At 37.1% G+C, this 72089-nt stretch overlaps 2 protein-coding genes across 7 annotated transcripts; both read left to right on the top strand.

Moving 5' to 3' along the window:
- Positions 1–35570: 35570 nt before the first annotated feature.
- Positions 35571–46523, top strand: LOC133862960 (AT-rich interactive domain-containing protein 4-like). 6 transcript variants are annotated; one of them, XM_062298894.1, is made up of 17 exons: positions 35571–36063; positions 36445–36510; positions 36893–37088; positions 37209–37397; positions 38438–38491; positions 38681–38769; positions 40417–40693; positions 40844–40900; positions 41018–41049; positions 41370–41505; positions 41585–41758; positions 43504–44121; positions 44878–45015; positions 45088–45186; positions 45451–45551; positions 45651–45741; positions 45939–46523. In XM_062298894.1, exons 3-17 carry the CDS (start codon positions 36936–36938, stop codon positions 46062–46064), a joined length of 2334 nt encoding a protein of 777 aa, XP_062154878.1. In that variant the 5' UTR covers positions 35571–36063; positions 36445–36510; positions 36893–36935; the 3' UTR covers positions 46065–46523. The 6 variants fall into 6 exon arrangements, with proteins under 6 accessions (XP_062154878.1, XP_062154877.1, XP_062154879.1 ...); XM_062298893.1 differs by having other exon boundaries at positions 36738–37088; XM_062298895.1 differs by lacking the exon at positions 36445–36510.
- Positions 46524–50972: 4449 nt separating this feature from the next.
- LOC133863222 (E3 ubiquitin-protein ligase RSL1-like) lies at positions 50973–53693 on the top strand. Its single transcript, XM_062299185.1, has 3 exons — positions 50973–51666; positions 52692–52765; positions 53451–53693. The coding sequence occupies exons 1-3, from the start codon at positions 50973–50975 to the stop codon at positions 53691–53693; spliced, it is 1011 nt and encodes a 336-aa protein (XP_062155169.1).
- The last annotated feature ends 18396 nt before the right edge of the window (positions 53694–72089 follow it).

Genomic DNA, 72089 nt, shown 5'->3' with positions numbered 1-72089 from the left:
TCCGAACGGTCGCACTTCAGCTACACGCAATTTTCATATTTAGGCTTCGCGCGTCTGGACCAAGGGAATGGTCGTCTGAACAGTTGATTTGAAGCATGCAATTTCCATATAAATAGCTCGCGCGTTCGAACCATGAAGGTTGACGTCCGAAAGTCTGAATTTTGAATGCTCGACTTGCCTTATGGATGAGCGCGTCCGGACGAAAATCCACATCATCCGGGCGGTTGCGGCGATCTTCCCATATCTGTGTTTTGGAAGGAAATCCCATAGATGGTCGAACACTGAATGTCATCCAGGCGTGTTGCTGAAACGTCTGGACGGATGCAACCTGGAACAGTTCGAAGCTTCTTGACATAGAGGAAGGTCCGGACAGAAAGTTCTCGTGTCCAAACGGATGATGCTTTGAACAGTTGGGCATCCGAACGGTATATCATGTCGTCCGGAAGACTGGAAGGGATCCAATTTTTCTGACTTGTAGACTGTGCAAAATCTTCTGGAAGCACTCTAAATAGCGAAACCCTGTTTAAAAGCATCATTACAAAGAAGTGATTTTGTCCAACAAAATGAAGCCAATTGCAAACTAACACACATAAATCGTACCACGACCTATCACATTAATTGTACCACAATCGATCACATAGATCGTACCATGATTTATCACATCAATCGTTCCACGATCGATCACACTTAGATCCTACCACGATCGATCACACATGATTGTACCACGATTAATCACATAGATCGTACCACGATCGATCACAAAGATCGTACCACGATCAATATATGTGATCGATCATGGTACGATCTATATATCCCCCTCAAACTACCATTCAATTGTCAGTGTCCCCCTAAAAAAAAAAATCTATCAATTGTGTCAATGTCCCCTCTAAAACTACCAAAAAATGTAAATGTTCCCCCAAATGACAAAAATACCCTTCATAAAATTATTAAAATTAAAAAAATATATATATAGAATAACAAAAAATTATAGAAAAATAAATAAATAATAACTAGTTTTAATTTTATTTTTTTTTCGTTTGTTTCTTTAATTTTATTTTATTTTTGAATTTTTCAGTTTTTTTTTAATACAAAAATTTGTTTCTTTTAATTTTTTTTTAATTTGTTATGTGTACTTTTCCCTATAATTAATATGTAATACTATATTTAATTAGTTAGTATACTATATGATTAGTTATCAAAAAATTAATTAAAAATAAAAATAAGTGATTGGAACCGTTTTTGCAAAAAAAGGGCTCCAGTTGGAGCCGTTTTGGAGTTGGAGTTGTTTTCTTCCAAAATGACTCTAAATTTTGGGGCCCTACGTGCAGGACACGAAAATTTCGTGTCCCGTGTGCACAACGAAAACAAAATTTAACTTTTTAAATTTGAAATTTTTTTTTTCCTTTCACACACCCTTAAAATATCTGGATCTCTCTTTCTTCACTCTCTCTCTCTCTGATCCGTCACTCTCATTTCTCTGTAACACTCCATCATCTTCCTTTCTCCCTTTCTTTCTTCTTTCTTGTTCTTCTTCTCCCTTCTTCCTCTCTCTCTCTCTCGGCGACCACCATCCTGGGTCTCTTGATACCCACAGCTGTATAATGACGTGGGACTCTTGAGACCTAATGGCAAATGGATTCCCTCCTTTTCCTCTCTCTTTTTTTTTTTTTTGGTATCAAATTAAGGATGTGAAATTGTGAAATAATTGGTTCAATGAAAGCGTTGAACAAGATTAAGGCATCACTAGGGTGGAGGGTGGTGTACGTGTGGGTACTAGGAGACAATACCTGCGGCAACGGCGATCTGTGACCGTGGTCCAGGGTCACCTGCTCTACTCAAGGAGATTACAGAGTCGTCACTGAATTGTAAGCTTCACCTCTAAATTTCTATAAACCTGGAAGAAGAAAAAATTAAGGTTGAGATTTGTACTAGTTTGTTTCATGTATTTTTTGCAGGGAAGTTTACGCTGTGTCGATTGTGGGGCCTTTTCCTACTACTGTCACCGATCTATTGGATCACACTAGGCTGTAAGCTTCAATCTTCTATTCGTAATAATTTTGTTGTGTATATTGTCGCTAGGCTCATCTAAAATGTTACTTCGATGACCTTTTATTTTCCTCAGTAATTTGAGGTGGAATAAACAACAAGATTACATTCCTCCTGAAATTGATGAACTGAAAAGTCTAACTCATCTGTGAGTAACATTAACTTCTATAATCATAAAGTTGAGTTTGTGGAGAGTCTATTCATATTATTTATAGTAATTAGAGTTCAGATGTTATTCTTGAAACCTGTACAGATACTTGAGCTTCAATAACTTCAAAGGTGAAATCCCTATGGAGCTTGCAAACCTTCCAGAGCTTCGCTACCTCTACCTACAGGAAAATCGTTTGATCGATTGAATTCCTCCAGAATAAATGGGGAAAAGAAAAAGAAAAGAAAAAAAATGGTGGATTTTAGTTTTCTAGGTAACCAAACACTGCTCTGGAAGTCCCTTTTTTTTAATTTTTTTTTTTATTTAAAGTCTTTTTAGGGTCCCTAAAACGACTCAAAAAAAATGGATTTTATTTTTTTATTTTTACATTTTATTTATTTATTTAGAGCTGTTTTAGAGTCCTTAAAACGACTCTAATTTTTGAACCATTTTTCTAAAGTGGCTCTAACTGTTTTGAGCCCCTTTTAAAAAAGCGGTTCTAACCGTTTTTTAGCCTCTTTAAAAAAACAGTTCTAATCGGTTAGAGCCGTTTTACACTGCTTTAAAAAAGCGACTCTAATTGTTCTGAGCCCCTTTTTAAAAAAAACGACTCTAACCGTTTTTTAGCCTCTCTAAAAAACGGCTCTAATCGGTTAGAGCCGTTTTACAAAAGTGGCTCTAACCGGTTAGAGCCGTTTTAAGGGCTTAAAACGGCTCTAAACACCTGTGTTTTTGTAGTGTATCAATATGCCTAACATCTATAAAAAATAAAATAATAATAATAATAAAAAGACCATTTATGTTAATTTATGAAAAATAAATATGACTCCTAATGTGTGTGTAATCAACCAAACATGCAACCAAAATATAAAGTGGGAAAAATAAAGAACACAAATATTTTGGTAATAAAGTGGAAACTCTTTAAATAAAGAGAAAAACCATTCCGGGGAAGCCAAACCTAGGAAATTCACTATCTAAAAGAAATAGCTAGTTACAAGACAGTCGTAGTCACAAATCTCATTGCAATAGTCGTACTTTGAACTCTAACACGTACCTATACATGAGTGCCTCCCAACCAGACTGCCTATTTGAAAGGTTCTTCAATGGACTCATTTAGCTTAAAACTTCTCCCTAAGCTAGACTTCAATGGTTGATCAAATCACACACAAAACTCTAAGAGGGTTAGCAAATATTACAATCTCTGCCTAAACACCATCTCTTAGCACACTCAGAATTCTACACTGAATTCCTTACAAAACAACAGCCTAGGAGCCCCTTTAAATAGGCTCTGGAAAACCTAATTTTACATAAACTCGGATTTCTCTAGGTGGCGTCTGGACCTGATCTCTGGCGTCCGAACCTGCAACTAAAACTTCAGGCAAAAACAGAAGTGTGTCCAGACCTGCAACCCTAGCGTCCGGACAGTTACACAAGTACTTCCAACGTCCGCAGTCATCGCATTTATGCCTGGACCTTCATGAAGACAGGTGCTCTCTGTAGCTCGCGTCTGCTGGGCCGTTTGGACTTTCATTGGACTTTTGTTCTCTGTGGCTCGCATCCGCTGAGCCATTCGGACCTTCATAGGACTTTTGCTCTCTGTGTTGAGCACTTGGACTCTAGCATCTTGGCGTCCGGACAGGCTGAAGGGAAAATCGACTTTCTAAACTTTAAAGTCTCTAGAATCTTGAGATCTTCAAAATCTTTCTTTTCTTGAGCAGTATATTGCAGATCTTGCCTTGTACAATTCTTTTCATACTGGAATAAATATTCTGCAATATTTTTTGAAATAAAGTCTGAATTACGGTGTTCCTAAAAAGTTAGTGTCTTGATAAGGAATCTTTTTGTCAACAGAATAAGGACCAATTAGGAACAATTAATTATACAGAATATTTTCCACATCACAGATCTTTCCTTTCTTGATTAATATATTCTGCAATATTTTCACCATTCAGCTCTTTCCTTTTCTTGAAGAATATTCTACAATATTCTTTCTTTCTTGGCTCTTTCATTTTCTTGAGGAATACTCTGCAATATTCTTCCTTACTTGGCTCTTTCCTTTCTAGAATAAACCAAATAAGTTTTGACACCAAATTTGCCAATAATTAAAAACCCAACAAACTCCCCCTTTAGCAGTTCGGTGACAAAACTAATTATTACAAGAAGCTCATGTTAAGAACAATTAAGATCCAACAAAAACTGGCAATCTCTAAGTCTAACATGTTCTCTGAAACATGAACAAACAATTAAACGCATAGAAATTTGAAGTAGCAAACCTTAGATTGCCATAAAGATAGATCATTGAACACATTAGCATTCTGTGGATCAATCAAAGTTATTACTTCACCTATCAGAGTAACTCACACATTCTCCCCATTTTTGTCAGGAAATGACAAAGGAAGACTAAACACAATGGCTAGTAATAAAAACAATGACCCATGCATGAAATGCAATACCATGAACAATAGAACGCATGATATGCAACCTTGAATATTGCAAAAACCAAGATCTAAGAAACTCCCCCTTTGGCCATTTTAGGACAAAAAAGATTACGGCCCAAAAATAAATTTCTCTCCATTTTTGTCTCACAATGACAAAGGGCAAACAATGAAAACAAATCACAGTTGTCCCACAAAAAAACAATTCAATAGTCTAGGGAGAAAAAAAAAATTGTTTATCAAATAAAAACAAGGGGTGGTTTAAGCAAAAATTGACACACTAAATAGCTAACCAATTTTTCTTTTTTTATTTTTTAGTAAAAAGAGCATAGTAAAAAAAAATTTCCAATGTTAGCTTCAAAACATGCATGTATTTAAAACAGATAACACAGTCAAATAACAAATCAAAAATATGCAAACATATAATTGAGAGTTAAGTAATCAATGAGCATGAATTTCCCTGCAAACAGAAATTTTAAATAGGTTACTCAACTCATGTTATGCGTGTCATGTGTGAAAGCTTTCTCAATAAGGCATATGTTTACTGATAAGGTTGAAAACACTGAATTTTCTTAAAAGAGAAAATTAATGTTTGATTAGTCAAAAGTCAAACCTTATCTTACTAGGGCCTAACCACCCTCATTTAATACACTCCCTCTAAGTTACAACACTTTTTCTTTAACTTAGTCAGTTAGTGATCGTCTATTTCCGCAATGATTTGATCATTAACTTTTTCTATAGGGACAAGTGCAAGAATTTACTTAACAGCACATTCAACAGTGGATCTCTTGAATCCAGATTTTTTAAAAATTTTAATGCTTTTCATTATTAGTGCCGCAACTTAGAAAGAATGTCAGAATTTATGAGTTCTATGTTCAACTAGCAAGTTGGTCAATTTGACCATCTTTGCACACACACACAAAAAATAAAAAAAAAATAAAATAAAATAAAATCTCTCTCACAAGAATTTTCGAAAGTTAAAAATCAGAGAGGAAACAAAAAATTACCTTAGGGAAGCTTTGGATAGTGCACAATTTCATTGCATGAGAAAAATAGACTATCTAACATTTAGATGCAATAGAGAAACTTAGCAGATATCATACTCAAAATCTCAATCATATACAAACATATTTTGTCATAGCACAATGAACTGAGAAATCAGGTAAAAGTACATGTGATATCTAAAAAGTTCACAAAGGAAAAACAAATATTACAGCATCTTTCTCACCATTTTTTTTTTTTTGAAAAAAAATAACAGAAAAACAACAAAAAACATGCTATTAGGGAAAAAGATAAAATCTAATTCTAGCATCTGAGGTAAGAGCAAACATGTCCTCATAGAGTGGTTTGAAATTACCAAGACAGAAAAGCAGTTGCCAGACGTGCTTTTTCTGTCATCCTCGTAAGTACCTACATAAGATTCTCTACAGAAAACTAGAGAATAATGAGGATAAAATAGTTCCAACCAAGAATGCAAGGCATAGGTAAAAAAAAAAAAATGGCAGTGATAGAATGATGCAATGCATAAATACCGACATGTTCTAGAATTAGGAACCATAATCCTAGGTATGTCATGTACTCAACAACTAGGTGAGTCCACTCCCCCTCAAGGGGTAAATGGTCTCATCTTTCCTTACACATACTTATTTACCTTTGGGTCATGGTTGGGAGCCTTGTCAAATTCGTCCAACCTGACTAGGACACTCTTCATCATGCTGACAAGCCCTTCAAAAATCTGATTTTACTTAGGCTTCAACTTGAAGCATTCGGCTTTGGTGTGCCCAATCTTGCCACAATGACAACATGAGGGATAAGCCCCTTCGGGAAATTGTCACTTTTGCCGAGGAGCATGATGAGGCTTGGAAGGATTATAGCCAAGTTTACCTTTCTTTGGCTCTTGGTTCTTGATCCAAGGTTTCTGAGTTCGGATCTAAGGATAGCTTGGCCTAATGTGCCCAGAGACGCCACAAAGATGACAAGTTTTGCAGGTTCTTGACAGGTTCTGCAAATTTACTATTAACATTCTCACAAATAACAAATCCCTTACCTCTTTGAGATATAGGTCTCCTATGGGAAGGGACATATTTAAACTGGGAAGGGTCTTCAACACTGCCTTTTTTGGGAGTATCCTGCTTATTCCAAGGCTTTTGGGATTTCAACAAATAACAATTTAGTCTAATGTGATCAACAATCCCACAGTGATAATAAGTAGGAACAAACTTACCTTGAGTTTGTTTTCCTTGATGATGCTTGGATTCAAGCTCCGCATAGTTTTTCAATCAAGAATTTTCACAGTTATCTAAACAAGCTGTATCCATTATCACAGCCTTAGTAAATAGATATTTTATTTCAGAATCAGAAGCATGTGAAGTAGAAGCAGCCAAATCATTAACAATCTCATGCTAGGCTTGTTAGAAATATCTTCTTGAACACAAAGCATGCTTTTCAAATTATCACTAGAGAATTTACTTAAAAGATCTTCAGATTCTTTCAATTTAATATCAAGTGATTCAACAATTTCAAAAAGTATAGTATTCTCATATTTTAAAGAGTCAATTAAAGCACGTGATTCGGACAAATGAATGATCAAAGACTCTTTTTCTTACTTAACCTTTTTAAGCTCTTTATTGGAAATCTTATAGTTTTTACCCAATTTCAAAAAATCCTTATAGAGCTCATTATCAGAATAATCTTCACTGAACTGAGGAGAATTCATAATAAAATGAGTTATGGATCACACTCAAGAAATTAATCCAAAAATGAGTGTACCCGCTCCGATATCAATTGAAAAATAAATATGACCCCAAATGTGTGTGTGTGTGTGTATAATCAACCAAACATGCAACCAAAATATAAAGTGTGGAAAATAAAGAATACAGATATTTTGATGACGAAGTGAAAACTCTTTAAACAAAGAGAAAAACCACCCCGGGGTTGCCAAACTCAGGAAATCCATTATTTAGAAGAAATAGCTAGTTATAAGACAGTCGTACTCACAAATCCCATTGCAGTAGTCGTACCTTGAACTCTAACATGTACCTATACGTGAGAGCATCCCTACTAGACCACATGTCTGAAGGGTTCCTCAATGAACTCCTTTAGCTTAGAGCTTTTTCCTAAGCTAGACTTCAATGGTTGATCAAATCACACATAAAACTCTAAGAGAGTTAGCAAATATTACAATCTCTGCCTAAACACCCTCTCTTAGCAAACTCAAAATTCTACATTGAATTCTTTACAAAACAGCAGCCTAGGAGCCCCTTTAAATAGTCTTTGGAAAACCTAATTGTACATAAACTTGGATTTCTCTAGGTGGCGTCCAGACCTAATCTCTGGCGTCCAAACCTGCAACTAAAACTTCAGGAAAAAACAAGAGCGTGTCCGGACCTGCAATCCTAGCGTCCGAACAATTGTGCAATGTACTTCCAATGTCTGCAGTCAACGCATTTATGTCCGGACCTTCATGTAGTCAGGTGCTCTCTGTGGCTCGCATCTGCTAGGCCGTCTGGACTTTCATAGGACTTTTTCTCTCTATGGCTCGCGTCCGCTAAGCTGTTCGGACCTTCACAAGACTTTTGCTCTTCGTGTTGAGCATCCAGACTCTGGCATCTTCGCGTCCAGGCGAACTGAAGGAAAAACCGACTTTCTGATCTTTAAAGTCTCCAGAATCTTGAGATCTTCAAAATCTTTATTTTCTTGAGCAGTATATTGCAGATTTTGCCTTGTACGATTCTTTCCATACTGGAATAAATATTCTGCAATATTCTTTGAAATAAACTCTGAATTACGGTGTTCTTGAAAAGTCAGTGTCGTGATAAGGAATCTTTTTGTCAACAGAATAAGAACCAATTAGGAACAATTAATTATGCAAAATATTTTCCACATCACCGATCTTTCCTTTCTTGATTAATATATTCTGCAATATTTTCACCATTTAGCTCTTTCCTTTTCTTGATGAATATTCTGCAATATTCTTTATTTCTTGGCTCTTTCCTTTTCTTGAGGAATACTCTGCAATATTCTTCCTTACTTGGCTCTTTCCTTTATTGAATAAACCAATTAAGTTTTGACACCAAATTCGCCAATAATTAAAAACCCAACAATTTACCTTTTAGTACAGCTTAAGTTTAGTTCCTTTTCCATTACTCTTCTTGAATAAGATCAGAATTGAAGATGCTACACCGGCTACAAGCTATGCATGGAAGAATAGTTCAAGAACCCTAAACTTCCCAAACAATCATTTAATAAAAAAATTACTTCTTATATATATTCTTCTTAATCGAACTCATTGTCTTTTAAAAACTTACAACCATAAAGGACTAATTCGACTCAACTACGTACTACTCCTACAACACTGTGTTATATATCTTGGAGATAACTTATTAATCAAATACATCATGATAAGTGAAAAATGAAATTGACTTCAAAAATAAAGTGTGTGCATAAGTGTCAACAAAAATTAAAGCACAGCGGAAAATAAATGACACACAGATTTTTGTTGACGAAGTGGAAACTCAATCAAGAGAAAAACCAATCCGAGGCAACCAAACCCAGGAATTCCACTATTCAGAAGACAAAGCTAGATACAAGATAGTAACACTCACATGTACCGATGCAGTGGTCGTACCTTGATCTCAGACGTGTAACCCAACACGAACGCTTCCCAGCCAAGTTCTCCTACCTGAAGGGGTCTTCAATGGAATCATTTATCTTAGAGCCGACCTCTAAGATAGACTTCGGTTTATAACACAGTACACTTGTAAAATGGCTTCAGAGGGATTGATGAATTCTCTGAGCTCTAATGGAATTCACACTTAATTTTTGCAGTTCTCAATGCCCAGGGGCCTCTATTTATAGGCTGAGGGCTCAAATGAGCGTCAAGCAAAATATACTTGGGCGCCTTCCGAACGGTGGACATGGGCCATCCGGACGGACAACTGTACGACAAGATTTTTCAAAAATTTCGTGACGAAATCTTTTCTGTTCGAGAGCCTCGTTCGGACGAGATGGCACATCGTCTGGACAGTCGTACATCCGCTGCAAGTAATTTCCTTATAAGGCTTCGCGCGTCCGGACCATGGGGGATGAGCGTCCAGACGGCTATTCTTCAACACGCAATTTCCATATCTGCAATGCGAGCGTCCGAACCATGATAGGCAGTCGTCCGGACGGTTGAAGTCGAATCGGCAATTTCCTTCTTTGATGAACGCGCGTCCGGACCACAGTTGTCAGACGTCCAGACGGTGATATTTGAATTGCGATTCTTGCCTTAAGGAGACGCGCGTCCTGACGGGATACTACATCGTCCGGACGATTGATCGATCTTCCCTTTCTTGGAACTTGGAAAGAAATCTGAAACTGATCGAGTACTGAGAGGCATCCGGACGTGCTGCTGAAATGTCCGGACGGATGCAAGCTGGATAGAACCTTCTCGACATAGTGGAGGGTCCGGACAGATGATGCTTGGTCTGTCTGGCGTCTGGACGGGATGACACATCGTCCAGACGGATGGAACAGTGAGCAGATGGGCGTCCAAATAGGATGGCTCGATCGTCCGGACGGCTGACAGGAAATCTTGAATTCTTTTGCCTAGCAGGCAGAATCGTCTGACATCACTCTGAATAGTGGAATCCCTATTTACAGCATCTTTACAAAAAAATGATTTTGTCCAAACACAGAATGAGGCCAAAATACTAACAAACTCCCCCTTTGGCCATTCTGGGACAAAAATTACTTGACCGGTTTGGAAATACATTCCCGGTCCAGAAATAAAAATTACTCCCCCTTTTTGTCACAAAGGGACAAAGGGTAAAACAGAGTAATAAAAACCAACTGTCATAAAAATTACTCCCCCTAACGGTCTCAGAAGGACCTGGGAAACAGAGTAATATAAGTTCAACTGTTATAACAAAGCAACAAAAAATGAACAAAATGTCTCAAAATAACAAAAAGACACAAAGACAACAAAAACAAGAGGGAATCAAACATCCTCAGGCAAGGGTAAGGTCCCATCTGCATCATCCTCATCATCACTGCTGCTAGGATGATGAAACTTCAGGCACTCCTTGAGGTCCAGCTGGTTCTGTTCCACGAGCTTGTTGATGGAGTGCACTTCTAGCTGCATGGAAGTGATCGACTGCTGCATGGAGAACATAGACACCTGCATATTGCTCATCCCCCCTGAAGAGCAGCAAGAGCCTCCATAATCTGAGCATAGTTGACATCTGGCTCAGATGGCGGAACAGTCTGTGAGGATGAAGCCATATCTGGAAAGCTGACTGGCATAGCAACAGGTGGGGGCACCTCATCATCGGAGTCATCTCTCCGCAGCTGCACATTGGACTTCTTCAGTGTCTGCTTGCTGATGGGCTGTTGGATTTTCATCTTCGGTTCTCCAGTGACATTCACTCCCGACTGAAGAATAATCTGAGTGAGCAGGCAGCCAAACGGAAGACCAGCGTTTCCCTCATCACGGGCCTCTAACATAACACCCAAACTATGCTTGCATAGGCAGAAAGGCAAGCGAAGGTGGATTGCATAGACAAACTGGGCCCATTTCAGGATCAAATCATTGCGCCGAGCAATAGGCCAGATGTTCTGCTGAATGATCTTGGCCAGCATGCGGTGGGAGGGAGACAAAGCACCAATCCTGATGGCAGTAGAGCGCTCCTCGCCGTGAGGGATGGCATGGAAGAATTCCCTAAGATCATCCAGGGAAGGAGGGAGCACCACCTCATTATATGGGCTAGCCGAAATCTCGAGCACTGGGACTCGGATGATGTGACTGATGACCTGAGGATCAACAGTGATGAGATGACCTGCAACGGAGGACTGAAACACCACTCCATGATCATCGTTCTGCACCACTTCTAGGTTGGCGTAGAACAGCTTGACCAGTCTAGTGTACACCACACAAGCACACTGTGGAGATATTCCCAATTGTACGTCTGGATAATGGCAAGAATATTGTCCAGCGGGGGCACCATGATGTTAGCCCGAAGGACGTTCCGCTCAGCAATGACAGTGCGGTCCATAATCTTGGCCTGAATTGCAACCCGATCTTCCACAATCCTCTGACAGACCCTGCAGGGTGGACTGCCTGCAGACATGATTCTGCAAAAGATCCAACAAGAATTTTGCCAAAAAATATATTCCAAAAATATTCTTGTTAGGATAACAAAAAATCGGCAGAATAACAGCAGTAAAAAGGACTTGTGTAAAAATAAATACAGAGTAATATCACAATTTAGTCCAAGGAATTTCAACATGGCAGCAATATGCATCTCATATTCCAAAAAAATAACATTCTAACAGGAAATATGAGAGGAATATGCAAAAAGCCAAAAAACTTAAAGCCAACTAACTCATAAGCAGCCAAAAGAAAAATTTTGTGGGGTAAGGAGAGAATGCGGCGAGCAGGGGAATTTATAGCCACTGTGGGGTCCCCGTCCGGACGGAGCATTTACGTAGTCCGAACGCACGCTGCATTGGGAACATGCGGACAGGTCGCGCGCGTCTGGACGGTTTTACTCACCTTCCGCCTGGTGGTTGCCGCATGCGTCCGAACTCAATCAGGTCCTGTCCGGACGATTGGTCTCCATACCTGTCCGGACTCCAAGAGAGTTCTGTCCGGACCACTAATCCGTCCGGACGTCAATGGAGACCGTCCGGACGCTCCACACTGAAACACCAGAAAAACTGAGAAAAATTTACAGAGATCAAATTTCCTCAAGTTAGTGTCAAAACACGCATGTATAATCAACTGATAACACAATCAGAGAGCATCTCAAAAACTAAACAGAGATATAAATGAGAGTTGAGATTTCAATTAGCACAAATAATTTTCCTGATCATAGAAAATTCAAATAGGCAACTCAACTCATGCAATGCGTGTGTGTGTGTGTGTGTGTGAAGACTGAACCCACAAGGTTTGACAAATCATGACAAGAGCAACCGGATTTCCTAAAGAAGAGAGAGAATCCGTGACAAATTAGCCAAAAGTCAAACCTTACTCTTATTAGCGCCTAGCCATCCTCATCTGATACACTCCCCCTGAGATACAGCACCAAATTGTTTTACTTGTACCATGAAGGACAAGATAAATTTTTAGTTGCTCATAGAGGGCAAGGCGTATTGCAGTACACAAGCAGTGAATAAAAAAATTTTAAAGCACACAAGTCATACGAATAACTGCTCAATTCTTATGGTGCTGCAAGCTAGAGGAAATGCCAGAGTTTTTAGATCCTAGGTTCAACTAGCCTGTGGTCAATTTGACCATCTTATCACAAACCTCTTCTCTTATTCAGAAATTCTAGAAGCAAACAGTCAGAGAAGGAAAGATGTACCTTTAGGGAGTCTCGGATAGTGTACTTTTTCATCGCATGAGGAAAGAAGCTATCCTACTTTTGCATAAACAGAAGAAAAAAAAAAAAAAAAAAAAAAAAAAAAAAAAAAAAAAAAAAAAAACTTGGCTAATATAGTCAAAACTCTCAAATATATCTATGCATATTTAATCAATGTACACTGAATTGAGATATCAGGCAAGAATACATGCAACATCTTAATAAGCCAAGAGAAAAAAAAAAAAAAATCTTACAAATTCTCCTCAAATTTTTTTTTTTTATTATTATAAAAAGAAATCAAAACAACCAAAAACATGCAATATGGAAATGACATCATATACAAAGGTAAGATCACACCTGTGAACACTCAATGATGCCATTACAGAAAAGCAGTCGCTCGACCTACTTTTTCTGTCTTCCCCAATAAATACCTGCAAAATTCTCTCAAGAGAAACAGGGGGCACAACAAACTGGTTCCTAGATTGCATAGTAAGCACACAAATATAACAAGTAAAAGTGCAAGCAATCAAACCTAATGCCTTAGGATTAGGAACCAAATCCTAGGCATAAACACCTGATCCTGCTAGGTGCGTCGATTCCCCCTCATGGGGTAACTGTCCTTCTCAACCCAAGTCTGCCTTCCAGTGGGTGGTTGTTGGCAAGACTGCATCATCCACTCAATCATATTTTGCATCCAGATAGGAGGCTCACTGGAGTATTGCTCTTCTTGCATCTTCTGAGGCCTTCTCACTTGCTTGGGTTTGATCTTGTAGGGGCCACTGTGATTGGCTAGTACAAACTGCTGCTGAGGCCGCTGATGCTGAGGAGCATGAGACCAAGGGGCTTGATACTGATGCCTTGATGCTTGTCCCCATGGTACTTGATAGGATGCCTGATGCCAAGGAGTCTGATGCTGAGCCGCAGGTCTAGTGCCATAATGAGCTTGTCTGGGCGCTTCTTTCTTGGCTTTGGCCTTTTGCGCTTTCAAGAGGGAGCACTAAGGCCGAACATGCCCACTGAGACCGCAGTGATGGAAAATAGGAGGTCTCCTGATGGAATGAGGCTGCTGAGTGCCTGGAACATCATCATTGACCTTTTCCTTCTGTTTATCTTCAGCAGCGGGGGGAAGCTCTGGGACTGTAGGTTTCACAAACACAGTCTTTGAGGAAGAAGGAACATCAGAAGAGGAAGCTACATACCCGAGACCAGTCTTGTCATTTGGGCTCTTCTGGATGGACAGCATACGAGTCAACTTCTCATCAGTGACTCTCTCTAGCTGGAGCTGTGTCTCTAGTAGCTTTTCCTCGAGCTCTTGTACTTTGAGCAGCAATGAACTCTTCTCGGTCTGCAAACTGTTCAGATCATTCAGGTGCTGCTTTCGGCCTTCCCTCAGCTTCTCATACTCTATGTAGAGTGTCTTGTAGGCCTCCTTGAGCTCTTCCTCATTTTCACTATGCTCCAAGTAATATGAGTCTTCTTCTTCAACATGTGGGGCTACAAAGGCCAGAAATTTTTCAGACTCTAGAGCTTCTTCTTCTGACTCATCACTGAGAGTCACATTGTATGCCTTCCCCTTGCCCTTTTTAAGATTCCCGCAATCGGCCCGGATATGCCCAAAGCCTGAGCATTCAAAACATCGGGGTCCTCTGGGATCTTTCTTATCTTCTTCCTCAGGTTCAGCTTCTCTGGGAGATTTCTTCATTCTTTCAGAAAACTTCTTCTTGAACCGATCGTCTTTCATTAGTCTTCTGAAATTTTTGGCTAACATAGCCACAGCCTTATCTTCATCCTCAATGTCATCTTCAGATGATGCTTCTACCTTCTTCTTGGAAGCCTTTAGAGCAATGGTCTTTAACTTCTTGACTGGGGGCAGGGACAGCTCATACGTTTGAAGAGATCCTACCAGCTCTTCAATCTTCATCTCCTCAAGATCCTTGCTTTCTTCAATGGTGGTTACTTTAATTCTGAAACGCTCAGGCAAAGATTTTAGAATTTTTCGGATGAGTTTTACATCTGAGATAGGTTTCCCAAGACTCACCATGAAGTTTCTAAGGTCACTTATCTTGAAGTAAAACTCTCCAAAAGTCTCTTCTTCCAACATCTTAATTTCTTCAAATCTTGAAGTCAACATTTGAAGTTTGGCAGATTTAGCTAATTTCGTGCCTTCATATGTTGTTTCCAAGATTTGCCATGCTTCTTTGGCTGATTCGCAGTTTGAAATTTTGGCGAATTCAGAGGGAGAAAGTGCTTGGCATAGAGCATGGAGAGTTTTATCATTGGAAAGTCGGGCATTTTTTAGAGGGACTGTTTCGGGAGTTGCATCCTTTGGTTTAGTCCAACTAGAGTCAACAATATTCCAACAGTCAATAGATTTTAAAAAGAATCGCATCCAAGCTTTCCAATAGCCATAGTTCGAACCATCGAAGGTAGGAACAGAATTAAGAGTTTGAGACATATCAAAATATAGAAGTCAAAAATAACACTCAAGAAATTAATCTTCTCAGAGTGTACCAAGCTCTGATACCAATTGAAAAATGAAATTGACTTCAAAAATAAAGTGTGTGCATAAGTGTCAACAAAAATTAAAGCACAGTAGAAAATAAATGACACAGATTTTTGTTGACGAAGTGGAAACTCAATCAAGAGAAAAACCACTCCGGGGCAGCCAAACCCAGGAATTCCACTATTCAGAAGACAAAGCTAGATACAAGATAGTAACACTCACATGTACCGATGCAGTGGTCATACCTTGATCTCTGACGTGTAACCCAACACAAACACTTCCCAACCAGTTTCTCCTACCTGAAGGGGTCTTTAATGGAATCCTTTATCTTAGAGCCGACCTCTAAGATAGACTTCAGTTTATAGCATATCACACTTGTAAAACGGCTTCAGAGGGATTGATGACTTCTCTAAGCTCTAATGGAATTCACACCGAATTCTTGCAGTTCTCAATGCCCAGGGGCCTCTATTTATAGGTTGAGGGCTCAAATGAGCGTCAGGCAAAATTTACCTGGGCGTCGTCCGGACGGTGGACATGGGCCGTCCGGACGGACAACTATGTGACAAGATTTTCCAAAAATTTTGCATGGAAATCTTTCCTGTTTGAGTGCCTCGTCCGGACGGGATGGCACATCGTCCGGACGGTCGCACATCCACTGCAAGTAATTTCCTTATAAGGCTTCGAGCATCCGGACCATGGGGGATAAGCGTCCGGACTGCTATTCTTTAACACGCAATTTTCATATCTGTAATGCGAGCGTCCGGACCATGATAGGCAGTCGTCCGGACGGTTGAAGTCGAATCAGCAATTTCCTTCTTTGATGAATGCGCGTCCGGACCACAGCTATCAGACGTCTGGACAGTGATATTTGAATTGCAATTCTTGCCTTAAGGAGACGCGCGTCCGAACGGGATACTACATTGTCCGGACGGTTGATCGATCTTCCCTTTCTTGGAACTTGGAAAGAAATCTGAAACTAATCGAGTACTGAGAGGCGTCCGGACGTGCTGCTGAAACGTCCGGACAGATGCAAGCTGGATAGAACCTTCTCGACACAGTGGAGGGTCCGGACGGAGAGACACATCATCCGGATGGATGATGCTTGGTCTGTCTAGCGTCCGGAGGGGATGACACGTCGTTCGGACGGATGAAACAGTGGACAGATGGGCGTCCGGACGAGATGGCTCGATCGTCCGAACGGCTGACAGGAAATCTTGAATTCTTCTGACTAGCAGGCAAAATCGTCTGACATCACTCTAAATAGTGGAATCCCTGTTTACAACATCTTTACACAAAAGTGATTTTTGTCCAAACACGGAATGAGGCCAAAATACTAAATACGTATCAAATTAACTAAGATTCTATCCATGCATGTGATATTACTCATCTGATCCTTATGCTTCTCCTCAAGGGCAATAGAAGGAAACCAGGCACAAATTAAATTATTATTTATGAGAGAGAGAGAGAGAGAGAGAGAGAGAGAGAGAGACCGATGAAGAATAAGGGCTACATATGGACTGAATTGTAATGTCTAATAAATTATTTAATGAGTTTATTAGGAATTAAATTAAAGTAAGCCCACTTAGTGCAGTAAAATCACACTTGTGGATTTAATTAAGAAAAGTAAAGAGACAAAGGTAGAATATTATTAATAGGATTTTAGGAGTCTATTTAGTTTGGTAGAATAAAACAAATTGTTTTATTTTATCCTATGGGCTTCTAAATAATAGCCCAATAAAAGAAAATATAAGTGACATTTTTTAGGCCTAAACCATGAATTTCCACTAAAGCCCACAAATGCCCATGTCTTTCACTTAAGTTGGGGGCATTTTCAGAACTTCCACTAAAATACCTTATCTCCTTTATGTGGCTCACGACACTCCCCTCTCCCATTCAGATTTTTCCTCTCTTTTCCCCTAAAACTCATGCACGTCTAGCTCTCGGTTCCTCTCTTCCTCTCCACCCAAACCGTGAGCTCCATCCCCCTCTCAACTCCCATCTCTTCTTCACTCAAGCTCGGTTTAGCTTGGGGAAGAGCTACAGCTCGTGGAGAAGGCTAGGGCAAAGTGTTTCAAGGGCTGAAACCTATGTAACTCCTCAAACTCTTTGCTCTCTCATTCTCCTTCACATGGGTTATGGTTTGAGCATGAATTGTGCACCTTAAATCAGCCATAGCAGCACATATGAGTGATTATAGGGGCTGATTTGGTGAATATAAATTCTGGAATTTCTCACTATTCTTTCCCCATTCACGTGAAGCTTGAGCTTGGATCATGGGTTTTGCTTCCAAGTGAAAGTTCCATCATCTACAAGCCTAGAGTAGTGATTATCAACATCAAAGGGTTCAATATACCGATTAATCCAAAGTAATTTTGAAACCCTAATATTTCTCAAAGTTAGGTTAGTTTTAGAAATGTAATGAAATTATTGGAATGGACATGGGGTCTTTATTTGCAATAAATTCCTACATGATATTTAAGCTTTGGGTTGATTTATTGTTGGACTAAACATCAATTTTAGGGTTGTTGAAATGTAGGTAAGAAACCCTAAGTTTGATGGGTTGAATTAAATTTGGGACTTTTAGAGCATCCTCATCAAACTCTCCAAAATTTTCTCCAAATTTAACCTAAACAATCTACTTTTTTGATTTTATCTCTCACTTTTAAAACACTTCTTACATCAAACTCTCTAAACATTTTTCTATTTTAATTATAAACTGTTTTTTATTAGTTTGAACACCAACCAATTTAACTGTATGAACATCAAATTTTCCAAACAAAAACACTCTCACCACAGTCGGCTACCCACGTAATCAAAAACTTCAAATTAGGTTGCAGGATTTTCTACCAATTTTCATCCACTCTCTTAAATCAAATCCCAAAGCACAACAATCACCAAAAAAAATTATTTTTCTACCAATTTGAAGGCAACCCAAATCGGACGACTTTCAGAGGGATGAGGAGCTCAGATTTTCTACCAATTTCAGAGGGACAAGGAACTAGAAACCGGATCCGACGACGAGGAGCTAGAGAAAAGGGATTTTCTCCGACGAAGACGACGAGGAGCTCGGATTTTCTACCAATTTCAGGGGGACGAGGAGCTAGAAGCCTAGCTTGGCTTTCAACGTAGATCCGACGAAGAGGACGATCCGGTGGTCGGATCCGAGCGCCGCTGCCTCGCAGTGGATTCTGGCGCCGGTCTCTCTCTGGATGCACGACACGCCGGCGCCGTTGTTGCTGAGGAAGCCGTGGGTGCCGAGGGTTCCGCCAGTGCGAGCTAGGTGTGGAAACCAAAATCTTGGGCTTGGGCGTGAAGAAAGGGAGGAAGGTCAAAGGGAGATGACAGTGAAGAAGGGAAGAAGGCACGAGAATGAGATAAAACAATAAAAAAAAGAATGGCGTATAGATTTTGAGCGTTAAATTTGGTGATAGAATCTGACAAAATCCATTTTGGTGAAAGAATGAAGAGTTTGATGCAGGAGAGATTTTGAGAAGTTTAAGCAAAATTTGGTGAAAAGTTTGAACTACCGAGCTCGATGAGGATGCTCTTAGATGTTTAACCTTAGAATGTTAATTTGTTAATTAATTGCATTTAGAGTGTTGATTAATCCCAAATTATCTATGGCTTCCATGAAAGAAATAGTTATTTTTGGGGTTAGCTCCTAATGTTAGTAATTTGTATAAATTAGAGATTTTAATTATAATTATTCCTATGTATAGGTTTCGTTAATTGATGAGTAACTTAGTGATGTAGCCTTGAGCGATTCAAGTGCTAATTAGAGTGTTAGATTATTTAGAGTGCTAAATGGTACAATGTGTTATTCCACAGTGACGCATTGCAAAGTGGTGTCTAGGAAACCTAGTGCTTGAATCCGCTCAACCAAGGTGAATATTCTACTCACTGAGAAACGATTATTTGCATATATTAATGAATTGCAAAATATATATATGTTGTTTTATAAATCCGAATCCACTATTTGTTAAATATATTGGTTTTGGATGATTTGAGTACTTTCGAATTTGTTGAACTTATCAATGATATTTTGGAGAATTGAATATTGTATGTGTAGTGTGGAATGAATTGTGTGACTGTGTGCTGCGGTTGGAAATTTTAAATACTATATTTGGTGTTTGAGAAATTGGTGTTGTGACATGTTTGTGGATTTGGGAGTGTTATCATAAACTGTTTTGGAGCATATTGCATTGGTACATGGTTACACAATCTTGGAAAATACTCAAGCTAGAGGCTCTACAACTTGAGTCCAAGACTCGGATACTTGAGTCAGGGACTCAGATATTTGAGTCAAGGACTCGGTTACTTGAGCCAAGGGCTCTTCTCTTGAGTCCGGGACTCTACTCTTATGTCCGGGACCCAGGGGACTTGCATTGGCATTCATATATCGTGGTGTGTTTGTGTGTGTTGTTTTCATGATATGTATATTGTAGTTTTTGTAGGCAAATTAGTATGCATATGAGTTTTAATGAAAAAGAACATATGCATATTTCTATCGACTGGTTGCATGATTTAAGAAGCATTGAGTTTGGATGTGCCTAGATGTTCATATTGTTAAGAGATTGGAATGTTATGTCTTGGTATAGTAGGCAGTTGTCATTTGTTCTTCAGTAAAGACATGCTTGCATAGTGGAGTCTCACTCTAGTGCTCGCATGATCACACTGACATTCAAAGGCAATGAGTCTCAATGTATTCAAACGTAGTGTTACCGATAACTGGGAATGCAAATGTCTTTGTATAGCTAAGCAAAATGCCATGTTTTATTGTTTCAAAAATGAATTAAGTTTGAGAGTACGTAGATGATTGCATTGCCTAGATTTAGAATGTCATTGTCTATGTAATACCACGCGGGTTGCTGCTTAAAGGCAATACGCTGTTGGGAGTAGGCATGGTGTTATAGGATGCTAGCATCTACGTAATGCCACGCGAGTTGTCATTGTTCTTCAGCTAAGGCGTGCTTGTATAGTAGAGTCTCACTCTAGTACTCGCATGATCACATTGACGTTCAAAGGCAATAAGCTTGATGGTGTAGGCTTAGTGTTGCCTAATTTAGGAAATGTGGATGTCTTAGTACAGCTAAACAAGATGCCATGTTTTCCTGCTTAAGACTTATGTGTAGACGTGAATTTTGTAATGGAGTAATCGTGTGCATATATGTCTAAGCCATCGATCAAAAGTAATATATTGTAGATGTGTTTATATGTAGAAGGTTCCAAGGTGGGATGACTAGAACTTCTATATATGCTCACAGCTATATAGTATGCTTTAAATATTTTCTATTAGTCAGCGTTTGTTGTATCAGCTATGTGGGTTTTTCAAACAAAAGTTTATAAAATTGGTAGTTATTATAGTGTATGCAAGACTAGAAAGAAAAGTTGGTTCTTTGCGAAAACTCAGTCAGTTTAATATCACTGAGGTCTCGGTATTATGTATTAAGACGGTGAACTCATTTTTTCACCTGTGCGGATGCAGCAACCCCCACAACCATGTAGACATTGATGCTTTGATTGCAAGTTCTGCGAATATAGATATTGACTTGTCCACCTAGCATATGGGATGCTATGATTGGAGCACATCGCTACAGTCATAAGTCACGGACTCATGAGTAGTCCCAATTTTGGGTATTTTATTTATGGCTCGTGTTCTACGTGGCACATGTATTTGCTAAGCCTATATTTTGGTATGTAATTATAGTAATATGTTTTATAAGCTTTAATCAGTTAGACATGTAAATTGTTGTTGTTGTAATTAACTGTTATGTATTAGATGTATTTCCGCTTATGTTTTATGCTCTTCTGCACATGGATTATTATTATTCCACTGCATAGATGTAACTCTGATAATCAAGTACATGTTATGGGATGTGTACCGTATGTTGGCTGAGCGACATGTAGTCGTGCCCCAGTGAAGATCCGTTTGTATGTTTTCAAAAAAAAAAAAAAAGGGGTCATCACATGAATTGAAGTAGTTTAAGCTGTATTACAATGGTCTCTATTTATAGAAAGGCTAAGCAGTGATGAAGAAGAAAATTTAGACTAAATAGGAAGGGAATCAATGATAGTCCTACAAGAAAACTGAATAAAAGAAATGATATAAAATATTCTAACATCCCCCTCAAAGTATTCAAGGTGTAAGCTTGAGTTTGGAAAAGAAAGGTAGTTGATTTTTTTTTTTCTTCTTTCTGTTGAACGTGATCTAGTGTGGCAAGCATAAAAAGCTGATTGTGAGCTTGATTGCCAGAACTGTTGGATGAGCTGATGAGATCCAGTGTAGCAGGTGTAGAAAACTTGACATGAGCTTAGATGAGCAATAGCCCAATGTGACGCGGGCAAAGTTAGAAAAGAGAGCTCCGTTTGCAAGATTGTTGGCTGGTGATCTGTGTACAGCAGCCTCTCAGCTACTGATAAGTGCTGATATTACACATTCAAGCCCCTTAATTCACATATGTTAATCTCTTAATTTTGTTATAGTTTGATGTTTTGTGTTTTCTTGCATTTTGCAAGTTTTAGAAGAAAAACACTCAAAATCCATCAAGTTCCAAACTTAGAACAAAGTCTGCAAGAAGCTGAAGTTAGTAACTCCTAATCCAACTCGATTTTGGACTTGTAGGCTGCATGAAATCATCTAGGGTTGTTCCTAAACTCTATAAATACTCCCCTAAGTCCTCCAAACAAAGATACAAGCTTTGGGAGAGAAATTAGTGGCTAGATTAAGAAGGACTTTTGTTTTTCTTCATTCCTTTCTTTATTTTCTGTATGTATATACTTTTAATCCGAATTAGTTGTAGTTAATTACTCTTGTTGGGGCTCGATTGAAGCCCTGATTATTATTTTTTTTAAGGTTTTGAGTTGCTTTGCTTTGCTACAACTATTTGCGATTCTTAATTGGTTATTTCTAGTTTTTTTGAATTCCTCGCATGTTTATGCTTGATCATCATATGCATGTGGTATGGATTTTGTTATTTATGTCAATTTGAATGACCAAGTTCTAGGCATAATAGAGTAACGAAAGAACCCCATCACATTTTCTTGGATTAGTCAACATGAAGACAACTGGAATAGATACCATGTTCCAACCTGAGTGTGTTTGCCGATTTCCATAGTTTTATGCTTTCTTGAAGAACAACTTAATAGATACCATAATAAGTCCTTCGAGAAAGAAAAGTGTTAGAGTAAATACTCATGCCTAATTTGTTGCTTAGGAAGATCAATAGCTTTAGGAGTAGATACCATGCCCTTGTGGCTGACAAACACTAAGTATTGCAATATGGTTTGTAGCATTGTGCATATCGTTTCTTAAAAAGAGTATGATTAATGGTGAACATCAGAGCCCTACCCTTTTATTGTTTTCAATTATGTTGTTTCCTTACAATCATTCAAAATATATATCTTTGGAAATTCTCTAAAAAATATAAAAGACTTACAATTTCTCATGTGTGTGTGATCAATTGTATAACAAAATATCTAAATGCGGAATTTAAAGAAGACAAATATTTTGTTAACGAAGTGGAAACTCAGCTAAGAGAAAAACCACTCCGGGGCAGCCAAACCCAGGATTTCCACTATTTAGAAGACAAGACTAATAACAAAGCACTCGCACTCATGCGTTTCTTCATTAATCTTCAGTCATCGAGTCCGGACGGTATAACCCTAGCGTCCGGATGATTGCTTGTAATATTCATTGTTCGCAGCCTTCAGTTTGCTGTTTGGACACCTGTGCAAACAGGTGCTCTCAGGAGTTGCTGTCCACTGGGTTGGCCAGACATCTGTGCGAACATGAGTTCCTTGTGGTTGATGTCTACTGAGGTGTTTGGACACTTCTTCGAACACTGATGGGAGTCTAAATGCTTCCTCTAGGTCGTTCGGATGGTAAGTAGGGAACCGACTTCCCTGAGTTGTAAACTGCGCAGAATCTTCCAAATACCTAGAAATTATCTTTCTTGAGCTGATGACACTGATACTTGTCATATTAAGGCTTTCCGTGTTAAGGAAATTAACTCCTAAATATTCTGAAGACTCTGAAAAATATGGTATCCCTGTTAAGGCAGCAGCCTATTGAAAACTGGCATTCTCTTTAAACACAATTTACAAATTCTCGTGGGAATGATCTCGTACTTGCTTTCTATACTATCGTTTTGATCTTGTGCACTTACGAGTAAAACTTACATTTGTTCGCCTATTATTTAGGTGGATATTTGCACAACAGCTGCTGGTGTAGGTGGAGGGCGGTGGCTGCCAGAGAAGGCAAACGAAGGCAGTGGGCGAAGGAGGCTAGAGGCATGGTCATAGGATGGTTGGCTGGAAGACGATGGCTACTAGAGGATAGTGGCCAGAGGAGGTTGTGGACAGTCAAAGGATTGCCAATCAACAGAGTCTAGAGGATGGCAATGGTGGAAGGAGAGGGGCAGTCAGAAGCGGCAGTGGAATGCTGGAGGAGTGCAAGCGGCGAAGACTGTGGTTGGGTGGAGGAGTTTTCGATGGTGAATGGCAGCGATGGGCGACAGGAGTAGTGTTGATGAATGGCCGAAGAGGCGCACCGGTGTTGGGCCGGGCCAGTTTGGTCAAAATCCAGATGGACAGGTTGTGGATTGCGCTGGTTTGGACCCCTCAATAGGCTCAAAAGGCATGAAAATGGATTCATCGGGTTGAACCCTATGAACCAGGTTTTTGGAAGGCCTAATCGGCCTGAAGCCTTCTAGGCCAGGTAAACGGATCAGGTCAACTGTGTTCGTGAATGCCCATGTCATGCGTGAAAAAACATGTCGCACATGAGCATGTAAACCAAACACGCAACAGAATCTGCTAGAGCCTGAGCGTGTTTCACCAGACCGCCAGTGCATGGAGCCCATGTGAAAACCAACAATAAATTTAAGTGGCATGAGACAATGACACCACAAGCGGAGGCACGTGGCAGAGCATGAGACATGTAGATAACATGCAAAATGATTAGGAAACACATGGTAGCACGTGGAAGGTCCGATTGGACTAATTAGGCCAGTAAAAGTGGCTTTGATACTATTTATAAATATATAATGGGCTATATAAAATGAAAGAGAGAGAATGGAAGCGGAGAGAGAGAGGGAGAGACTGATGAAGAATAAGAGCTACATCTTGACTGTATTGAAGTAGTTTAAACTGTATTACAATGGTCTCTATTTATAGATCAGAAGCTAAAGAGTGGTGAACAAGAAAATTTAGACTAAATAAGGAAGGAATCAATGATAGTCATACAAGGAAACTGAATAAAGGGAATAATATAAAATATTCTATCAATCAATATTCTCTCACATTTCTTGGTTCCAAGATTTATGGAAAGCAATTGCGAAGGAGTCTCGAAATTCTTCCAGATTTTCAGACTTTCCACAATCTGGTTTTTTGGTGCTGTAGTACCCCATAACTCTATTTCATTTCAGTTATACATTAGATGTTGATGCTAAAGCGGCATACTTGTCTTCACTTCAAGCAAAGCCTTCATGTTTTCAATAAATTCATGAGGATCGATGTCTAGTGTAATGATTAGCTTGGCAGTAGTCATTGAAGTGAACTCATTGTTCGACTCTAGTAAACCTTATTGTTTTCATCGTATTCTATCAATATGGTCTTGATCTTGTCCGCCATAAATTCATTTCTTTTTCCTATGTTGCATCTACGCTCCACAATAAGCTGGTCCAACCAAGAAATTATGGCGAGAAAACCTTTTCGCATTTCTTTAATCAACCATTCCTGGCCTGAGATCAATGACCACATTTTAGACTCAAAGTATACAAAACTTGAATCTGACATTTTTTGCTCTAATACCATTTATTACATGCCTGCATAACATATTTGATAGGATAATTTGAGAAATTCTAGGCCTTCTTACCTTAAGATAGTTCTTTTATATAATATAATCTTTTATTTTATTTTATTTTATTTTCTGTGTTTTGCTTATGTATATTTTTTCGAAGAAGATAGTAGGCCCCCCATAACCACACTAGAGGCTAATGAGATTCGACTTGATGGCCACACTTCTTCGAGAAAGGTTTTTCCCTCAATTTGAGAGCTGGTTCCACAAGTCCAAAGACACCTATAAATAAGGCAATCCCAAAATAACACCCAATACAAATAAAATCCAAAGGAAATTAGGAATTTGAGGGTAATACATGAAATAATAAATTAAGTATATATTTTGATGTCGTACAGAACTAGGGATGTTTTGACAAGCGTATTATAGTAAGTAGGAACTTAAGAGTAAAGGTGACAGGAAACTCAAGAAAAGATACGTAATCACGAATTGGGGAAAGAAAAACATAGTCGCCCAAAAAAACAAATATTTTCAAAACATTGCAAGAAATAACTTTAAAAAGTGATTCAAAGAAGAAAACAATAGATTTTAGGCCCAAAGACAACACTCACCAAACATAGCTAGGTGACTATTACGTTCACACTAAAAGAGCTTTATGGATTGGGGTCATATGCACAATTGTGATACTCATGACAAAAGTTATGTCTGATTTGCTGTCATATGTGCGATATTGCCTCAACTAGGCATTGGATCAAAGAAAGATAGAAATCTAAGTTTAAAACTTAGAAAATTTCGAAGCTATGACTTGTTTGAACAAAAATAAGTCTTATTCAAAAAAAAAAAATAGTATCCGCCATGGGTCAGTTGAAAATACTCGCGGTAAAACGAACGCCTAAGATCAATGAACAATGATCTCATTTGAGAGAGGCAACAATATCTTGTTTCAAATGAAAATAGAATCTCTACATGTCAAGTAGTGTACGGGTTAGGTGAGATGTGACGTAGAATCGACATGTATTAAATGCACTGACAATTCATTAGAACAAAAGTACTTTTCGTTTGAGTGAAAATGGATAGAGCACAATATTTTGTCTATCTAAACGTTCATAAACGAAGGCAAAATTATGCTTTGCCTTCTTTTCATCCAGCCAATTTGAGAGGGTGTTCTTGAGTGATTTTGAGCGAGGAAGATAGAGGCTAGTGTAGAGAAATGAGAGAGAATCTTGAGAAAGAGGAAGAAAAGCTCAAAGAAGGGTACATTCTATGTAATTTTCTTGGTTTACTTTTGATATTAGTAATGTGTCTATTGGTTTAAACAATGCTTTTAGTGTTTTTTGGAATTTTTTTTTTTTTTTTGTATAGAAGTGAGTTTATGGTTTCAAAAATGAGAAATTGTGAAAATAAGGGTTATGTGATGTTGTGAATATTTGGGGTTGTGTTGTTGTGTAAGTATTGGAGATTGGATTTGATTGTGTTGTTGAAATTAAAATATTGACGTTGTGTTGGTTGTTTGTAAAAATTTTAGAAAAGAAAGTAAAGAGTGAAATCAGGGTTTTATACAAAGGAAATATTTTTTAGATTTAAGGTTGATGTTTTAAGGCATGTGGTTGATTGGGGTTGTATAGGAAGAGATTGGTGAAGAAAAAGTTAGGATTCGATGAATATTTTATATGGAAATTTTAAGGCATTAGCTTCTCATTGGAACAAGATAGGTCTAGTTTGAGCAAGAATATTTAGAATGTGGAAATTAGGGTTTTTACAAAAATGAGAGTTTTTTTACATTATAGTCAAATGTTTTTGTGTTGTCTATTCGATTGTTTTAGGTTTTGTAATGTAGGGAGGATATTCATGGAGGAAAAACTCAAACTTGAAGTACTTTTACATATGAGAGTCGTGGCAGTAAGGTTTCATTCGAAAAGAAAGACTCTTGTTCAAACAAAACTTTTCTTTTTTTTTTTATAAAAAAATTAAAAAAAAAAAAAAAAAAAAAAAAAAACAAAAAACAAAAAAAAAGAGAAAAGGGTAAATGAAAGGCTCAGTAAATAATATTCTTAACAAAGTTAACATAGAATGAGTTAAAAATATTTTCTTGAAACAAGTAAGTGCAGCATATAAAATACTTTAACTTAATATAAATTTGAACTTAAAAAAAAAAAAAAAAAAAAAAAAAAAAAAAAAAAACCCTCTATCTTTTACTATATATTAGAGTCTCACATACTATTTGGAGATGACAGAAAAAGCATGTCAGACAACTTTTTTCTGTACTGGTAATTTTGATCCATTCTCTTTGAAGGCAAGTTTGATCTTACCACATGCTAGGTTTATGATTGTCTATCCACCTTTGTAGCATGTTTTTATTGTTTTTCATTAAAAAAAGAAAAAAAAAATTGGGGTAGAAGATGCAGAAATTTTATTTTTTCTTTTCTTGGCGTTTCAGATATTGCATATATTTTTGCCTGATATCTCAATTCATTGTGCATTAATTGACTATGCTTATATATGACTGGGAGTTTATGCCTAATATCTGCCAAGTTTTCATGTGCATCTTAATGCTAGATAGTTACGTTTCTAAGAGAGATTTTTTTGTAAGATGGTCAAATTGACCAACTCGCTAGTTGAACCTAGAACATAAAAATTCTAACATTCTCTCTAGGTTGCAGCACCAAGTGATAAAAAAAAAAAATTTAAAATCATTAAATATGGATAATTAAAAAGATCCACTGCTTATTGTGCTATAAATCTGTTCTTGAACTTGTCCCTAAAGAAACAGTCAATGACCAAATCATTGCGGAAATAGACGGCTACTAAATGACTAAGTAAAACAAAATGTTGCATCTTAGAGGGAGTGTATCAGATGAGGGTTGCTAGGCCCTAGTAAAATAAAGTTTGACTTTTGACTGGTCTCTCATTAATTTTCTCTCTTGTTTAGAAAATTCAGTTGCTTTAAGTCATATCATTGAACTTCATACCTTATTGAGAAAGTCTTCACACACACACACACGCATTACATGAGTTGAGTAAACTATTTAAAATTTCTATCTACAAGGAATTTTGTGCTAATTGAACTCTTAACTCTCAATTATATCTCTGCATATTTTTGAAATGCTATCTGACTGCTATATCAGTTGATTATACATGCGTGTTCTAAAGCTGACTTTAGGGAAAATAATTTTTCTGCAAATTTTCCTTCAGTTTCTATTTTTCAGTGTGAAGGGTCCAGACGGTCTCCTCTTGAGTCTGGACGAGTGCAGCTCAGATAGCTAGACGGTCAAGTGACACGCCCGGACGCGAACAGTCTTGTCATATGCTTATGTGGCAGCCCGCGTCTGGAAGGGTTAGTGATGCGTTCGGACGGTTACCCTACAGGTTTAAGAACGTTTTCTTCCCTAGCCGCCGCATCTCCTTTCTTTTTCACACGTTTTTCTCTTGAGATTTTTGTCTTTTTTGGTGCTTTTCTCATGTTTTCTCACGAGTTCTCGGCTTATTTTGTCCTCTTGTGCATTTTATCTCATTTTCAGGTATTTTGCTTCATCTTTTGCATTATTTTCAATTTTATTTAACTGTTAATCTTTTTAATATTTTGGAATATATTTTGAGATAAATGTTGAATATTCTTGAGTATTTTCTCTACTGTTGTGATTGGAATATTTGTTATGTCATCTATTTGGACTGTGTTGGGATATTACTGCATATCTGTTTATTTTGGGAAGTCCATTTTACTGCGGTTATAATGCCAAAAAAATTTGGGACTAACAGGAACTAACTTCATTGGTGTTATTTTTTTTTGGCAAAATGGTTGAATTTACTTTTGCAGAATCATATCTGCCGACAGTTCACAACGTAGAGTTTGCCAGAGGATAGAGGAAGGCATTGCAGCTTCCAGAGCTAGAATAGCAAACATGCCAGTTATTCCGGAGAGGAATATAGTCTAGGCCGATGTTTTGGTAGCTCCCCTTGATGTTATCAATGACATCATTCAGACATATAACTGGGGCTACCTCTACAATTGCGCTTGCATTGTGCTCACTTGGCTAATCAGAGAGTTCTATACGCATCTAGAGATTGTGCAGGATGAAGATAGTGGCATTGTCCTTTAGTCTACTGTAGAGGGGCATGTGATTCAGATTGATCCACAGGTCATCAACAGGATTATTGGTGCATCTATGCTTCATATTTCTGCCAGCCCATTTAATGAGGTTGTGGAGGCTCCTACTTTGGAGGATCTTAGGGAGTTCTTTTAGGCGGTTCCAGAGGGTGAGGAGCGAGCTACAAATATCAGAATCGGTGCATTTTCTCCCCCACACCGCCTGCTCTCGAAGATAGTTCAACAGAGGGCTCAATTCTTATATGCCATCATTATGAGGTTGCCTTTTTGCCTATGCAAGCATATCCTCAATAGTATGTTGGAGGCCCAAGATGAGAATACTACAGGACTTTCATTCGGCTGCTTGATCACGCAGATTATCCTGCAGTCCAGGATAGACATCTCTGGAGAGCCGAAGACGAAAATTCAAGACCCCCTCAGCAATCAGACCCTAATGAAGTCCAATGCCCAGCTGAGGCATGAAGGCCAAGATGAAGTACCTCAACCTCCTCCTATTCGTGTTGAGATGCCTATTGTAGTATCATCTTCACAGACTGCTCCTCTGCCTCCACGGTCAGATGTAGTGTTGACTCAGATTCTAGCTTCTCTTGAGTCACTTCATGGAGGTATGAGTTCAATGCAGCGGGTGGTTCACTCTATTAACCTTCATGTGGAGCAGTGCCAGCTAGATATCCAAGAGTGTCTCCAGCACCATCATCAATCTCGTGATGATGAGGATCATCCTACCTTTGCTCAAGAGGATTGATTTTATTTTATTTTTTATTTTTTTTGTGTTTTGTTTGACTTATTTTGAGACATTTTTATTCTATTTTGGATTATTGTAATATTTTTATAACTCTGGATTAATTTGCTCTATTTTACCCTTTGTCATTTTGAGACAAAAAGGGGGAGTATTTTTTTTATTTGAACCAGAAATGTATTTTTAAACCGGTCAAGTGATTTTTGTCCCATAATGGCCAAAGGGGGAGTTTGTTAGTTTATGATTGGCTGCATTCTGTTGGACAAAATCATTTCTATGTATCGTTGCTTTTTAATCAGGGATGCTGTTGTTATTCAGAATCTACATTTCAGTTTTGTGCTTCAAGAAGATTCTGTGCGGAATTCAAGACAGTGAAGTCAGATCCCTTACATCTGTCCAGATGACGTGGTTATTCCGTCTGAACGTTCATTAGTCAAGCAACTTTCGTCCAAACGGCGTGGTTATTCTGTCCGGACTCCTATCAATGTCCAGAAGCTTCGAACTGTTTAAAGTTGCATCCATTCGGACGTCTCAGCAACATGTCCGGACTCCATTCAATGTTCGAGAAGTAAAAGGATTTCCTTCACAGACACAGATATGGGAAGACAGCTGCAACTGTCCGGACAACAAGTCTACACTGTCCGGACGCAATCCTTGATAAAGCAAGATGTGGAGCAGATTTGCAACAATCCGGACGCCAGTCCTTATTATGGAAATTGCGTGCGACTGAAGTGCAACCGTCCGGACTGTGTGGCAACACCGTTCGAACGTTGCCCTATTCAAGAAATAATACCTGTACTTTTGGAAAGCCGGTTGCACAGTTAGCCGTCCAGTCGCTCTCAGCTACCGTTCAGACGCCGCCTAGAGAAAATTGTTCCAAACTCGATTTATGTCTTCTGTAACTTATATATAGAGGCCTCTGAGCATGTAATTTGTAAGAATTCGATATTGAATTCTAAAAAACTGAAATTGACTTCTAAAATAAACAGCAAGTGTGTGCACAAAATGTTAACAAAAATAAACAATGCGGAAAATAAACAACACAAGAATTTTTGTTAACGAAGTGGAAACTCAAGATGAGAAAAACCACTCCGGGGCAGCCAAACCCAAGATATCCACTATTCAGAAGACAAGACTAGATACAAGATAGTAACACTCACATACCCCTGATGCAGTGGTCGTACCTTGCTCTCTAACATGTAACCCAACACAAACGCCTCCCAACCAGGTCTCCTACCTGAAGGGGTCTTCAATGGAATCCTTTATCTTAGGGCCGACCCCTAAGATAGACTTCAGTTATAGAACAGCAACAGCACACTTGCAATGGCTTGAGAGAGAACAAATTAGCTCCAATAACCTTACAAAATAACTCTCTAAGCTCTAATGGAATTCAATACCGAATTCTTGCAGTTCTCAATGCCCAGGGGCCTCTATTAATAGGCTGAGGGTTCAAATGGGCGACTACTGTGATAAGTACGGACGCCGTCCGGACGGTGGACCTGAGCCGTCCGGACGGACAACTGTGCGACAGAATTTCTGAGATTTTCACTGAAAATCTTTCCTGCTTAAGAGCCGCATCCGGACGGTCGCACGTCCGCTGCAAGTAATTTCCATAAAAGGCTTTGCGCGTTCGGACCAAGGGGGATGGCCGTCCGGACGATTGATCTTCAACACGTAATTTCCATATCTGTTTAGTGCGCGTTCGGACCATGATAGGCAGGCGTCCGGACGGTTGAAGTTGAATACGCAATTTCCATATCTGTTGAAACGCGCATCTGGACCAAGCTGACTGACATCTGGACGATTGTATTTGAATTGCTATTCTCGCCTTATGTATGAGCCCGTCCGGACGGGAATCCACATCGTCCGGACGGTTGCATCAATCTTCCCTTATTTGAACTTGGAAAGAAAATCTGAAGCTGATCGATCACTGGACGTCGTCCGGACGAGCTGTTGAGACGTCCGAACAGATGCAAGCTGGAACAGAAGCTTCACGATACAGAGGAGGGTTCGGACGGAAATCCATGTCGTCCGGACGAATGATGCTTGGTCTGTTGGCCGTCCGGATAGAATGGCACGTCGTCCGGACGGCTGGAATTATGGACAGATGAGCGTCCGGACGAGATGGCACGTCGTCCGAACGGTTGTCAGGGAACCGATTTTTCTTGACTTGCAAACAGTACAGAAAATCTGGAACACTTCTGAATAGCGGAATCCCTGTTAAAAAGCATCTTTACATACAAGTGATTTTGTCCAATTAGAATGAGGCCAATTACACACTAACAAATTCCTTAGAGCTTAGAGAGTGTAATTTAAGAGTTATTGTGGTGATCAATTTGCTCTCAAGTCGTTGCCGAAGTGCTGTTGCTGTGCTCGAGTTGAAGTCCATCTTAGGGAGGAGGCCTAAGGTAAATGATTCCATTAAAGACCCCTTCAAGTAGGTAACTTGGTTGTGAGGCGTTCGTGTTAGGTTACATGTCAGAGTTCAAGGTACGACCACTGCATCAAGGGTATCTGAGTGCTACTGCTTTGTAACTAGCTTTGTCTTCTAAATAGTGGATTTCCTGGGTTTGGTTGCCCTAGAATGGTTTTTCTCTTAATTGAGTTTCTACTTTGTTAACAAAATATCTGTCTCATTTATATTCCGCATTTTGATATTTTGTTACACGTTGCACACACACACGGTTAAAATAGAAGTCTCTTTATTTTTCAATATCAATGGGAGAAATTGCATCGTATGACATGGTACACCAGTTCATGCGGTATAACAACCATAGGCTTACCATTATATGGTTTTGACCCTATGGTCAAAGATATTTACTTTTATGCTTGGCCTTAAGTAAAATAGTTCTTTATAATCGGCGCACCATGTAAGGATAAGGTCACTAAGATGCAATATCCAGAGCACTAGTAATGTATTACAGATCCCTCGGGACAGTGCCAACTCTACCCAAAAGGGATTAAAGGCTTACATAGACCATACAGAGAAAAGCTATAACTATTTATATTTAGTATTACATAAGTTTCTTTGCATTAAAATGAGTGAATTGTGGCTAAGATTTTGACTACCCTATTAAAAAAAAAAAAAAAAAAAAACCAATTTCTTTATACTAGCGTAATAATGGAGGCAACATGGAATATTTTGTAAAATACCATGATGTTTCTGAGTTACCAATTTCGAGAACATGAAACGTTATTAAAAGCTCTTTACATAAAAAAATTCCATAATAATTTACTTATTAAGTCATGGACTTAAGCAATTAATTTTTCCACTTATGGAACACTTTGGTGTTTTGCAATTAGCAGGTTACGAGGTTGTAGATTGAGCAATTCGCATGAATGAAGATGCCGAATGAATGATTCGCATTACCAGATTTGCTTAGTTAGATGTTAAGTTGTTAATATTATTAGAAAGTTTGTTTGGAAGTTCTGAGCCTATATTGATATGATAATAATGTTGTTAAGAGGTATTTTGGTTTGGATCTCAAATAATTTCTTTCCGCTTTTTGCTATACTACACTGTGATAGATTAGTGTTGTGTAGTGGCTTCAGCTAGATTACCAGTTAATTAGTATAAGGGCGCTGTGAGTAATACTCAAAATTAAGTAAATTTAATTTTTTAATTTTGGGGGGCGTTATTAAGGTATCCATTCCGTGTACTACATGTGGCCTAAAAGGAATGAGGATTCAACAATATGACTGCATGCACACGAGTAAAGTTAAGCGGGCAATGATTACCTAAGTTCCAATAAGATCAGCTTAGTTTAGAAGCATTGGTTGAAAGTTTGTTAGGTTATATGAAAATTTCACAAAATCAACGATTACCTAACAAACCAAGTTATGAAAAGTTCGCAAATGAATTTCTGAATTCCTCAAATTACTAATAATAATTTGAGGTCTTCCTAATGAAATGAAACCTGAGGTCTTCCTAATAATAATTGAGGCGTATTTTCAAAATTTCCTTTATTTTTCTTTTTCCCAGCAAATTTGTACTTTTTTTTTTTTTTCACCGGATATAAGTGCTCATAACCAGTTGTGGACCTATCTTAGAGTGCGTTTAGGAGTTGAGTTTTTAAAAAATTGCGATTTGAAAACGCAGAAAATTGTTTTTTCAAATTGCAGGCAATGTAATACTTTTATGAAAACGTAAAATTTTAAAGGTCAAATTACGGTTTACCAAACGCTTAACTGCGTTTTTAAAAATCACATTTTTCAAATCACACATTTTAAAATCATTATTTTAAAATCGCATATTTTGCAATCGTAAACTTAAACGGACCCTTAATGGCCAGAGATCATTGAGAACCCAAATTTTTTTAAAATTCTTATAAAAATATTATTTATGTTCCTCAATGACAACTTTTTCACTCTTATATGGCTAGATGATTTATAACTTTTTATTATACTACTTGCATTTATTTATGTACGTAAGTTTGAACCTCTCACGCAATTTATTTTTTTTTGGTACTGCCCCTCATAAGGTACTCCAAACAAAGCATAGTGAATAACCTTATTAATGCTTTTGAGATTGCGATTTTGTGGATAATAAATGCGATTTTAAACTAAATGCATAACATAAATCATTTGGAAATTACGTTTTTAATAATTCAAATTTGAAAACGTAGAAAATCTGCTTTTTCAAATCACATATAGAAATGAGTTTTTTTTTTTTTTTTTTTAAATGCATAATTTTAAAGACTAATTTATTATTTTAAAGGTTAAACTGTAATTTTGCCAGACGCTTAACGTACTTTTAAAAATCATTTTTTCAAATCGCATATTTTAAAATCGTTATTTAAATAATACTTTTTGAAATCGCAAATCCAAATGAACATAATCTACTAGTGAATAAACGGGTTTCCTTTAGGATTTTGATTCAACGCCTGCTGAAAACTTAAATGCCGCTACTTACTTGCAAAGTCTTGTAGAGTTAATTAGGCATGGGTTTGCATAATTTAGTTTCTAAAAGCATTTGACCCTGAAGTTAATGATGAACTTGGTTTAATAAATTTGTTAACAAAGCCTAAGCAAGATTTTTTTTTTTCTTTCTTTTTCTTTTTCCCCTCTATATGATTGATCCATTTTTCTCTAATTTTTTTTATCCATACATGACTTGAGGTTCAGGGCAATACAACCTACAAAGTACTCTCATTGTGATTTGATGAAAAACAAATCTATTTTGGGAGAGAAGAAGAAAAAGAACCAACACTTAATCCTATCACGAATGGCTAACGACTCTGTGATTTACCATTTTCCTTAATTTGCCAAATTAAAACGAACTATTTTTTAGAAAGATGACAGAGAAAGGCTCAGTAATCAGTAGCTTGAGGTTCATATGTTTACAATAATGCTCCCCATTTTCCTTTCAACAAAATTTATGTATATATACACACAGACGACAAAAGACACCTTTCCTGCTACTCCTTTCCAGGGATTAAGGCGAGTAATGTTTTCTACGGCACTTTGTGCGTGCGTGTGCGCGCGCGCGTGGGAGAGAGAGAGAGAGAGAGAGAGAGAGAGCGAGCGGGTGACGAACTGGAGCTTCGAACAAGGCGGAAAAGCCCTCATGCAGCCAAACGAAGATCAAAGAGAAACCAAGAAAAAATAAACATACCAAAAGAAAGATACATAGGAGTACTAGTAAAACTAGTAATTAATCCTGAGCTTTTGTTTGACTTAACTGTCGATTCGAGCACTGACAACGTTATTACATTCAAAAAGTCCGAATCATATATGATATGGCCACCCACTTAATGCAAATTATCCAAAAAAACCTTTATCTTATTGAATTTAGGCCCTACTATTTGTTTGCCTCAATTCGTTTGAAGGAAAAAGAGTCTTCCTGCTAGTACTTGTTTAATAATTGTTCACAATTACACCTTTGGATTTTTGTGTTCTGTTTCCAATCAGAACTTTTACTTTACGAGTTCGTCAAAGACCCTTAAAATTGTAAGTCTCTATCTCTCTCTCTCTCTCTCTCTCTCCCTCTCTCTCTCTCTTTTTTCCTAGTTTTGATGTTTGACCTGAGGTTAGATATGTGGTAATGTATTTGTCTGACACCCACTTTTTTAACGTTTGGGAATAATGTAATTTGATTTTAGTGATTATGGGCATTTGATTTGTGTTTCTTTCGTGGAGTGTAATTTGTGAGATAAAAAAAAATAAAATTCTTATTTTTATAGATTCTTTGTCGAAATAAAAAATATTGGGTGTGAATTTTAAGAGCCTAGGGTTACCTTTTCGTACTTGCTTCTCTTTTCGGTGCTTGTTTATGATTTTACAAGCTGCGGACTCACTTGGGTCGTCGATATTTCTTGATTTCCTCATCAGGGTAGTTGAAAGTCCTTTGATTCCCCATGTGGGTCGGTCAGTTTTTCCGTTTCGTCATCTGAGGCGGTGAGTTTTCTTTGTTTTTTCATCTGGGTCTCGGCTATTTTCTCGATTTCAGCAGCTTTCGACATTGAAATTGAGGGCTTTTACCGTTTTGATTCGATCAGTAAGGGAAAGTTGATTATTTTGCTCATATATCTGTGACAAAGGTATAGGGTTTGGTTTGTTTCGTTTCCTGGATTCTGGATTCTGTTATTAGGGTCTTCTAGTGTTTGGGTGTTGAATTCTCGCAGGATTTGGATTGTTTCTGGTTAGATTTTTGTTCTGCTTGTGGCTCTGGATGTGTTGTGGATGATCTTCTCTAGGGTGGAAATTGGTGCTGCAGTTGAGGGTTTTAATCCAGTGGATGTCATGATTTTCGGATTTAAATTGTGAGGCTTTGTTGCAGAATTGGGGTTTCTACTCCCTGGGAAAGAAAATTTGCATTGTAAATGATGTTTCATCCTCAAGGAGCTTTAAAACAATCTTGTACTCTTCTTGCTGTAACCTGTGGGGAAAATTCCGGAGATAAACTTAAGAAGGATGCTGCAGAGGATAAGCCGAGATACCCCTTTCCGGAGTTGGTATCTTCTGGACGTTTGGAGGTGCAATATTCGATCTTTGGTTGCAACTTTTCTGTAATGAGTATCATATATGAAATGTGTCGCATGCTTATATTTCCTTGTTCATTTTTGGCTCCTTTTACTATAGTTATCATTCTGCAGGTTCAGACTCTGACCAATCCAAGCAAAGAAGAGTTTTGTAAGACACTGGAGTCATATAAGCCCAGTATTGTGTACTTGCAAGGAGCGCAGCTTGAGAATGATGAAGTTGGGCCTCTGGTGTGGGAAGGTGTTGACATGTCCGCCCCTGAAGCTATATCTGAGATCTTTGCTACCGCATTGCCTACCGCTGTATGTGATATTATCTAAGTTGAGCATGCTAAGTGCATTTCGTTTTGTAATATATTATAATTCCATTCTCCTTGTGGTTGGGGGGGTGGGGTAAGAGGGAGAGAGCAGGAACTTTAGGATTGCCATAACTGGGCAGTGCATCTTTGTTGCTTATTGTGTGTACTATTTTGTGGGCTGGCTGGATTGTTACATGCATCTCGGCCACTTACTTCCCTACACCCTACATGATTGTTCTTTCTTTATCTTTCAGTATTGACTTTAAAACTTCATGCTTAGTGAACTTATGCATAACAACCATTAAACACAGGGACATCTGGTTAATAGTGTCAGCAAGGTAATGCGAGATATTGCACCAGCACCTGTATATTCTCATTGTCAGAACGCTGATTTGCAATGGAATCCTAAATTTTTTTTCCACTTTCAGATCTATGCTTGGAGTAATAGGTTTGAGTTTTCAATTCTGAAGCATATATTCTGCCTGTGTAGTCAAATGTCAGTATGTGCTAGCTAAAATTTTAACCTTAAGCTTTTGAGAAATATATGATATCTCCAAATGTGTCTGTTAAATTAAATATTAAGCTAGAATTTGTGGAAGGCTTGTGGAAAAAGGCGAAGGTGAGTGAGTATAGAGACAAAATAAACATTGAATTCACACTTATGCTCCTTAATCAACTGAGTTAAACAAAATGTAGCAGTGAAGAGAATTGCTAATGTTTTTTTGTCATGTTAAGAGCATAGAACAAAGGTGGATGTGTATGTAATTTGGCAAGACAATTAAAAATTAAGAATTAAGAAATCTGTAGGAATTTCTGTATGGTAGGATAAAATTGGAACTAAGTTCGTGGATAATTATGTGGTTTTTACATGGTCTTGTCTTGTTCCTTAAAACTCCAATGCTGCTTATTCCCATTGAACATTTCTGTTCTCCAATTTTTGTTGATGATTTGTGTTATATGCGTGAGCATTTGTTCTCTTTGATTTGGTGACTCGTGACAGTACATTTGGCTTTTAATATGATTTAATGTTTAATGTCTGTGCAGGTTTATTTGGAGATCTCAAATGGAGACAAATTAGCGAAGGTTCTTTACTCAAAGGTGACTTTCTTAAGGAATTTCAAATATGCATTTTAGGTGTTCACCACTAATGGTTGCCAAGTAATGAATAAGCTCAGTGTTAGCTACTTAGCTTTCAATTCTAGAGCAGCAAGCATGCATTTAATGGTTTAATATAATTATAGTTCATGGAAAAAATTTGATTGAATTGGGTTGCTTCCTTTTTTGCAGGGGATTCCTTATGTGATTTATTGGAAGAATGCAATTTCTTTTTATGCTGCTTGCCATTTTCGTCATGCATTATTTTCAGTGGTACAAAGGTATATTATCTCTTACAAAGTAGGTGCTTGTAGTGGCTCTTTCTTTGCCCAGAAATGTTCACTTAGTTTCTACTTGAGCTTTTGAATAGGTTAACTAATAATTGCAATCTTGCATGATTTATGTTTTATATATGGATAAATACCAATAAAAAAAGAGTTTTATATATGCATAAATAAAATGTTTGTACCACTGTGTCGTGTTACTTATACATGGAATGCCGTATAGGAATTGAATCAATCGAGGTGTTGAGGATTACCTGTGTATTTGAGGCATTGTATGAACAATATCTCTATCTTCATGTTTGGAGCTGTTAAAGCATATCACGTGTTATCCAAAAAAACACATATCCAAACCAATTCTAATCATATACAAGAGTCAAGTGATAAGAGATTAGAATCAAACAAGCAAGTGATAAGAAATCACACCGTCTCATGGCTTACTTCTCAAACAAACCAGGTCACCTATTCTTGAAGCATTTTCTGACGCTGACTGGTTTGGTTGCCCTGATGGACGACGCTCGACCGGTGGTTATTGTGTTTACCTTGGTCCTAGCCTCATCTCATGGAGCTTTTGTAAACAACCAACCGTCTCTCATTCATCTACTGAAGCCGAATACAAATCCATCGCCAACACTGCAGCAGAATTGCTATGGATACAGGCTTTGCTTCGTGATCTTGGAATCAAGCTTCCCTCTCCACCAAAACTATGGTGTGACAATATAGGTTCAACTTACCTCTCAGTAAATCCAGTCTTCCACACTAGAACAAAGCACGTGGAGATTGACTTTAATTTCGTCCGAGATCATGTTGCTGACAAATCCTTACAAGTCCTTTTTATCCCCAGTAATGATCAGCTGGCAGATGTTCTTACCAAACCCATTGTGGCCACACGATTCCATGAGTTTTGTAGCAAGCTCGACGTGTGCTCTCCCTCGTTGAACTTGCAGGGGATGTTACAGCGTATCATGTGTTATCCAAAATAACACATATCCAAACCAATTCTAATCCTGTACGAGAGTCGAGTGATAAGAGATTAGAATCAAACAAGCAAGTGATAAGAGATTAGAATCAAACAAGTGATATGTTTGAATTCTATCACTCTTAGGAGTCCTTTGATGTATTACTTTCTTGAGTTCTATTGTAGTTAAAATACAGTTGTAAAACCTTATAAATATCAATACAAACTCACTAGATGAGTACGGTGCAAAGCTAATACAATTATATTGGTGTGCTTTCTTAGGAGGCAAGAGAAATCATATCATTCTGGAGCAATCTCTCAGGGGTCACATTATATGAATAGTTTTTCTTATGTGCACTTGCCCACACCTGTTTTATAGATTAATAAGATAGTAAAATGTAACTTAGAAACTTTTTATATTTGGGTTGTTTGGTTGTTTTGCTTGTTTGCTAAATGGATTAATCTAATCCTGATTGAGCCATTGATGTTTGTCTAGATCTGTGCCTATGTGACCCCTCAGCAAGGGAGTCTGGCACACATCCCCGTTAATTTTGGTTCTTCCTAGATTTATGATAAGTCCCTGGTTGGAAATCAAATCTGATTATGTATCCTTCACAAGAATCTTTATACAAATCTTAGCATCTAGTCTTACAGATGACATTTCATTTTTGTCTTTTGTTGGATTGCAGTTCATCAACTCATACATGGGATGCTTTCCAACTTGCGCAAGCTTCCTTCAGGCTTTACTGTGTACGAAACAACCATGTCCCTCCTGCTAACAGCCATAAAGTTATTGGGGAGCTGGGGCCATGCCTTCTTGGGGACCGTTTGAAAATCAATGTTGACCCTCCTGAGATAGATGTTGAGGGAGATGATGAAAGTTCTTTAGATACTCTGCCTGCTATAAAGATACATGATGATTATGTGAGCTTGAGGATTCTTGTTTGTGGAGTGCATTGTACATTGGTAAGCTGGGATGGATCTCTATTTTCTTGTATATATTGTTGCTTCTTTGCTTACGAACGCATGCATGCCATTGTTAACTTAGACAAGCACAGCCATCCACCTACATATATATGTTGTTGATAGATTGTTTATGAGCTGATTTCTTTTCAGGATGCATGTCTACTAGAATCATTGGAAGATGGCCTCAATGCCCTCTTGAACATTGAAGTAAGTGATGATGGATTGTCTGCACGGGTCTTATTTGTGTGTTTATATTATGTTTTTGCTGTGAGGTCTCAATTTTTCTTTCTTAATTTCCTAACTTTTTTCTTTGTGGTGTTTCAGATACGTGGGAGCAAACTTCATGGCAAGTTTAGGTATTATTCATCGTGGACGTTGTTGATATGTACAGCGAATATCTTTATGATGTTCCACAGTTGTGTCTGAATTCCTTTGGTTTCCGTCAGCTTAATATTTTAAAAAATAACTCTGCATATTTGCAAAGAGATGCTTTTGGCCTTGTTTGCAAGAAAACCTACTCTTACAGTTGCTCTGTGTTTTTGTTGCTATGATGATTTTTGGGTTTTTGATCATCTTGAATTTTAATTTTTTTTTTTAATCTTTTAAATTGCTTTTTTTTTTTTTCTTTTTTTTTGAATAATTTTCTAATACATGGATGCCATTACAATTGGTTCAGTGCCCCTCCACCACCTCTTCAGGCAGGGACATTTTCTCGTGGTGTTGTGACCATGCGATGTGATGTGACAACCTGCAGTTGTGCCCACATCTCACTTCTGGTGTCTGGTAGTGCGCAAACTTGCTTTGATGATCAGGTAATCTGAAAGAATTTAGGTGGCAAGGTTTTGGTATTGGAGATGTTGGATTCTTATACTTTATGGCATTGATCTTCAGCTCCTGGAGAATCATATAAAGAATGAAATTATTGAGAAGAGTCAACTAGTTCATGCATTGCCCGATGGTGAGGAGAACAAAATTACATTCTCTGAGCCTCGTAAATCAGCCTCAGTTGCCTGTGGAGCGACAGTATTTGAAGTTTGTATGAAGGTCCCTACATGGGCTTCACAGGTATTTCAACTACCACTCTTCCCCCCACCAAAAAGAAACCAAAAAAAAAAAAAAAAAAAAACCTTCTTTGGGTCCTTTGTTAGAGATGTTATTGTTATGAGTTTACCCACACTCTGTTTCACTTCTTCCTTTTTGGTAAGCATTATGAGTTTCCTTTCAAGGGTTGTGCTTTTTCTTGAACATGCTCCCTCAATTCCAAACTTTCTGCTTGATTCATGTGGCCATAATTTTTTCAATATTAAACTGTCACTTGTGTGTAAATTGGCTTAACTTTTAACAAGTAAAGGCATAGCGTAAATCACCTTGCACCTGGACAGGAAATGATTGTATTTTAACTGCTAGAGAACTTAAATCTAAAACAATGCTCAGTTGGTGTCTTTCTTTTCTTTTTCTTTTACTATTTTTACCTTTAGTCTGCCAATAGGTCTACATTGCGACGTGGCGTCAACTCTGTGGAATAACATATTCTCTCGGTTTGGCATTTCTTGGGTAATGCCTAGAAGAGTGATAGACCTATTGGCAGGCTGGTGGAAGTCGGGGAGACCTCTGAGTGCTACAATTTGGAAGATGGTTCCTATTTGCATTTTTTGGTGCGTGTGGAAAGAAAGGAATCGAAGGTGTTTTGAAAACTTGGAGGGTTCCCTGGAGGAGGTGTTAGAGTCTTTTTTACTTACTTTGTATAATTGGTCGATGGCCTTTTTGTACCCTATTTCAGTCAGCTATGCTGATTTTTTTGTTCGTTTTTCTCTTTCTAGTTAGGTGTTTCCTTTTGTATACGTCCAGTGTACTAAGGGGCGCCTTACGCTTTCAATAAGACTATTATTACTTATCAAAAAAAATATTGTTAATTATGGGGATCTGGATATGGGTGTGAATCCTTGGAGCTTAGATATAACAACTACTGGAGATAATGGTTAGAGTAATCTGTATAAATGGCACCACTGTTTTGGTAGGCATTAAATGTCACAAAATGTAACCTAGAAGATAGTAGAGTTTTTTATGGACATAAATTTCCTAAAACCCAACTTCTAACATTGTCTGTTTTTTATTTTGTGAGTTCCAGGAGATTCAAAAACACGGCTTATAATTGTTACTTTCAATATTTAGACCTTTTCCCCTTTGCATTTGAGAAATGAGGAGCCTGAGATTGCAATTGATTTAGTGACAAGTGGGCTGATAGCACCCTGGGGGCAACTTTCCCAAAATGAGTACTTATTATATTTATGTGGTTTATAAATGTGTAATTATTTGGTTTTCTTTGATTGAGGAGTGACAAACGCGATGAAATATTTTACTGAAAGTGGTTGTACTGTGATTGTTGGAAATCTTTATTGTGCATTAGCTGAATTAGTCTGTACCTCACTCTTTATTATCCTTTAAATGTTCATAAACCAAATTCGCAACTTGGGGTGGGTTCACTGTTCACCCGGCCAAAGCTGGAGTCAAATCTATCCTCTTTCCAGACATTTAGATTCCTGAGGAGTTGGGACGTTATGATTCTTTAAGATACTTTTAAGTGGTAAGCATTGAATTATTAAGCCTTAAAGTGAACACGGAGAAAATTATTAGAAGTTCAGCTTTTGAAGATCAAGTTCTTTGAATTCTTAAACCTCTGATTGTAAGGAAAATCACTTCTTCTACAAATCTGAATTTGTTTCAGATAAACATTTTGTTCTATTAAGCGTACTTGCCCTGTTGAGCTAGCACTTGAAGCTGTTACCATGCTTGTTCTGTTGTGTTTTCAGGTTTTGAGGCAGCTAGCACCAGATGTTGCATATCGTAGTTTAGTTGCACTTGGCGTTGCCAGCATCCAGGGATTGCCTGTTGCTTCTTTTGAGAGAGATGATGCTGAGCGTGTGCTTTTTTTCTGTTCAAGGCATGGGAAAGATACCTGTACAGACAATTTGATTTTTAGCAGTCTCCCTAGTTGGTTGCGACCCCCTGCTCCTAGTCGAAAGAGGGTTGAATCAACCCAAGGGACTACCCCTGCTTCTCATGACAGTGCATATAATAAAATTGATGAAGAGGTCAAGGACACTGGATTGCGGAATGGGGTTGGCATGCCCTTGCTCCCAGCTAGGAAAAGATTAAAGGTTGCTGCAATGAGGCCTATTCCCCACGTTCGACGCCATAAAATGACACCATTTTCTGGAATGTCTGAGGCAGATGGGCATGATGGAGGTCAAGTTAAGGTTAATTTGCCAGTTGTTGCCCCCACAAAGCACAATATTGTAGGATCAACTCCTCCAACGCAACGAAGATCATATTCAAGCTCATCTCAGGCTAAGCAGATTATTTCCTTGAATCCACTACCATTGAAGAAACATGGGTGTGGTAGAAGTCCAATGCAGAATTGCTCTGAGGTGAATTGTCTAATTTGTTTCTGCGGGACCAGTTACAAGTTTGGCTGTCAAACATGGTTCTTTTGGGATTCCATTTTTCCTGTTCTTGCATATTGCATTAGGTTAAAGAAGAAATGAAAAGTATACAAAACGAAGTGATACATCTAAATTATAGTCATTTCTGTAGTAAAAGAAGAAAAAGCTTTACATTATGAGCTTCCTGAATTTTGTTGCCTTAATCAAAATATACAGCAAGTGAATTAACAATTTTGTCAACATCGGTTAATGTACCAATATCTTACCCACAGGACTCGGTGAAACACAGTAACTCTTGTGGTAAATGGTCCTCAAAATAAATAGACTGAAACTATATGATCCAAAGTTTTGAGGCAAAGTGGGCGACAGCTTTTCACATGTACGCCAGAAAAGTAAATATTGTGTTGTGTCCTTGGGAGTTAAATTCAAATCATAGAAGCCTCTGAATTGAAGAGAAGACTTCTCTACATATGGTTTATGTTATAACTTCTATTGATTGAAAAAAACTACTGGTCTTAAGTTCAAAGTACCTTATAACATTCCTACTCTGATTGAGCCATCTATTCGAGCTATACATAAGTACATCCGATCATGAGATGTTATGTGGTAGTTAGATCCTTAGGAAATCAAGTTCCAGATAATATTATAATAGACTTTAGGATAGGCTCTAGAACTCTTCTACTTAGGACCCTAGTTTGACTCATTTTATTGTTTTCCTGATTTTTTATTATGCTCTTGCAGGAGGAGTTTCTGAAGGATGTGATGCAGTTTCTAATTCTTCGCGGCCACACTCGACTTATCCCTCAAGGTGGACTTGCTGAGTTCCCAGATGCCATACTTAACGGGAAGCGTCTTGACCTCTACAACTTGTACAAAGAGGTGAGTTCATTGCATTTTTCTGGTTAGTAGGAATTAGTACAATTTCATACTGAAGAGTTTGGGTGTTCTTAGGTGGTTACAAGAGGAGGCTTTCATGTTGGCAATGGTATCAACTGGAAAGGGCAAATCTTTTCAAAGATGCATAATTACACAATGACGAACAGAATGACTGTATGCCCCATAATCCTCTCTCTGATTTTTCTTCTTGATTTTCCGATATATCATGGTAGAGTGTTTGCTCCTAGAGTATTTAATGAAATGGGGCATTCATGAAGCTTGTCTATATAAAAGTATTCACACGTGGATAAGTTGTAACAAGCTTATTTAGAATCTATATGATGAATAGAGTCATAATTTTATTCGTTTAACACTCATCAGACACCAAGTATATTATTAAACTTACGTTTGATGCTGGTGATATATTTGTTTCGACAGGGTGTTGGTAATACGCTTAAAAGACATTATGAAACTTACCTACTAGAATATGAATTGGCTCACGATGACGTAGATGGGGAATGTTGCTTGTTATGTCACAGGTTCGTACTTTTCTCATTCTTTGTGCTGTTTCGGTATGTATTAATATTTATGTTAAATAAATTTTTGCTCACACAATGGAAGTTTACGACTTTGAACAGTAGCGCAGCTGGGGATTGGGTGAATTGTGGTATATGTGGTGAGTGGGCCCACTTTGGCTGTGACAGAAGGCAGGGTCTCGGAGCTTTTAAGGTATCAGTGTTGCAACTCCATTAGCACCTATTGTTTGTGACAACTATTTTAAGTCCTTAGCCCTAATATATGTCAGGAGGTTGATTGTATGTTGTAAATTTACAGCATCAAAGAAGTTGAGTCAATATGCACTGTCCAGTGGTTCTAGAAAATGTTGGATTTGTTGTGAAAAAACTATTGTTTGTCATAACTTGCAGGATTATGCAAAAACAGATGGGCTGGAATACATATGTCCACATTGTAGCATTACAAATTTCAAGAAGAAACCGCAGAAAGTTGGAAATGGATTTCCCCCAGGGTTGATGGTAACACGACCACTGTGATTCAGTTTTTCATTCCTTTCTCTCACTTTTTTTTTTTGTCCTCTTTGGCTCACCAGTTTTGGGGTTTCATTTCCTTATATCACGTATGAGAGACAAAATTTGTTCGGCTGTTGGGTTGCATATACTTAATTAATTATTTTCTCATCCATTTTCATTGCAAGTAAATTAGGGGATTATGGGGCAAAACACAAGTAGTAGAGAAGCATACAAGTCAAGAAATGGAGCATAACATTACGAGTAGGAGTTATTATATATATATATCTTTTGTTTTAGTAGGGTGGTAAGGTGTTTAGGGTAAATATGCCCCTGATTTGTGAAGGGTTGGTTGTAAAATATTATGATTTCCCATTGAACATTTGACTGATCATGTAGCTCAATAACAATGATGGATATTATCCGTTAAACAATTCTCTTCATTCAGATATCCGAAGGAGTAACCTACATTATTGTTGATGTATACTTTGGAAGTTGTTTGTTATCTTTTTATTTACGGGATGGTGCAATTGGGTTCAAAGCAGAGAACACAGGTCAATAAAAAGGATGCATGAACAGATTTGAAAGGAAATCAATAAAAGCAGGATGAGAATTTTCAAAGGAATGCTAATGAACATTCAAAGGCAGAGACTTGGTGTGGATTCATCTTTGTCTCAACAATTTGGTTGATTTGTTGGGCATTCAAATGCCGTTTTGAACAACCGCCAGATTTGGAAATTCTTAATTTGGCTTTTTTCTTTCTTTCTTTTTTTTTTTTTTGTTAATTTTGATTATTTAGGATTTATTTTAGGGTTTTCTACAGAATTACCATTGTACTCGTCAAGTATAGCAGACTTCGATTGTTTTTTGGCTCCTTGAGACGAGTAGGTTTTTCCGCGAATATATGATTGTAAAGTCAAAGCATAGCAGCCTTTAAAGCAGTATATAATAAAAAGGGAAATGCTATTTTGTATTATTTTTTATTCTTCTTTTATTTTAAATTCTTTTTCGATGATGCTGAATGCATTGTTAATTTATTATTATTATTATTATTTAATTAAGATTCATCTAGAGGTGGTAGTAAATACCCTAGATCAATCTTTTTACCATTTGGGGGTGGCTGGCAGTCCCCATTGGCCAAAATGAGGGAGGCCGGCCACCCCATTGGCCCAAAGGGGTGGCTCTTCTTTCTTTTTCTTTTTCTTTTTTTTTTTTTTTTTTCTTTTTTTTTTTTTTTTAAGTCCTTTTAATTGTTTTTTATATATTTTCTATATTTTTAATGAAATCTAGGTGAAAAAAATAAAGTTATTAAAACTAGGGACTGATAAAGTATTTGACCCCTCCATTTGCCCAAGAAGGTGGATGGGTCATCTCTTTGGTCTTTTTTTTTTTTTTTTCCTTTAAAAAAAAATAAAAACAATTTCTTTTTTGAATTTATAAAGATATTTTTGTTTTATTAAAAAAAATTTAAGGTCATTTTTGTCTTTTTACCGGCATTGGGATGACAACTTTTTGTAATTTTGGAGGGACATTGACTCAAACAGTAATTTGGGAAGACATTGACAATAGAATAGTAGTTCGATGAGAGAATATTTACTTTTCCTAAAATTAAATATATTGTAAATTTTTCAAGTGATTTTAATGTTGTCCTTGAATTTCTAATTTGGAGTAAGTTAATGTATTTTTCCTTTTAGACCACTAGCTGAATATGTGTGGGGTTCCTGTACAAGAGTTGTTATCCATCATTCCCTTACCCATCTATTGTCTATCATTTTACAAATCATATAGTGAATTTATCCATCCACTATGCGGAGATGTACGGAAAATAGGCAAAGGAATAAATTCTATCATTTTTCTCCCTCAAAAGGCGGGACAAGGATCTTCTCCAATTCAGTTGAACCGGAGAGTATCCAGTTAGTCTTATTTTAAGGACAAAATGGTTTTTTCACATTTTTGTGGACAATTTTACCCTCTAAATATAACCAATTGAATGTTCTCCAATTCAACTGGAGAGGATCCTAATGTCAAAATGCGACTAATCAATTTCGATGCATGTTGGAAGGCATTAATTTATCTTCCTGCTTCTTTTGTTAACCCTATCCCAAAAGCTTAACCTACCAGAATCATCATAAATATAAGAGAAAAATGCACATATCTATTTCAAACTACCACACAATTGCCAATGTCTCCTCCCCTAAAAAAAAAAAAAAACTACCTATTTTGTCAATGTCTCTCTAAACTACCAAAAAAATGTTAATGTCTCTCAAAACCAATAAAAAGACAAAAATTATCCTAAAATTTTTTCAATAAGATAAAAAATGTCTTTATAAATTCGAAAATATAAATAAATAAAAGAAGAAAAAAAAAAAAGGCTAATTTTTTATTAAAAAATTAAATAAACGAAAATCACAAAAAAAATAAAAAACAAAAAACATGACTTTTTTTAAAAAAAAAAAAATGAAAAGCCATTTTTTAAAAGTTTTTTGTTTTCTTTTTATGAATTTTTGTTTTGTTTTGTTTTATTTTATAATATTTTATTTCATCTTTTTTAGAATTTTTTTTTAATTTTTTTTTTAATTTTTTTTTTTTTTTTTTTATAGTTTTAAGAATTTATATAATTTTATTAATGATATTTTTGTTAATGGGAAACATTAACATTTTTTGGTAGGGGTAGCCAATCCAAACCACATTTTACCATTTGAAGATAGTTTAGCCACCCACAAATGACCAAAATGAAATATATATATATTGAGGGGGTGGCCAAACAATCCCCAATGACTATAGGAGTGGTTCAGTCACCCCAGACATACCCTAAGGGAGTGGCTGAACCACCTCTTAGCCATTAGGAGGTAGTTCAGCCGCCGCCTATGATCATGAAGATGGTTCAGTCACCTATAGATATAATCGAAAAGAGTAGGTGAACCATCCCCAAATGGTCAAGTAATAATTCGACCACCTATAGATATGGTCGAAGGGGGTGGAAGAACCATCCCCAAAATAGCCAGGGAGTGATTCGGCCACCTTGAGGTTGACTAGATGGGGTGTGGCTAAGCCACCCATTTGGCTAAGGCCATAGCGGTAGCCCAACCACTCCCCTTTTCCATTTTTTCTTTTTCTAAAGTTCTTATATCATATATATTTTCTATTACAAGTGATACGTGTCTTTATATAATTAGATTTAACATGATATGCTAATAGAATTCGTCAAAATTTTAAACGAAAGTTGATAATATAGATTTATTTATTATTTTTGCATATCATAAGGAGTTTTCATAAGTCATAACATTTTTATTCCTCATGAATCTTATTGTAAATCAATATAACTAAAGCGAATGATTTACATTTTCTCGAATTTCTAACCACATATTTCATCTACGGCCCAAAACCCTGGGCTTGGGCCACATTAACGCTGTATTAGGCTTTGTGCTCACTCCATTTCTCTGTTATTGTTGCTTCCATCAAGTTTAAAAGGGAGCTACTTAGTTCTAATTAACTTCTTTTCTTCTTTTTCAATAAGTTCTATTTACATGAAAAGAAAAGAAAAAAAATAGAATTCAGAAAGAAAGGAATTGAATTTTTTTAAAAAAAAATAAAATAAAAGAGTCTTATGCTCCGTTTGTTTTGGCGTAAAATGATTTCAGCATTTTACTGTGTTTGGTAGGGGCGAAAATAATGATCAACGAAAATCGTTTTTAGTTTAATCGTAAAAGCTTCTTTAATTTTCGAAAAACGATTTACGATTTTTAAAACCGTAAATCGTTTTCCGAAATTAAACTCTTCGTTTTTACACGCACGTTTGATATCCGATTATCAGAATTTAGCAATTGTCGATCGTTGGAATCCAACCGGGCCGGAGTCTGACAACATCTAGTCGCCGATATCCTGCCAGTGTCGGAATCCATCCACAGGCGCCGAAGGCCGGCCACCAGATTCCGGTCGAAATATTGCCGGATTCCGGCCAAGCAGGCCTAGATCCGGCCGGATATGACCGGATCCTGCCATTGATCGGGCCGGATCTGGCCAAAACGGCTGGGATCCGGCCGGATATGAACGGATCCGGCATGATCCAGAAGTTTCCGGCCGGAATCCCGTCAAATTTTCTCACCGGGATCCGGCAACGGCGACCGGACGTTGCTGAATTCCGGCGGAATTTGCCAAACTTTGATTTTTGCATTTTTGTAATTTTTTCGTGCGAGCCAAACGCCAAAATTTTTTTCGAGAAAATCATTTTTTCTTAAAATGATTTCGTCGAAATTATTTTACGAAGAAAATCATTTTACGTCGAAACAAACGAAGCATTAGTATTAAGATCCGAAATTTCAGTAATTTGTTGTTTGGATTGCTAGTAATTTGAACAGCAAATGTGGCTAGTAATTTGAACAGCAAATGTGAGAAAGCCTTTATGAGACCCACCTGTCCCAACAAATGAGTAGGTTGTCAGAGACCTGCTTGGACAGATAGGCCTTATAGAGACTCTCTTACATTTGTTGTCTGAATTGCTAGCAATCTGAAATGTAAAATTGTTGAAAATCTCTATTTGCATTGACCCGTATTTTCAACAATTTCTCAAATTTATAGGGCCTACATGTCTTAACGGTAACAAGTAGGCGGACGGTCAGAAATTTAGTCGGATAGATAGGTCTTACAAAGAATCTTTCACATTTGGTTTTCAAATTGTTAACCATAAAAATAAATAAATAAATAAATCTTTAAATCGGTAGTACAGCCGGCAAAGAGACTTTGGAGATTTATAGATATGCATGGGGAAGTTACTGGCAGTTAAAACTCATTGTATACGTTTCAAACCCCGATACCAATCTCTCCAGAATACTAGACAAGACTCTCTAGATCCCCTAGACTAGAGGTTCATGTATATATCAACAGAAACAAAACGATATTTAAGAAGCAGAGTGAAAAAGAATAGAAAGCAGAAATATGGCATTAACATCAACTTCTGATAGCCTTCTCTTAATTGACGACTTCTACTTCTCAGCTCTCTGTGACGAAGAAGAAGTATTTCCAATCTCAGATGAGAAATACGCGCAAGAGTTACAGCTTCAAGAAGCTCTCATGTCCTCAGCAATCTCTTCAACAATGAAAAGCGAATCACGAGTGGAGGAAGAAACTGGTGAATCTACTCAAAGCTTCTGCGCGATTTGCATGGATTGGAAACCAACCAGGGAAATGGTCATCAACAATAGCTGCGCCCACTCGTTTTGTTCGGATTGTACTGGCAAATATGTTGCAATAAGTATACAGGAAAATATATCAACGGTAAAGTGCCCTGATCCGAAATGTAGAGGCCTCTTGGAGCCTCAGTTTTGCCGTTCCATTATTCCGCCAGAAGTGTATGATCGATGGAACGATGCCCTTTGTGAATCCTTGATTCTTGCGGCTGAGAAGTTTTACTGCCCATTCAAGGACTGTTCGGCTATGCTTGTCGACGACGGAGGGGAGGTTGTGACTAGAGCGGAGTGTCCGGACTGTAGAAGACTGTTCTGTGCTCAGTGCAAGGTTTCATGGCATGCAGGGATTGAATGCAGGGAATTTCAAGAACTAAGCAAAGACGAAAGAGAGAGAGAAGATATCATGGTGATGGACCTTGCTAAGACCAAAAAATGGAAGAGATGTCCCCGATGCAAGTTCTACGTGGAAAAGATCGACGGCTGCTTGCACATTTCATGCAGGTTAATTTGCACACCCTATTTCTTAGTTTTTGATTAATTATGCGATAGAAGGAGATCGACGACCAATAATTTAATCATCTGATATATATATATCACTCCTATGAAAATATATAAATGGACTCGGCCAAAAATTCAAAAACTTAATTTAGCAATTTAGAGCTTTTATCTCAACTACTACTAGACATGATTTTAAAAGATTATAATGATCGATTAATAAAAACTGTGACAAACAGGCTGATGTTTTGATACATAGATGATAGAACTTATAAGATGCATGATAAGGCGTACCAGAAGATGAAGGCTCCCTTTGTTAAAAGTTTCTTCTTATTTATTATCTCTTTTCTTTTCAGTCGACATTAATGCGAGGCAAGCATCATCTCCATTTCATTTGAAATGAATAATTATAGTCAGGATTTAAAATTGATGTATCTAATAGAGTACGCCCATGATGTCATATTATTTAAATTTTTTAATAGATGTGCGTTTATCTATTTTATAGTCATGATTTAAAGTTTGTACATCTAACGGATGAAGTATATGATACCACATTATTTAAAAAATTTAATAGACATGTTACTATCAATTTCATGGTTAGAATTTAAAGATTTTACATTTAACGGTGTGTATGATATCAATCTTGGCACGTCTATTAAAAAATTTAAATAATGTGATCATATCATGTATACCATTAAATGAAACAAATTTAAATTTTGACCACAAAATAAATAGTTTCAAATGAAATAGATAAGATCATTGTCCTTAATAAATAACCAAAAATATAAAACATTCAAAACTATTTTAACTTTTATGTCATACTAGGACACTGTTAAACAAAAAAACACTCTCCAAAATAGATTAACAAACTGAAATGTTTATGCTGACTGATAGGACTTGTTGGGCATCATTTTATTTTATTTTTTTTCCATGTTGGATTTTATCTATTTCTTTTTCTTTCTCGTTTTTACAGGTGTGGTTTTCAATTTTGTTATGGCTGCGGATCTAATTGGAGTCAATCCCATGGATGTTGAAAATATCAAGAACGTGCTTCAAAGGCCAACAGAATGCATTAGGAATGCGATTAGTCATATAATTTTCAATCTAGTGGCAATCGAATGTTTTAATGCTTGGAATTGTTTATTTTATGAAACTTTTAGCATTATGAAATTATCCCTTGTCAGCAATTAATTCTTCAGTATTTTAATAATTAAAACAAACTAATTGCAAAGTGTCACATATATGCACATGGCTAGAAGAGCAATTCCTTTGGAAAGCTGCATGGAATTATTAATATAAAGCAAATTAAGAAGAATTATTTTATTACTATATTAATCAAAGATCTACATTTTTGTATATCTGACACGTATAATTAAAGACAGCATGCCGAGACGTACGTTAATACTGTTTTACATACTAACTACAACCTTGCCTAATTGAGACAATGAACGACTTGTATATATTTGGGCCCCGAACAGTTTGTGCAACGGTAGATGTGGAAGTTGGGACACAGATGTCGGGAGCCACAGTCCGCTAGGAAACCCATTCTTGCAACACATATACACGAGCAAGCGGACTTGCACCCACGGATTCAGATCGTACGTGTCCTTTAAGATCAAAGATTTCTCCAAGCTGGTGAATGTTGTCACTATCGTTGAGGGAGAGCTTTGTCGTGTTGTTGCCTAGGTAGAGCTAAGGAAACGACAGATGCCCAATTTCCCTGTATTCCAAGGAGGACAAAGGCCCCCATGTACCAAATTTGGGAGGCCGCATGCTAGAGAGTACAGAACGAGAGCCGGGACATGCTTCTGTTGTGGTCATGCGGGCCACAAAGATTGCCCCGCGGCAACCATGGGAGGAGCAAGGCCGCAAAGAGGCAGCAATCAGCAAGGACAAAGACCACTTGCCCAGGCTCAAGTGTATGTACTCACCCCAGGAGAGGTTGACACGAAGGCAAAAGAAGCTGAAGTGGTGACAGGTACCCTTCCTCTTTTTGGTAGCCACGCTTGCACACTTTTGGATTTAGAAGCTACACACTCGTTTATCTTTGCCACTTATGTAAAACTGCGTAGCATAAATACTGAACCCCTTTTGCAGAACATATATGCAACAACACGCGTAGGGAACACCATAATATGAAAGCAAGTGGCCGGTACACAACTGTCCCATCACTATCAAAGGAAAAACACTTCCGGTGAAGTTGGTTAGGTTCAAAATGCTTGGTTTCGGTGTAATCCTAGGAATGGATTGACTATTGAAGCACTAAGCGAGCAGCGATTGCTAGAGGAAGGAAGTGACTTTCATATCACCTAGTGACGAGGAGTTCAAGTTCAGTGGTGTGCAAGGGCGAGCTACCCCGTCTGTCTTCTCAGTAGTTCAAGCAAGGAGATGAATTGATCGAGGATGGTAACCATGCTTTCTTCGCGTCATCTCGAAGCCTCATGTAGAGGTGAAACCGGCAGACATTCGGGAGGTTAGGAATTATCCCGATGTGCTTCCGAAGGATTTCCCAGGTTACTGATAGACTATGAGATCAAATTTTTCATTTTGAGTTGGTGCTTGGAATTAACCTCACCAATGCATAAGGCGCCCTATCAGATTGCCACCGCAGAGCTTAGGGAGTTGAAGGTGCAACTCCAAGAGGTTATGGACAAAGGCGTAATCCATCCATGAGCATCACTATGGGAAGCACCCATGTTCATGAAGAAGAAAGATTGTACTATACAGATGTGCATAGATTGTCGAGAGTTGAACCGAGTAACAGTGAAGAACAAATACACCTATTAAGGATCGACGATTTGTTTGATCAACTTAAGGGAGCGAGTGTATTTACAAAGGCAGACCTCCGGTCGGGGTCCACCAATTGAAGGTACAAAGCATAGGCGTTCATAAGACGATAATTAGAACCCAGTATGGCCACTACGAGTTTTGGCCATGGAAATGTAAATTGTCTACTAGGTTAACCGACAATAATTTTAAAAAATCTATTTCAGACACCCTTAAAAGAAAAACAAAAAAAAAAAATCCTTTTTTTAAAAAAAATACTAACTAACGTGGCAATTAAGCCACGTCACTAACATTTGTGACATGGCAAATTGGGGCATCACAAAAACTAATGACGCACGCGGCATATGCCACATCATTATATTTGGTGATGTGGTAAAAGTTACCAAATCACCGAAAAGTGATGTGGTGTAATTGCCACGTCACAAAAATTTGTGAATTTCCAATGTTGCCACGTCACAATTAGGTGATGTGGCAACTTTTGCCATGTCATTAACCGATTTTTCTAAGTCCTTATCAATGACGTGTCAGACACGTCAGAAAAGGCTCATCAAGAAAAAAAATACTGACGTATCAAACCCTCTGATACATTAATATTAGTTAATCAAAAAAATTGATTTTTTTTGTAGTGTCTACTCAACTGACCATCTTGAAAAAATGTTGGAAATACTACGGGAAAATAAGATGTACAACAAATTCAAAAAGTATGAGTTTTGGCTAAAAAATGTGTCATTTCTCAAACATGTAGTGTCAAAGGACGAAATTATGACTTAAAGACTTGTTTTAATTCGGGATTAAGACTAGTGATAGAATTTTTTACATCTTTCGAGGTTGTTGAGCCTTAGAAAAATTTTGTAGAAAAGGTTTACTATACAATTGGGTGGATCAGCTCACTAGCGATTCCAAGACACGTTACAAGGAATCACCACATTATATATATATATATATGAGAAATGCTAGACATTTTAACTTTTTTTAAAAAAAAATTTGGGTTTAACCTGATGTGTCATCTTTTCAAAATGCTAGATCTCCTAAGATTGTGATACATCAGATTTGAACCAAATTTTGAAAAAGAGTGTTTAAATGTATAGTATTTCTTTATATATATTGTCTCTTATATTTCTTACAGAGAATCAGGTGATAGCTGAAGCACGCCAGGCGGGAAGGATTCGTTTCTATTACCAGTCAACCAGCAGATCGATGACACATGGTAGCTAGGGGATCGATCGACCGACCTCACTACAGAACGTAGGGTCGAAAGCCATGCACGACAAAAAATGCTCAACCAAGGAGTGACACCTGGCCATACTGATACGTGGGAGTATGCTTTGCAATTTTGACACGACCCGTGAATTCGACACGAACATATAGGGTTTGAGTTTAGGCTATAATCCGTTTATGACCCACCAACCCGTTGATGACCCATCAACTTATTTATGACACATTATAATATATTTATGACGCGTCAATGATACATTTTTTATCAAATTAACCCAACATATTGACACTACAATTCGAATTTTCAAGCCTATGTAAAAGCAATGCTTAATACAAAGACGAGGCAGATCGACATGGCATCAGCATTTATATTCTCGCATTAATTATGCTATTGCAGTATCACTCTGCCTGCATGCTAGCAATTTAAAGGATGGGTTACGCAAGGCGAGTCTCTTCGGGATCAGTTGTTTTCAAAATTTAATTAGGTGGGGTACGGGTGCTAGCTCTATCTTTGCATTAATTCATCTTCAATTCACGTTTGACCACATCACATGATATTTTGTTTGTCTCTTGTACGTGACTGCGCACCCATACGAGTCGTCGGTCCATCTACAATTATCCATCAAGAGACGTTTACGGTACTAAAAAAAAGGCTGGCTCTTCGGAACGGCTGTATCCCAGCCGTTCCCAAAACTACAGTAGATTGTGCGGTACTTTTTAGTACCGCACAGTAACCGGATCCAATTATCAATTTTCTGTCGGTTGCTAATGAACTCATCAATACTAATGAATTAATAAATACGAAACCCCCGATCCAAGTCTATATAATTTATTATGACTTTTCCCAAGTTAATTCATCATAATTAAGTAGCCTTTTATGTACTATTTTCCCGTTGATAATTTTAACGTATTTGGATGGCCTCCAGTGAACAAAATGAACAGACAAGATTGCTTTCGCTAAAAAAAAAAAAAAAAAAAAAAAGGTGTGCTTTCTCTTTGATCAATCTTTCAATCTTATCCGTTCATTGTTTAAGATTTATATCCAGTGAAAAATTCAGGAAGTAATCCAAATCTAATTTTAACTGCACAGAAACTAGTATTTCCATATAATTGGTGCTTAACATGTGTGATATGATGCATTTAAATCATTCTGTTTATATGGGGCGGCTTAATTAAGCATGTCACGCAATTATATATGTCGGCAGGTTTTGACATGAGCGAGCATTAAGTTGACAGTGAGACCCCTTAATTGGATTTCAATTATAATATATAAATTAGAGTTGATGCAAGATGAGAAATAAATAATAGGGTCTTTTAATTTTATTTATGTTATTAATATTTTATAATTTTATGTTTTATTTAATTGTAAGAGTTGTGTTATTTTGTAATTCAATAATCAATTTAATTAGGCCAAAATCGTGGTTAGAATTCAATAATCAACTCAGGCAAATTATGGTTAGAATTTAGTCATCGAGTCAAATTAGGATCAGGGTTTTGTCAATGTTTATTTAAGTTTTCTTTTGTATTCCAATGGACATATTAGAATTGATGAATAAACAGATTTTATTCTTTTGTAAGTTTTGATTACTCTTCTTAGTGGTAAGACCCCATTCCCCTAATATGACACCAAATTCATTTGTTTAGTGAAATGCCAATTCTTTATCTTTCTTGTTCTTTATCTGTTTGCGTGAAACCGAAAAGATTATCATAAAATAAAGAAAATAAACACAAGAAATTTTACATAATTAAATTAATGACATACATGCATAGAATAAAACTCTAAGACTATATTTTGCTCTTGTATTGTAAAATGAATGATCCATATATTATAGGGATGTCAAGAGAAAACAAAACGGTATGAGATACCAAATCAAATTATATTTGAATATATCAAATTTAATTGTATTCAAATATAATTTGATTCTAATCCTTTACAATTAATGTTGAAATCAAGTCTTATAATATAAAATCAATATGGTAATATATTCTAGCTAACACCATGTCAATGTCGATCCTAAGAGTATGTGGCTTAAAATTAATTAATTCCGTTTCTTTCATGTGTCGATCACTTTGCCTGTTTGCCATCACTTTCAAAAACATAGGGTTTAGCAAAAGTTAATAAAGTTTAGTTGACAATATTGAAGAGGCCAGATAATGATCAAGATCATGGAAGATGGAAGATGCACGAAGCTTCTTTCTTCATCAACGTCCCAAAAACTTTTTCTTTATGAACATGGTTAAAGTATAAAACAACACTCCTTTCAGTGGCTTAATTGGAGAAACAAATTATGGAGTGGCCTTTGCTTTGATTCACAACCACAGCCAAGATGACCCTACATCTACCCCCCCCACCTCTTTACTGCCATCAATGAGCCTCCCAATAATTGCACCACCTCCCCTCTGTACGTGTCGATCCCGGCCATTTCGTTTAACTTTCTCTTTCGATCCCCTCTTTTTAGCTGGTTTGTGCAGTTTTGCCTTCCTTTTTCGCATTAATCTAGTCTTGGACTCTTCCTGGGCTTGACTTTTAGACAACAAAGATCGAGGGCAAAAGCAGAACTCGTGCTCCTTTTTACTGTGTCTTTCCTTGATGGCAAAGGTTGGTGATGGAATGATCCATTTTTCAAATTCAAAGGTCGTATATTAAGTCCCCACCATTGGAGGTTTTTTGTTGAGATCTTTGAAGATGGACCAGAATGTCATCATCACCTCAATTCAAACGTTGGATGATTGCATGATATATCGCTAGCTAGTTTTATCGCCTAAAAAGGAAAATCTCAGCGTAAGTTTCTAATAGCGTGGCCCACCCTCCAATGATCGACAACTGTCCTGCGCATCCGCAGTAAACCAAAATTAATTTCATGCGCATGGAAAGTAGATCAGTTCCTACAATTACTTTTTTAAAAAAAATTATAGGTTATCAAATTATTTAAATTTAGGCCGTTTTATGTATCAAATAATATAAAAAATGCTACATATTAAAAATGTGACATGTTAACAATAAGAATTGAGTATATTTTTATCAGATTTTTACATTTTATGTCGTATAAAAGCTTTGAGCAAAAAATTGTCTAAGAAGTGTCTCTTCAAAAGTAAAGAAAAAGTCTTTTGAAATGTTTTTTCTTTTTTGATTCCTCGATAACATGTCATATCTTTAATATATAGCATTTTTCATCGTTTGATGTAAAAAAGAAAAAAAAAAAAAAAACAACAACAACAACAAAAGAAAAAAAAAGGTTTAAGTGGTCCTCTTCATCCAACTTGTCTACTTCTTTACAACCCACTATGGACTAGGTGTACTCAACCTAAATCCTCTCCAAATTTCACCCTTTTTTTTTCTTTCTTTTTTTTTGTTAATTGATGTGACAAAATTGCTTACGTGGTATTTACAGAACAAGATTAATGCTACGCAGGAGCAATTTTAAATAGTTTTTAATGGTGGGAGTGCGGTGAAAAATGTGAAAAAAAAGAAGTTAAAAGTCGGTTATAAAAACTGAGGGAGAAAATTGAATTGCACCATTACTCTTGGAGTGAAATTCTATTTTTCCTAGTATTATTCACAAACATCATATCTCACATGCTACTTGTTAGTATAGTTTTCCAGTTTGGTGACGTGTCAACATTTGATTTGCCTTGTTTTTCGTAATCTACAAAATAATAAACACTGCGTCGGGGATACCGACAATCCCACTCCAATGTCTAAGTCAGTAGACGATCTCAGGGAGTGTCCAATATAATTTCAGGGAGTATTCAGTGTTAGAAAAGTTCAGTCTCATTGATACCTGGGAATAGCTGCCTATTTATAGGACCATGGTCGTGTTTAGGTTATTCAGGGGATCCCGAATTTCCCGAGATCGCCTTAATTTACTCATCGGATCTCTTGGGATAGGCGATCATCTCTCTAGATTCTTCGGGGCCTAGGATCTCTGCTTATCTAGGCCCAGATCTTCCGAGAGCGTTTCCTAATTAGAAAGATAACGCTCTACAGATCCTGGGCCTTTCGGAACCCATGATTACAGCAAATCTTGGCTATAGTTTCGTACCCGACCGAGCCTTTTCAGGTCGATCAAACCGACTGGGCCCGGAGTTCGGTTCTGGGCTCATTTGAGTTATGGGGAATAATAATTTTCCCAACAGTTACCCCTCAATTCTCTTATTTGAAATTTGCATGTAAGAAAATTAATTACCAGCATTTCCTTTGGATTTGAATTTTCTGGAATCCGCACCTGAAGCTTGCCGCCTTTCTCAAAGTAATTATCATGGGTGATGTCTCGTATCCCGGGTTCGGGAACTCGAGGTGCAATGGCTATCGAGTGAGATCTCAATAAGTTAGAAAAACAATAACTCATCTAAGTTATTTCCAAGAGAGCACTTAACCGGGTAAATCATAACTTCGCAAATTACAACTAAGCTACCCTCCAATCACTAAGGCAAATAGTCAGATTTGCCTAAGTGAATACCGAGGAGGGCAACAACCCGAGCATGTATCCAAAGCCGCGGAGTCCGAGTATGCATCCAAGCTACAGAGTTCGAGTGTGCATCAGAGGGTGTGGTCGGGAGTAAAGATGTAACCGATGACAGAGACTCACCCGGGAGTCTGTTTATGAAAAATAATATTACCTATAATGGGAGGATTCTTCTTGCTAACCTAGTAGTATTACCTTTTCACGGGTATGACGTAATCCTAGGGATGGATTGGTTAGCTAAACATTTTGCTAGTATCAACTGTGTACAAAAACTCGTGACGCTTAAACCCTAAGGAGAGGCAAAAATTATGTTCATAGGATCGTGAGTTAAGTCTCTACCTTCAGTGGTGTCTGCCATTTAAGCAAGGAGGCTCATAGTCGATGGAGGCCAACCGTACTTAGCTTTCATCACCAAAGTCGCAGAGAAGAAGGAGAAGGACTTATAAGAAATTCTTGTGGTATGCGATTTTCCAGATGTCTTCTCAACAGACTATTCTGGGTTATCACCCGAGAGGGAGATCGAATTTGGAATAGAATGCATTCCGAGACCGGGACCCATATCGAAGGCATCGTATGGGATGGTGTTGAAGGAGCTGCCAGAGTTATTGGACAAAGAATTTATCCGCCTGCGTTTATCATCATGGGAGTGCCCATGTTATTCATAAGAAGAACGATGGATCAATGAAGATGTGCATCGATTATCAGGGGCTGAACAAAGTCACGATCAAGAACAAGTATCCGTTTCCTAGAATCCACGACTTGTTGGACCAACTGCAAGGCGCCAGCGTATTTTCAAAGATCGATCTATGATCGAGTTATCACCAACTTAGGATGAAGGAGGAGGATATCCCCAAGACGGTGTATCAACTCGTTATGAGTTCTTGTTAATATCGTTCGGACTTACCAATTCCCCCGTGATTTCCATGGACATTATGAATAGAGTTTTTCACGACCACCTGGAAATTCATAGTTGTCTTTATCAACAACATTTTGATTTATTCCAAGAATCAGGAGGATCACGCGTTGTACTTACAAAAGACGTTGGAGAGACTTTGACGGGAGCAACACTACGCTAAGCTTGAGAAGTGTGAATTTTGGTTGGATAGCGTGTCCTTCCTTGGGCATGTGATCTTTGGTAAAGGAGTATCAGTAGATCCCAAGAAGATGATGGCAGAAATAGAATGGGGAAGGCCAACAAGTGTCCATGAAATCCAGAGTTTTCTAGGACTAGCCGACTACTATCATCGCTTCATTGAAGGGTTTTCCAAACTATTAGGGCCTTTGACTATCCTCACAAGGGAGAACGCTCACTACTTCTGGATGGATGCTTGCAAAGAGAGTTTTCAACATTTGAAAAGGTGATTGGTGTCAGCACCTGTTCTAGCGCTACCTACATAATTCGGGAATTTTGTAGTGTACAGTGACGCCTTAAAGAAAAGATTGAGAAGTATACTAATGCATAACAATAAGGTGATCGCTTACACTTCACGCCAAGTTAAGTACTACAAACAAAATTACCCAACCTATGATCTGGAGGTCACCGCCATTATTTTTGCTTTGAATATTTGGAGGCACTATTTGTACGGTAAAAAGTGCAAAATTTATACAAACCACAAGAGCTTGAAATATTTCTTTACCCAAAAGGAATTAAATATGAGGCAAAAGAGGTGGTTAAAGTTGATCAAGGATTATGATTACAAGATCAATTATCATCCGGGTAGAGCTAATGCGGTAGCTGACGCTTTAAGCAGAAAGTCATCAATCAAACTCGCAACCTTAAGTATTTCTCAACTTCAGTTGATAATGGAGGTCGAGAGATTGAAACTTGAGGTTGTGACTAGAGATTCGCCAGTACTTTTGTCAAGTATGGTGATTCAATCGATACTACTGGAAAGGATCAAGGACGCCCAGGAAGTTGATCCCGATTGTCATCAGATCAGGAAGCAGCTCGAGGAGGGAAAGCAAAGGAGTTTCGTTTAAGGAATGATGGGACGTTTACCCAATTCAATCAAATTTGTGTGCCAAGAAGCAAGGAGCTAAGGAAGGAGATCATGAGCGAGGATCATCGATCTTTATACATTGTGTGTTAGTTTGTGATTGGCTGCATTCTGTTGGACAAAATCACTTCTATGTAACGTTCCCTTTTAATTAGGGATGTTATGTATATTCAGAATCTACATGTTGGTTATGTGCTTCAAGAAGATTCTATACGGATTTCAAGACAGAAAAGTTGAATCCCTTGCATCCGTCCAGACGTCCCTGTCAACCGTCCAGACGCTCATCAGTCAAAAAACATCCGTCCAGACGATGTGGTTATTCTGTTCGGACTCTCATCAGTGTCCAGAAGCTTCAAACTGTTCAAAGTTACATCCGTTCAGACGTCTCAACAACACGTCCGGATGCCATTTAGTGTTCGACAAGTAAAAGGATTTTCTTTGCAGACACAGATATAGGAAGACAGCTGCAACCGTCCGGACAATAGATCTACACCGTCCGAACGCTATCCTTGATAAGGCAAGACGTGGAATAGATTTGCAATCGTCTGGATGTCAAGGCAACACTATTAGGACGCCAGTCCTTATTCTGGAAATTGTGCGCAGCTGAAGTGGAATAGTCCAAACGCAGCCCTATTCAGGAAAGAATATCAGTGATTTTGGAAAGTCGGTTGCACAGTTGGCCATCCGGACGCTCTCAGCTACCGTCTGAATGCCACCTAAAGAAAATCCTTCCAGACTCAATTTAGGTCTTCTGTAGCCTATAATAGAGGCCTCTAGGCATGTATTTTGTAAGAATTCAGTATTGAATTCCTTAGAGCTTAGAGAGTATAATTTATGAGTTTTTGTGCTAATCAATTTGGTCTCAAGCCGTTGCTAAAGTGCTGTTGTTGTGCTCGTGTCGAAGTTTATCTTAGGGAGGAGCCCTAAGGTAAATGATTCCATTGAAGACCCCTTCAGGTAGGAGACCTGGTTGGGAGGTGTTCGCGTTGGGTTACGCATCAGAATTCAAGGTATGACCACTGCATTAGGGGTATGTGAGTGTTACTGCTTTGTAACTAGCTATGTCTTTTGAATAGTAAAAATCCTGGGTTTGGTTGCCCCGGAGTGGCTTTTCTCTTAATTGAGTTTTCATTTCGTTAACAAAATATATGTCTCATTTATATTCCGCATTTTGATATTTTGTTACACGTTGTACACACACGGTTAAATTAGAAGTTGCTTTATTTTTCACTGTGCATCTTGGAAGTACCAAGATGTACAAGGATCTGAAGACAACCTATTGGTGGAACATTATGAAGAGGGAGATTGTCAAGTACGTTGAGTTGTGCCTCACATGCCAGGAAGTTAAAGCAGAATACCAAAGGCCGGTAGGAATGCTCAAGCCCCTACTAATACCTAAGTGCAAATGAGATAAAATTGCAATGGATTTCATCCTAGGTCTACCAAGGATATGACCGGATAAGATTCTATTTGGGTAGTAGTGAAAAGCGCGCATTTCATTCCTGTAAGATTAAAAGACCCTATGGATAAGTCGGGCAAGGTTGTACGTGCATAACACAGTGCGACTGCACGGAGTAACATTAACAATCATTTTGAATAGAGATTCAGAGTTTACTTCAAGGTTTTGACAAAGTTTACACATGGAAATGGGGACAGACTTGAAGTTCAATACTGCATTTCACCCCAAACTGATGGCCAATCAGAACAACTCAATCAAATCTTGGAAGATATGTTGCGTGCTTGCGTATTGGATTTCAAGGGGAGTTGGATCCAATACCTACCATTGATTGAGTTCGCTTATAACAATAGCTACCAGGCCACTATTTGAATGCCACCCAATGAAGCACTCTGTGAATGGAAATGTCAATCGCCCCTGTATTGGAGTAAAGTAGGAGAACAACAATTATTGGAGACAGAGCTCACTCAAGACACTAAGGACAAGATAGTCGTTATCAGACAAAGGATGGTAGCAGTACAAAGTCGACAGAAGAGCTACGTTGATAAACGAAGGCGAGCATTAGAGTTTGAGGTCGAAGATCAGGTGTTCTTGAAGATACCTCCAATGAAGGGAGTGATGCGATTTGGCAAGAAGGGGAAGTTAAGCCCTCGATTCATTGGACCGTTTGAAGTCTAACAAAGAATTGGAAAGTTAGCTTATCGAGTTGCTCTACCGCTAGATTTGGCGGGAACACATGACGTCTTCCATGTGTCGATGTTATTGAAATACATCCCTAACCTTGGTCTGGTAGTAAAATACGAACCTTTGGGAATAGAAGATGAGCTAACCTACGAAGAAAAGCCCATAAAAATCTTGGATCGCAAGGAGCACGTTTTGTGAACTAAGACAATTCCCTTGTGAAGGTACTATGGCACAATCATGGGGTAAAAGAAGCACCTCAGGAAGTAGAGCAGGATATGAGGAACCACTAGTCACATTTGTTTGAGGATCATGTCCATTTTCTTTAGATTCTATTAGGATTGATGGGAATAACTAAGAGGAATGTTTTCCTATCCAGGAAGCGTAAGGACTATGACAAGGATACCTACGAACCTAGACTGCGTATAGAATTCCTTTCTTTGTGAGCTAATGGATTTGGGAGTCGAGACAGATGAAGGTTGGTATAGTGTAGGCAACATCGACTATGATGCTCTCGATGACCTATAGGGTAATTACCCACACCTGTTCGAAGATGAAGGAGTAGATATACTAGTAAATGGGTGGAACAAGATTACTCAAAGGACTACTGAGCATGGGGACAATGAGGCTTTAGATAGGAGGTAATATTACTAATTCTCCTTAAGTATGTCTTTGTGAAATTTCGAGAATGAAATTTTTATAAGAAGGGAAGAATGTAGTGCCCTAGATAATTATCAAGGAAAATTAGGTCTTAATTAGGAAATTGGGATCTTTTGACTTTTTGAGTTTGTTAGTTTGTAATTGGCTATATTCTGTTGGACAAAATCACTTATATGTAATAATGCATTTAAACAGGGATTCAGCTATTCAGAGGTCATCTAGAAGATTCTGCACAGTCTACAAATCAGTGAAATCGGATCCCTTGCAGCCATCCGGACGACGTGACATACCGTCCGAAAGCTCAACTGTCCAAGCATCATTCGTCCGGACGACAAGAACTTTCTGTCCGAACCTTTCTCTGTGTCCAAAAGCTTCAAACTGCTCCAACTTGCATCCGTCTGGACGTTTCAGCAGCACGTCCGAACGCCACTCAGTGTTCGACCAGCTATGGGATTTCTTTCCAAAACACAGATATGGGAAGACAGCTACAACCGTCTGGACAATGTGGATTCCCGTCCGGATGCACTAGGTCTTGAACAAATAGTTGGCGTAAAAAAGTCAACACACCTAAACTTAAGGAAGAATAATTGATCACACGGGTAGATTGGGCAAATCAATGATGAGAGGATACCAATACCCATTCCCCCGAATCATATTGGGGTTTTAGCCCAAGACGAAAGGTGCAAGAGAAAGAAGTTGATTGGTTTATACATAGCACTATTTACTCATAAGACAATTTATTATGAGAAATGCTACATGCATATTCTTCGACATAGCAGTGAAAATTATTATTGAGTTTTGGATGGATTACTATTAGACTTTGGATTCAATAGTGATTTTTACTACCACGTCATGTAATGTGCATTTGAGAGTAAGCACTTAGAAGTGCATGTAGCATTTCTCATATGTTATATCTCTCATATTTAGTGGCGAGACAAAGGTCATTTGCCCCCTCTCGCCTCCTGCACAGGAGCACCAACTATATCACTCAAAATTAAACAAATTAGGCCACTTTATCTAGATTTTATGAAAGCATTTCACTCATATTTTTCCCTTGTTAAATCTTCCTTTTGATAGTGGGGGAGAATACCCTTGTTATTGCATTTTGGTTTTGGCTTTCTTTGTTTTAGTTTTCCTTTGCTTGTATTTGTTTCTTAAAAAAACGGGGGTTCTATGCATAACCACTTACCTCCATTTTAGTCTTGGGGAATTAACCTTTGGTAACATCTAAAAAAATCTAGAGGTGCACGTGAACAAGTACTGTTTGCGAATAATGAATTAGTGAGTTGGAAATACGATTCCTTTGGCCGATGAACCCAACGTTGTTGGATCCTTGCTCTTTTATAGTAGCTCAAATTATCTTCCTAATAAAAAGAATAATCATTGTTTCCACATTCTCCTTTTGTTCTACAGTTTCTGGATCTTGGAAGCTGACAAAAAATGCTCCATAAATGTAAATATTTGATTTATTTCAATTTTTTTTTTCGAATTATCCAAATTGATTGGATTGAACAGATTTTCGATTATTGTTGAGATTGTAAGATTTATTCATAATTTTTCTGTAATTTTGAGAAGATATTAATTGTTTGTATGCTATAATATGAATTAGTGGAACACAAATAAAAAATTAAAATTATCATCTTATCAGCTCGTTAACTAATAGAATCATAGTATAGAGATTAGAGATTAGAGAGTATTAAGTGATTAAATTTACCTCTTCCTGTTAGCTTAAGTTTTAGAGATAAATGGTAATTTAACATGATATCAAATTCAAAAATGTCCTGAATTCAAATCTTGACTCCGTCATTTACCCAATTTGAATATCTTGACTCCGTCATTTACCCAATTTGAATTAAAAGTTTCACTGTTGGACATCACATATTAAAAAGTAGTTTGAGACCACACATGAAGGGAGTAGTATTAAAATATTGATTAGTTTTTCTATTAACTTAACCTTTTGGGATAAATGGTAATTTAATAGAGAGCAATCACATTTATTTTGGCTAGTTTTGAACAAAAAAATTGGAGATCCTTCACTTAATTTCACTTAATCTCCTGAACTGTGGCCGTTTTTGCAATTACCTCTCTTAAACTTCAAAAACTCTCAATTTAGTGTGTCTATCTTTTAATTTTTTTTCACTTTCACCCATCTGTTAGGATGTTTCATTAAATTCTGTCAAAATTTCAAAAATTTCATAGTTTTTTTTTTTTTTTTTAAATATATATAAATATGCATGAATATTTTTGTAAATTCTGTTAAATCTCAATCAACGTTTAAATCTTTGCAATTTTTTTCTTTTTTTTTTTCCTTAAAAAAATGAGTGGTATTTTGAAAATTTTGACATCCCTTCGTTAAGATTTAACAAAATATCTTAACAAAGGGTTGAAATTAAAATAAAATAAAATAAAAAAAGATAAATTCATTAAATTGAGAATTTTTAAAGTTTATAGAAATAATTACAAATATAATAGAAATTCGGAGGATTAACAGAAACTTCTCCTTAAGAAAAATATTAAAACAAAATAAAGCTTCACATTCTATTAGCCATTTTCATTAAAGATTTGACTAATTGCGATCTGATGGTTGAGCTTCTGAAACTACTGCTTTATCTTAAGTAGGGAAAATGACCTCGATGCAGAGGGGCCCTAGTGAATCCACGAGAATTGCCGGGGACGGTCTCAAGAAGCAGTTTTGTCGCCACACCATACCTATTTGAGTCAATAATTTCAGCGAATCTCAAAGTTGGATGAGCTTTGCCAGATTTTCTAGTTTCGTTCTAAGCTACGACATAAAAAAGTGGATGTTTAGGGGGAAAATCCAGTAAAAATAGTGGGATTAATTGGGCTACTTAATTCCAAGTGTTGGCGGCTAATCAACTGGTTATTCAAGCTATGCCCACCCCAAAAATGCGTATCAATTTATTGGTCCAGCACCAGAATCTACGGATGGATAAGATTGGGTTAAATTAATTATTAAAATAATAATAATAAAAAAATCTTATTTTTTGTCTTACATAAAAGAATTGAGTTAATCGTCGAAAAGCAATTTTTTAAGGGTTAAATATAAAAAAGTCCCTTGAATTAATAGCCGATTCTAGAATAACTTTCTAAATTTTTAAGTGTGCTAAAGTGACTCATCAAACTACAACCGTGTTCCAAAAATGCCACTTTTTCCGATAATACTCTTATCCTCTAAAAAAAATTAATAAAAAACCATTTTTTTAAAAAGAAAAAAAGAAAAAGAAAAAGAAAAAAAGAAATCTAAAAAGTTAAAGAAATTTAAAAAATTTAAAGTTTAATTAAAAATAATAATAATATTTTTATTTAATATATTTGTATTTATTTATTAAGAGTGAAACGTGTTGCCATGTTATTGGCGTTGACGTGACACCTAATAGAATTTGTCAAATTTTTTAGGGATAATTACACCACTGGTCTCTGGAATATGCCTTAATTACGAATCATTCCATATGATTTAAAAAGTTCATGGGAGGTTCTTGTGATAAACTATAATTACTATCGATCCCTGGAATCAAATTTCATTAAAATTTTTGACAGATTCTGTTAAATGTCACGTCAGCGTCACATCTAATCAATAAGATGGCGACACGTGTCCATCTTAATAAAAAAAAAATTATTAAAAAATAAATAAATAAACTTATTTTTTTAAAAAAAAAAATTAAAAAAAAGGAAGGGGTGGCTGGGCTACCCCTAGAAGGTCCATGGGTGGCCACGCGCCACCCCCGGCAGCCATTGGGCACGCCACCCCCAATTGGCTGGGGTGGCCAGGCCATCCCTTCCCTTTTTTGTTTTTTGTTTTTTTTAAAAAAAAATAAGTTTATTTATTTATTTATAACAAATTTATATTTTTTATTCAGATGGACACGTGTCGCCATCTTATTGGTTTGATGTGACGCTGACGTGACATTTAACTATAATAATTATAGTTTACTATAAGGACCTTTCATGAATTTTTTAAACCATAGGGAATGATTCGTAATTATGGCATACCCCAGTGACAAGTAGTGCAACTATCTCAATTTTTTTAAAAAAATTAACTAGAGTGAATGGTTTGTATTTTTAGCATACCATAGGGACCATTGAGTTCATTTTGATGCTGCATAAAATTAATTATAAGTCAAGTAAATCATAAGAATTAATTTTCTATTTTTCTTTTTTATTTCTTTTATAAAGAATGATAGATATTCACCATTTTATTGATGTTAATATAAATATTAACGAAATATGTCAAATATTTTGGCTGCAATATCTAAATTGTTAATTTAGCTTAATCTAATGGCCTTGAATTACGGCGAATGCAAACCACAATGACATGGCACGTTCATTGCGAATCTGTGATTGATTGACATTAGAATAGGGGAATGTCCCTCACTTTTAGGGTGGGTGGCCGTGGCACACTAAAAACCGTGTATTTATATAGATTTGGTACGATCCCCACGTGTCTTGCAACACAATTGTCTATGTCTCCGTGAAACCCCACGTATGATTCTTTCAACACATATTCACATGTTCCCATTTCTTTAATATTTCCAGAGCTGTAGACGACAATGTAGACGACAACTCCCCGACACACTCCATTGCATCAAAATTCTCCCAAGTAAGTTTACTTTTCATTTTTTTTTTTTTTTTTTAATTTTTTCTTTTACTTTTAACCACTTTCTACATTTAAGCTTTTGTCCTTCACGAATTTCCTTGCACTACAATATTCTTACTTATGCGATTTTTTTTTATTGATATTTTCAAATTAGTTATTTTAATTTTAAAAAAATTGAAGTAAAAAAATTAGACTGTCAAATTATTTATTTGGTCAAATAAATTTTATAAGTAATTTTTCACAATCACTTACTCGAATTTTTTTAAATTTGAACAAATAATTTAAAGAGATTATGATTCAATTTTTCTAAAATAAAAAATAAAAAAATGGAACAAATCAAAAATCAAAAATACATACTTGTAGCACCATTATCAGTGCTAGATTCTTTTTTCATTGCATTTAACTGCATTTATATAACATATTCATTTTAATCGTAGAAATTCTTTCTTCTTTTTTTTTTTTTTTAATACGAACTTATCTGATTTACATTATTATGCTTCACGTAATAGAACTCCTAATAAGTGTTACTATTAAGGGTGAATATGCGAGAAAAAAAAAAATCATTATTGTATGTTAATTAGTTTGGATGGGAACTGTATAATTATAGTTTTCATTTTGTCTTTGGTCCCAAGAAGTGATTGTATCACCTACCGTAGGAGGAAGTTAGCTCGCCTATGTGTTGTAATCAGAAACTACTTATCTTCTCGATATAAACAAGTCTCATGGATAACAGTCAAACCAAGGATTTAAGGTTGAGGTGGTTGGGGGAAGTTATCAGCGAGATAGGGATAAGGATTTTTTTATAATTTCAAAACAATTGCATATTATAAAATTACGTAATTCAAGTTGTTCGTGGCATTAAACGGCTTGAAAAATACCATCTATTAAAAATGGAGTAATACTACACATCATCCCCTTATTCTCCTTTTGTCCTCTCAAAATTGATGTAGCTCTTAAAATCATCATTGAATTTTTGATATATCACTTTTAGATTTTGATCCAATGGTGATTTTAAGAGTCACATCAATTTTGGGAGGACAAAGGGATGATGTGCAGCATTACTCTTATTATTATAATTAACTTTTGTATAGACTTTTATTTCTACATAAAATCTAAAGATAACTTTTAATGTAAAACTTTTCTATAACATAGATAGCAAGAACCATATGAAAATATACTCAATTTTTATCGGTAACATGTCATCTTTTTAATATGTAGCATTTTTCAAACTGTTAAATGTAACAAACGGCTCGAATTACGTAATTTTAGAATTCACAATTTTTTTTAAATTGTATGGGATCCTGATATGTGAAAAAGACCTTAATTAATCCATTTTTCATTTTTCAATTTTCTTTGTTGAAATCGACCTTAATTTGTTTTAATTCAGCAATTAGTAAGCAATGGTAGTCCTTTTTCCTGAAACCAACTATACAACCTTGCTAAGATGTTACATCATGTATTCATAACTGGACCGGTGGGCAGTTCTACTAGCTTGCCTTGCCATTTTCTGTAGTTTTGTCCTACGGTTTTGGTTTTGTAATAGTTAAGATGGATATTGCTTTTTTCCATCTTTTTAAATATTTTTATTTATTATTGTATTATTAGTTATTTAAAAAAAAAAAAAAAAAAAAAAAAAAAAAAAAAAACCTAAACATCAGCATATCTAAAATCCTTCTCTATTCTATTAAAATAATCTATCTAATAATTTTTCCATTTATTTGTTTACAAAAGTCTCTCTCACGCCGCTATATTGGGCAAAAACCACGAAAATTGTTGTTCTAGATGAAACGTAGATCCACAAAAACAACAAGGCTCAGCGACAAGTTTAAATGTGACCATTTTTTATATTTAAATATTAATTAAATAATACTTATTTTTCATATTCATATGCATATTTTCTAGTAGACAACTATAATTAAAAATATTTTCAAATAAAATAAATACTATTTTTAGTATAAAATTATATTATGACTACAGTAAAATAAATTTTAAAAGGTAGAACAATAGAACCTGGTTTATCAAATGAACTATTTCAGCTTCACTTTACGATAGCATTATCTAGCACTCTCAATCTATACAAAGAAAAACAAATTTCCATCGTAACACCTCGCATGAGATTAGGTTTAAGGATGCCTTAATTTTTGCAAAAGTATGTTTAGGTTAGTCTTGAATCTCAAAAGGAAAAGAAAATATAATTTTTGGACACTTAAGGTAATTCCTGCGCAAAACGATCGAATGGTTTGTATTGGTGGAGGACAACGTTTGAACGTTTCATGAAACGATTGAACGGTGCTCTTCCGCACAAAACGTTCGATTGGCGTTTTAAACGATTAAACGGTGATAGTCTAAATGCGAATGAAATTAGAATATTTCAGTATGGGCTCGTGGGGGAAGGGCTATATAAAGGTTTTAGTCGAATCCTAGACCATTTTGTCACGCCTTCAACTACAAACCCAGAGAGAGAGAGAGAGAGAGAGAGAGAGAGAGAGAGAGA

The sequence above is a fragment of the Alnus glutinosa genome, chromosome 3 (genome assembly GCF_958979055.1).
Source record: "Alnus glutinosa chromosome 3, dhAlnGlut1.1, whole genome shotgun sequence".
In the NCBI taxonomy this organism is placed as follows: domain Eukaryota; kingdom Viridiplantae; phylum Streptophyta; class Magnoliopsida; order Fagales; family Betulaceae; genus Alnus; species Alnus glutinosa.
This window is presented reverse-complemented; position numbering and strand designations above follow the sequence as displayed.

Excerpts from the sequence above, each read along its gene's own strand:
- LOC133862960 (XM_062298895.1), top strand. The coding sequence starts at position 36,936 with ATGATGTTTCATCCTCAAGGAGCTTTAAAACAATCTTGTACTCTTCTT. Across the intron at positions 45,016-45,087 it reads TCTACAACTTGTACAAAGAG|GTGGTTACAAGAGGAGGCTT; the intron begins GTGAGTTCATTG and ends GGGTGTTCTTAG. Across the intron at positions 45,187-45,450 it reads CAATGACGAACAGAATGACT|GGTGTTGGTAATACGCTTAA; the intron begins GTATGCCCCATA and ends TTGTTTCGACAG.
- LOC133863222 (XM_062299185.1), top strand. The coding sequence starts at position 50,973 with ATGGCATTAACATCAACTTCTGATAGCCTTCTCTTAATTGACGACTTC. Across the intron at positions 51,667-52,691 it reads GACCAAAAAATGGAAGAGAT|GTGTGGTTTTCAATTTTGTT; the intron begins GTCCCCGATGCA and ends TCGTTTTTACAG. Across the intron at positions 52,766-53,450 it reads ATGTTGAAAATATCAAGAAC|GAGGACAAAGGCCCCCATGT; the intron begins GTGCTTCAAAGG and ends CTGTATTCCAAG.